The sequence below is a fragment of the Lithobates pipiens genome, unplaced genomic scaffold (assembly GCF_037356315.1).
Source record: "Lithobates pipiens isolate NorthernLeopardFrog02 unplaced genomic scaffold, aLitPip1_a1.2 Scaffold_19, whole genome shotgun sequence".
NCBI classification, from domain to species: Eukaryota; Metazoa; Chordata; class Amphibia; order Anura; family Ranidae; genus Lithobates; species Lithobates pipiens.
In genome coordinates this window covers 579,673,079-579,729,321 of record NW_027507764.1, presented here as the reverse complement: position 1 = coordinate 579,729,321, position 56,243 = coordinate 579,673,079, and the positions used below count along the sequence as shown (strand labels likewise).

The 56,243-nt window shown below is 48.1% G+C and overlaps 2 protein-coding genes across 3 annotated transcripts; one reads left to right on the top strand and one right to left on the bottom strand.

The window, feature by feature from the left end:
* Positions 1 to 469: 469 nt before the first annotated feature.
* LOC143997687 (flap endonuclease 1-like) lies at positions 470 to 41,863 on the bottom strand. The gene is made up of 11 exons (XM_077493444.1): positions 41,709 to 41,863; positions 37,887 to 37,977; positions 35,407 to 35,509; positions 33,927 to 33,966; positions 29,307 to 29,368; positions 27,307 to 27,443; positions 22,234 to 22,294; positions 19,099 to 19,230; positions 10,364 to 10,512; positions 7,133 to 7,286; positions 470 to 4,166 (listed from the first exon to the last, which is right to left on the bottom strand). The coding sequence occupies exons 1-11, from the start codon at positions 41,788 to 41,790 to the stop codon at positions 4,131 to 4,133; spliced, it is 1,047 nt and encodes a 348-aa protein (XP_077349570.1). The 5' UTR covers positions 41,791 to 41,863; the 3' UTR covers positions 470 to 4,130.
* LOC143997689 (transmembrane protein 276-like) lies at positions 41,605 to 51,315 on the top strand. 2 transcript variants are annotated; one of them, XM_077493447.1, is made up of 3 exons: positions 41,605 to 41,694; positions 48,073 to 48,179; positions 48,269 to 51,315. In XM_077493447.1, the coding sequence occupies exons 2-3, from the start codon at positions 48,096 to 48,098 to the stop codon at positions 48,752 to 48,754; spliced, it is 570 nt and encodes a 189-aa protein (XP_077349573.1). In that variant the 5' UTR covers positions 41,605 to 41,694; positions 48,073 to 48,095; the 3' UTR covers positions 48,755 to 51,315. The 2 variants fall into 2 exon arrangements, with proteins under 2 accessions (XP_077349573.1, XP_077349572.1); XM_077493446.1 differs by having other exon boundaries at positions 41,668 to 41,775.
* The last annotated feature ends 4,928 nt before the right edge of the window (positions 51,316 to 56,243 follow it).

Sequence of the window (56,243 nt, the reverse complement as noted above, 5' to 3'; positions counted from 1 at the left end):
AATGTCCGACCCGTGTGTACAAGGGCTAACACAATTGAAAAAAATATATATCTTTAAAAATGTTATTCCCCTTTTTCTATACTTGCATTGATCCACTTCCTGAATCCTTGCCTGGGAGGGGATGACGTGGTCCATCCACCCCGCTGCCTCCTGGAATGTCTGGAGGTTCCGTGCAAGATCTTGCACATGGGCAGAACCGCAGAGTCTCTGCCCATGCCGGAGATCCGCCCACTGACCTGGCAGACACCCCGTTGGCATGTCTGCGCATGCATAGGTTTTCTTTCCAAGATGGCAGCATGGGAGCAGAGCAGTGAAACTTTAGGGCGGAAGAGAAAAAAATTAAAATAAAAAAATGGCGGTAGTAAAAATAAGTTAGTCTTTTATACAGCAGAGCTTAGGCCTCGTGCACGCTGCAGCTTGAGAAAGCTCAGTACAGCTTTTTTTTTTTTTGCTTTTTTTTTACTGAGCTAAAATACAGCCCATGAATTGTAATGTGTCTGTCCACACGGGAGCGTAAACAAGACCTGTGTATTCTTCATAAAAAAAAAAATTCTGCATTTTTTGGTCAGTAAATTACTCCTATATATGCGCAAATACGCGCGATTGCGCACAAGTGTGTGCTAATAGCCATGATTTACAATCTGCTGAAGAAGAACGTGAGAATAAGTTTGCGAAAATGTGAGAACGCATATGCGCGAAATTACACGCAAATACATAAAAAAAAAAAAAAGTAGATGCTCAAACAGAAGTATCGTGTGCAAGACGCCTTAAAGTGATTTTAAAGGTTTATTTGTTTCTCAATATAATAAAGATGTGATACTTAGCCCTGTGCAATCTGTGTTTTCCACACAGCAGTCTTGAACCTCCTCTTCTGGGAGGGACCCCTCTTATGAGTGGGCTTCTCCTCCCTTATGAGTGGGCTCCTCCTACCTTATGAGTGGGCTCCTCCTACCTTATGAGTGGGCTCCTGCTCCCTTATAAGTGAGCTCATGCTCCCTTATGAGTGGGCTCCTCCTACCTTATGAATGTGCTCCTCCTCCCTTATGAGTAGGCCCCTCCTCCCTTATTAGTGGGCTCCTCCCTTATGAGTGGGCTCCTCCTCCCTTATGAGTGGGCTCCTCCTACCTTATGAGTGTGCTCCTCCTCCCTTATGAGGGGGCTCCTCCTCCCTTATAAGTGGTCTTCTCCTCCCTTATGAGTGGGCTCCTGCTCCCTTATGAGTGGGCTCCTCCTCCCTTATTAGTGGGCTCCTCCTCCCTTATGAGTGGGCTTCTCCTCCCTTATGAGTGGGCTCCTCCTCCCTTATGAGTGGGCTTCTCCTCCCTTATGAGGGGGCACTTGTTGCAGGCTCAATCTCGAGCTGGGCAGTGTATGCCTATTGACACACACAGCTCAGCTCAGCCCTGCCCCCTTGCCTCCTCACAAGATTTGATTGGCAAAAGCAAGAGCTATATATGGTCTTGTTATCCTTAAAGCGGTAGTTTTTATTTAACACCTGCAAAGCAAAAGGCATAATGAGCTAGTATGCACCGCATACTAGCTCCCTTAGAACAAGGCCCCGACATCTGGCCCGATCCACGCCGAGGGAGCTGACATGCTCCCTCTGCGTTTCTTCCGGGTATCGCGGCTCCGGCGCTGTGAGTGGCCGGAGCCGCGATATCATCACTCCCGCGCATGCGCGCGGTAGATTTCATTCCGGCCGGCCGGCCACTGCCGGATTTTCAGGCCGAGAATCCCCTTGTGCGCATGCGCCGCTGCAGTCAGCGGCGCATACCGAGGGGAATATCTCCTAAACCGTACAGGTTTAGGAGATATTTTTTTTACCTACAGGTAAGCCTTATTATAGGCTTTCCTGTAGGTAAAAGTAAAAAAATTGAGTATACAACCACTTTAATTCAATAGCGGCATCACAGTTACAATTACCAACATGTTTCACACTTTGGGCTTATTTAGGGGACGTATTACATGCTAATGATCATAACTCCTATAATATATCATATATTTTTTGAATACCCAATGGTAAATACTCGGTAACCTTCCCAGTGATGTCAAATTACAGGCTGTGTGTGACCACAGGAGGCTTAAAAAAAACGGACTGTAATCAATAGAATATGTGATACCAAAGAAAATCACAAGGGGCGCTCAGTCTTCACATGAAACCAGATTATACAGAGCTGTAGACATCTGTTTGTTAAACACCACCCATGTGACTCCGGTGCCATGACTACTAGCGGGCAATACATCCCCCGAAGAAGCCCGAAGGGCGAAACATGTTGGGAATTGTAATACTGTTATGGAATTACAGATAACAAGATACATATCTAAGACTATATATGGTTTTATATGGATATGTTTTTAAAAAAATTCAATAAATGACGATTTTTTTTTTTATTAAGTTTATGCAAATTTGAATGTAGCATCTTAAAATTTCCAATATCGTTTCTTCCAAATCTTCTTTTTTTTTTTGTTTTGGATAGAGTGGAGAGTGATTAGTACGGCTTTTAATTTTTTATTGCTCTCTGTGTCCCTCAAAGAGATTCACCCTCTTTATTTATCCAGTTTATCATTAAAAGTGAAAGTAAAAGAAAATCACTAATTCTGGATTGAGCCCCCAGAAAAGTAATAGAGGGGAAATTTCCAATAGCCACAGTAGTTCTGGTGACCTGGGGGGGGGGGGGGGGGTCAAGGAATTCTATTAATTTGTATGGATCTCCTCTCACTTCCTGTTGGGCTATGAGGACAGGAAGTGAAGGGAAATCTCTGCAATGCCTCAGATGGCAAAAAAAATAAAAAATCTTACTGATGGCCACTAATAAGTGGCACTGATAGGCAGCACTTCACTGATAGGCGGCAGTGATGGGCAGCACTTCACTGATAGGCGGCAGTGATGGGCAGCACTTCACTGATAGGCGGCAGTGATGGGCAGCACTTCACTGATAGGTGGCACTGATGGGCAGCACTTCACTGATAGGCGGCACTGATGGGCAGCACTTCACTGATAGGCGGCACTGATGGGAAGCACTATACTGATAGGCAGCACTGATGGGAAGCACTTCACTGATAGGCAGCACTGATGGGAAGCACTTCACTGATAGGCGGCACTGATGGGCAGCACTTCACTGGGGGTTCAAGGAATTCTCTTAATTTGTATGGATTTCCTCTCACTTCCTATTTGCTTATAAGGACAGGAAGTGAAGGGAAATCTCCACAATGCCTCAGATGGCAAAAAAATAAAAATTACTGATGGCCACTGATAAGAGGCACTGATGGGCAGTACTTCACTGATAGGCGACACTGATGGGCAGCACTTCACTGATAGGCGCCACTGATGGGCAGCACTTCACTGATAGGTGGCACTGATGGACAGCACTTCACTGGGGGTTCAAGGAATTCTCTTAATTTGTATGGATCGCCTCTCACTTCCTGTTTGCTTATAAGGACAGGAAGTGAAGGGAAATCTCCACAATGTCTCAGATGGCAAAAAAATAAAAAATTCTTACTGATGGCCACTGATAAACGGCACTGATGGGCAGCACTTCACTGATAGGCGGCACTGATGGGCACTTAACCCTCCCTTGCTCTATCCAAAATGAAAAAAAAAAGTTTTACCTATAGTTCTACTTTAATGCAAAGAATTCATTAAGATAAATAAAGACCTTAAGCCTTTAAAACCACTTAAAAAAAAGGCATCCATCCTTGTAAGACACTAGCAAAAAAACTGAGGCATACTTCTAGGGAGAGGGATTATCCTGGGCTGGCAGATAGTCCTTTGTATTCCAGTGTCCGAGTCTCCTGTAGGCAGCAGTATAACCCGACAGTTGAAGAACTGCTGTGTCTCTCGGAGGACAAGAAAGCGCCTTTCTCACTGTAGGCAGGACATATATTATCCTATTCATGGTGTGTCACCCAACAAAAACAGAAGACAATGATGAGAACATCCCTCCACACCATTTGTAGAACATAGTATATACACCCCAAGGTTACATGATAACATTCCCGCCATTGCCGTCTTGGCCACAAACCGATTACTGTAACATGATAAAATAAAATGTCATTGGAGTCCAGAATTGTTCAGTCTCCCATCTGATGGCGCTCGATCTCAGAACTCGGCTATGTTCAGACTTCAGGGATCATCTGCTGGAAGTCGGAGAGCTCTCCGTAGAAGACTGTCAAACAAGAAATAAGACATGAGTTTCCATCTCTCACTCTCTGTACCCCCTGAGGATTAATGCCGGGCAGAGGATTGGTGGAAAATATTCTTCCTCATAGTCAATCACAAGTGCCACCATAGCAAGCCACGTGCATGCACACGCCCATGCCCCACCCACTATTCCCTCCTCGTTGACTGTGATGGCCATTGGCTCCTGCGGCTGTGTCTGAGCAAATGAGGAGGGAGAAAGTTGAGAGAGCCTCTGCTCTCGTGCACAGTGCTGGATCGAGATCAGGAAGGGGGACCTATGGAAGCCGCTGCGTTCAGAACGTTTTTTTCCTTAATGCATAGAATGCAATAAGGTAAAACGTTTTGTCTTAAGAACAACTTTACGTAAACTGCATTCTGATAGGTCAATATAGGCACGCGAAATGGCTCCAGGTCCATATCTGTATCCTGAACCCTCAACACATCATGTTCCCTTTTTCCCAATTCAAGAGCTTTCTGTCACATGATGAGTTAATCCTCCACACACCACTACACTCCTCCCTTTACACGCACATGAACTTTAATGGCATCCCAGTCTTAGTCCGTAGGGTTCAATATTGAGTTGGCCCAGCCTTTGCAGCTATAACAGCTTCAACTCTTCTGGGAAGGCCGTCCACAAGGTTTAGGAGTGTGTCTATGGGAATGTTTGACCATTCTTCCAGAAGAGCATTTGTGAGGTCAGGCACTGAAGATGGACAAGAAGGCCTGGCTCACAGTCTCCGCTCTAATTCATCCCAAAGGTGTTCTGTTGGGTTGAGGTACAGGCCAGACAAGTTCCTCCACCCCAAGCTCACTCATCCATGTCTTTATGGACCTTACTTTGTGCACTGGTGCGCAGTCATGTTGGAACAGAAAGGGGCCATCCCCAAACGATTCCCACAAAGTTGGGAGCATCAAATTGTCCAAAATGTCTTGGAATTCTGACGCCTTAAGAGTTCCCTTCACTTGAACTAAGGGGCCAAGCCCAACCCCTGAAAAACATGCCCATAGTATAATCCCCCCTCCACCAAACGATTCAGACCAGTGCACAAAGCAAGGTCCATAAAGACATGGATGAGCGAGTTTGGGCCAACTCAATATTGAACCGTACAATGGTCTAAGACTGGGATGCCATTAAAGTTTATGTGCGTGTAAAGGCAGGTGTCCCAATACTTTTGACAATATAGTGTATGATCAGCTGGCCCGAACGCACCACGGAGATCTCCTTTGGTGACACCTTCAGACCTCTATCCTCCCAACTTAACTCTGCCTTGTCTCAGGGGCTCCTGCCTTTTACAAGTTTGGCCATACTTCTATAAAGATGAAATCTGTACAATGTGGTCACTGAATATGCTTGGTGAGGTGGAGGGTTGTCTGAAGGATGTACAATAACCGCATACACAGCCCACATATGGTCAAAGGATGGCATTTTCCACCTCACTCAAACATCATCATAGCAGATGGCACTAGGGAGACTTCATATACACTGACAATGATCAGACCAAGCTTGGAACAACCAACCTCTGCTGATAAGTTGCCCCTTTTATGACCATCTACAGACTGCAAGAGAATGTTTACACCTGAACCCCCAAACAAAACAAACCAATATTTGTGGATGACTGCTAACAGCAGATTGGATGGCATATCAATGACACCAATGTTCAGATGAGTTGCATGTGAGCTTTACTTCGCTCTCTCCTAGCCATGCTCCCATTGACAGGTTAGTACAAAAGGTGAGATGTGTCAAGGCTGAGCTCCTGTTACTTTATGAGCAGCTCTTTTCTTTCAGTGCTCAAATAGCTCAGCTGTCGGTTAATTACCAGGCCACTTGTTCCCATAGTGACTAACCTGGTCACCATTAACCTGCCCCATTAATCCAGCCTACAGCCAGCCCCTTTTGGCTCATTTCTTCCTTGCCCTTGTGTGGTCTATGTTCTCCAGTGCGTTTCTGTCTGTGTTCCTGTGTATGGCTTGGCCTGGCTGACTTCTCTTCCGATACCTGTTCCTGATTTATTTGCTCCTGATTACACTGACTTCTGGTTTCCTGACCCCAGCTCATCTGATTATCCGCTCTGGCATCCAAACTCTGGCTTCTGTTTTTGGCTATGTTCCTGGTCTGTTATTTCTGGTATTTCAGTAAAACGTATGATTTTAATTGCATTTTCTGTCTCTGCCTGGTTTATGGTTTCTCACAAGATGAAGGTGAGCCGTACCTCGCTCTCCCCTAACTCAGCTCCCAGTGACAGGTAAGTGCCCAGGTGAGGTAAGTGTGACCCGTACCTCGCACTCCCATAACTCTACTCCCAATGATGGGTAAGTGCCCAGGTGAGGTAAGTGTAACCCGTACCTCGCACTCCCGTAACTCTGCTCCCAATGACAGGTAAGTGCCCAGGTGAGGTAAGTGTGAGCCTTACCTCGCACTCCCGTAACTGCTCCCAATGACAGGTAAGTGCCCAGGTGAGGTAAGTGTGAGCCGTACCTCACTCTCTCCTAACTCTGCTCCCAGTGACAGGTAAGAGCCCAGAAAAGGTAAGTGTGAGCCGTACCTCGCACTCCCATAACTGTGCTCCCAATGACGGGTAAGTGCCCAGGTGAGGTAAGTGTGAGCCTTACCTCGCACTCCCGTAACTCTGCTCCCAATGACAGGTAAGTGCCCAGGTGAGGTAAGTGTGAGCCGTACCTCACTCTCTCCTAACTCTGCTCCCAGTGACAGGTAAGAGCCCAGAAAAGGTAAGTGTGAGCCGTACCTCGCACTCCCCTAACTGTGCTCCCAGTGACAGGTAAGTGCCCAGGTGAGGTAAGGGTGAGCCGTACCTCGCACTCCCATAACTCTGCTCCCAATGACAGGTAAGTGCCCAGGTGAGGTATGTGTGAGCCGTACCTCACTCCCCTAACTCTGCTCCCAGTGACAGGTAAGTGCCCAGGTGAGGTGAAGGTGAGTTGTACTTTGCTCACCTTTTCTTGATTTGCTGATTTCTTTGCTGGGTAAAAATCACTGATCCTCTTTTGCTTCTCTGCAGATGGACCACTGGCTTTGGATTTGGCTTTGCGCTTTCTCGGAGTTTCAGCCGGATGGAGTTTCTGTAGTGCTCGCCGCACCTTCTCCCTGCTGGATGGAAGAACACAATACTATGATATCCAGTCCAGCACTATATTAGGATTGCACTGACACTGCCAGGACCAGCACAGTATTACTCTATAGAGATACAATATTACCAGGAACAGCACAGTATCAATTCTACAGAGATACAATACTACCAGGAACACCACAGTAATCTTCTACAGAAATACAATACTACCAGGAACACCACAGTAATCTTCTACAGAGATACAATGCTACAGGAAACACCACAGCATTATTCTAAAGAGATGCAATACTACCAGGAACAGCACAGTATTATTCTACAGAGATGCACTACTGCTACTACTGGGAACAGCACAGTATTATTATACAGAGATACATTACTAACAGGAACAGCACAGTATTATTCTACAGAGATACAATACTACCAGCAAACACCACAGCATTATTCTCATTTCAAAGAACTTCCCAAGAGGACTATGGCAGGTGATGGTTTCAACAATGCAGCCCTCCTCAGATCTTCAGGATACTTGTCAGGAAGATCCTGCTAGTAAAAGGAGATTCGGACTTGCTGGTGCGCGATCGCGGGTGCCAATGCGCATGCGTGAGCATTGGCCCGGTTGGGTATCCAGAGGCTGCTCATCTCCTTGAGGGGGGGGGGGGGGCAATGTCAGGAAGATCCTGCCAGTAACAGGAGATCCAGACTTGCTGGTGCGCGATCGCGGGTGCCAATGCGCATTCGCAAACGCAGCCCCTGACGCCAGGCGGGCTAATTAAACCAGGCTGACACACAGAAACATTGCTGTCTGATCTACAGCGTTCCGTGTATACCTTGCTATCTGAACCTTTTCCTGTGTATTACCCGGCTTGCCTCTGACTATCCCCGCTGCCTGCCTGCATCTGACCCTGGCCTGTCTTGATGTTGCTCATGCCTGCTCCTCTGATCCTTCTGCTGCCCACCTGATACCGACTCGGCTTGTTCCAGTGACCCTGCTTCTGCCTCTGCCTTGTTCCAGTACTCCTGTCTGTGTATGGCCCGGCTTGTCTGAGTCCCAGTCCAGTGGGAATCTACCCACAGTCTGCTTCTCCAGTCTCCAGCCTGCTGCACCTGTCTGCTGCTCCAGTCCCCAGCCTGCTGCACCTGTCTGCTGCTCCAGTCCCCAGCCTGCTGTACCTGTCTGCTGCTCCAGTCCCCAGCCTGCTGCACCTGTCTGCTGCTCCAGTCCCCAGCCTGCTGCACCTGTCTGCTGCTCCAGTCCCCAGCCTGCTGCACCTGTCTGCTGCTCCAGTCCCCAGCCTGCTGCACCTGTCTGCTGCTCCAGTCTCCAGCCTGCTGCACCTGTGTGCTGCTCCAGTGTCCAGCCTGCTGCACCTGTCTGCTGCTCCAGTCCACAGCCTGCTGCACCTGTCTGCTGCTTCAGTCTCCAGCCTGCTGCACCTGTCTGCTGCTCCAGTCTCCAGCCTGCTGCACCTGTCTGCTGCTCCAGTCTCCAGCCTGCTGCACCTGTCTGCTGCTCCAGTCTCCAGCCTGCTGCACCTGTCTGCTGCTCCAGTCTTTTCCAGCTCCAGTCTACTGACCTCATTGCACAGTGCCACCTGGAATTCCGGACTGTCCTCTTGCTGTTGATCCTGCCAGGCACTCATGCTACTCTACACTCCTGTGCCTCCTGTTTACTCTACCAGGAGCCTTAAGTCGGAGGTAAGAGAGGCCTTCCTCTGCAGTTCGGGTTCATCTACTAGGTACGTGACAATACTGTAAAAACATACACAAGAGGGTGCAAACGCCTAGTGCATTATCACCAAAGCCAATTATTAAAAACACACAACAGTGTTCTGTTCACTAAATTGGGATAGAATCAAGCTTATCAAGTGAACAACTCCAGCAGGTGAGACAGGTATCTCATCTGATGCCACACAGTAAAGAAAACGTTCCCAATTTCGGGGGACAGACCCCTTCCGCAGGGCTCTGATCTGGTGATAATGCACTAGGCATTTCTCTTGTGTATGTTTTTACAATAAATAATAATGCTCTCAAAGTAAACTACAAGGAGCTAGCAGTTTTGTGGCTCATGTAACGGATCTTTTTTCATTGTGGTGCTATCACAGTAAGGCCGCGTACACACGGGCGGATTGTCTGCCCAACTTAGTCCGCTGAACCGTGTTTCAGCGGACAATCCGCTCGTGTGTGGGCTTCAGCTGACTTTTTCAGCGGACAGTCTGACGGACTAAGTCTTTCGGAATTTCCGTAATTTTGTCCGTCCAAACTTGGTTTTGTCCGTCCAAACTTGGTTTCAGCGGACAGTCCGCTCGTGTGTAGGCAAGTTGGAGGGACTAAGTATGGCGCATGCTCAGAAAGGATTTACACGGCGGAAGGTTGCATTGCAGTGTATTGGACGTCGTATTTCTAGTCCCGTCGTACGTGCTGTACACGTCATCGCGCAAGCTTTCAGCGGACTGTCTGTTCATCGTGTGTGGTCAAGTCCGTTCATTCAAAAGTTGAACGGACTGTCTGTCGGATTGTCTGACGAACTTAGTTGGGCAGACAATCCGCCCGTGTGTACGCGGCCTAAGAGTCAAAGCTAGTCAGCAGGTTGACTGCAAACCACCACCACCCCAAAGGTCATTTCTGTCCCTTTGAAATTAGTAATGCCCCGTACACACGAGCAGATTTTCCATCAGAAAAAACTTGGATGGTTTTTCCGACGGAATTCCGCTCAAGCTTGGCTTGCATACACACGGTCGACCGTCAAGAACGTGGGGACGGACACCACTACGACGAGCCAAGAAAACAAAGTTCAATGCTTCTGAGCATGCGTTGAATTGTTTCCGAGCATGAATTTTGCAGGTCGGAATTGCTACAATCGGAAATTTCCGATCTAAACTTTTTCCGACCGAAAAATAGAGAACCTGCTCTCAATCTTTTGCTGACGGGAATTCCGCCAGCAAAAGTCAGATGGAGCATACACACGGTCTGAATTTCTGACCAAAAGCTCACATCGGACTTTTGCTGGTGGAATTTCCGATCGTATGTACAGGGCATAAGTCTATGAAAAGTCTGTCCTCCCTCCTGGAATCAGTTCTTCTGTCCTTCTAATCACACATACTTCAAATGCTTCTCCCCTGACAGGAACTGGAGGACTTTGTCTTCATCCACCTTCTTCCATTCTAGATTGAGAGAGGTGACATCCACTACATTCGGCTTCAGGAACAGTTTACGAGCCTCTCGGTAATGGAAATCTGGGGGAATACGATCCTGTATAAAGGAGAGAAGGAGTGAGTACAAAGCAACTCCAGACAAGGGATCTGAAGAGTGGTGGACATTGAGGATAAGGAAATACAGGAGATAATAGATTATGGACGTGATATCTGGAAATGTGAAAGATGAAGGATGATGAAAGAGATTTATATGGAAATATGGAAGATGGGGGATGACAGAGCAGATATACAGTGCCTTGCAAAAGTATTCACTCCCCTTGGCTTTTTACCTATTTTATTAGATTACAGCCTTTAGTTCAATGTTTTTTTAATCTGAATTATATGTGATGGATCAGAACACAATAGCCTAAGTTGGTGAAGTAAAATTTGAAAAAATATATATGTAGCACTGACCCCCGAAGGAGCTGCTTCTTTTATTGGGCTTACCGTTACCTTCTTGACCTTGTCTCTGTCTAGGGGTTTCCGTGGTAGATGGCCCAAAGAACTGCAGAAACTGACACTGGATCCTCTTTTTGGGATATTTATTTAGAAGATAACACAGTCTCTTAATGGAGGGTAAAGGGTTAGGAAGAAAGTTCAGGTACTTTTGGGACTGCAAGGATAGGAAGTCTCTCACAATAGAAATCCAGAGAATTACCGTTTCACAACTGGATTCTCACAACCACGGGATAGACCTCCTCTCACTAGGCCTAGTAGCCGGTAGGGTGTTAAGGAAAACAAAGTCTCTGCCACAGAATTGGATGTAGAACACTTGAGAAAAGCCTCTGCCACAGACTTGGATGTAGAACTGAGGGACGTAGGTAAATTTAAAGAGCTATCATATGGTACCAGTATCTCGCAGCCGGTCCGGCGATACCGTATGAGTGTAGATCCATTTAGTGTCCTTCAACTGAGCCTCCAGGCTCCTTCAGAGAAGCCAGCCTTGTGAATGGCCTCCTCCTGAAGAGTCCTCCCCTGGATGCTTCTCCAGTTGCTGGGCCTCTCCTTCGATGAGACGGCACCGGACAACCTTTGAATCCTCAGGCCTCGATATCCACTCAGGCCTGTCCCCGCAGTTACTTTGCCTCGGACCATCCAGCCCCGAGATTCGGAATTGCATGTATCCGCACCCCAGGCCAGGAGGGCCATGGGGGCTGGTCAGGAGGACCAGGACCAAACAGACAGAAAGATCTTCTGGACTGGAACCCAGAAGCACGTGATGTCAGTACCTTAAATACCACCTCTCAGAATGCACAGCAGGATGACACTCCCACTGGGCTGCTTCAGAGAAAGGGATGGCACTCAATATGCCCAGCTAAACTGCATTCTCACACTTGACAGCAGTGACAGCGACACCTGCGGTCAAGGAGGACCAATCCAGCTAGACTGGCACTGAAACCATAATTTAGCCCTAAAACCCAACTGTGGTTTTAGGCATATTAATTTGCAAAAACCTATAGCACATGCTCGTCAGGAGCCGGCGCTACATATACATAAAACTATTTTTCAGAAATAAAAAACTGATAATTGGAATGTGCGTATGTATTCACCCCCATTGTTATGAAGCCCATAAAAAGCTCTGATGCAACCAATTACCTTCAGAAGTCACCTAATTAGTGAGATGTCCCCCTGTGTGCAATCTAAGTGTCACATGAGCTGTCATTACATGTACACACCTTTTTGAAAAGCCCCAGAGGCTGCAACACCTAATTAAGAGCATGAGATCACCTCTGTGGTTTTTATTTTTTGTGCTATAAACAAAAAAAGAGCGACAATTTAGAAAAAAAAGCAATATTTTTTACTTTTTGCTTAATAAATATCCCCATTTTTTTTTAAAAAAGCTATTTTTTTCCTCAGTTTAGGCTGATACGTATTCTACATATTTTTGATAATACAAATCGCAATAAGCGTATATTGATTGGTTTGTGCAAAGGTTATAGCGTCTACAAAATAGGGGATAGATTTATGGCATTTTTATTATCATTATTCTTTTTTACTAGTAATGGCGGCGATCTGCGATTTTTTATTGCAACTCCGACGTTATGGCGCACACATCGGACAATTTTGACACATTTTTGGGACCATTGGCATTTATACAGCGATCAGTGCTATAAAAATGCATTAATTACTGTAAAAATGTCACTTGCAGGGAAGGGGTTAACACTAGGGGGCGATCAAGGGGTTAATTGTGTTCCCTAGTGTGTGTTCTAACTGAAGGGGGGAGGGGACTGTGTAGGGGAGATGACAGATCGCTGTTCATACTTTGTATGAACAGGCGATCTGTCTTTTCTCCCCTCAGAGAACCGAAAACTGTGTGTTTACACACACAGATCCTGGTTCTCCGTGTGTCAGCCGCACCCCTAGTCACTGTGCCATTCTGCAGCAGTACAACTGCGGCGGCTGGTCGGCAAGTGGTTAAGGGGAAACATGTAAATGTGTTGGAATGGGCTAGTCAAAGCCCAGACCTCAATCCAATAGAAAATCTGTGGTCAGACTTAAAGTGGGAGTCCGCCGGGACTCCGCGTTTTTTTTTTTTTTTAAAAGCCAGCAGCTACGAATACTGCAGCTGCTGACTTTTAAAATAGTGACACTTACCTGTCCAGCGCGCCCGCGATGTCGGCACCCGAAGCCGATCTCTCGATCGTCTCTCGGGTGCTGCCGCCACCATCTTGGGTATGGGAATCAGGAAGTGGAGCCTTTTGGCTTCATTTCCCGGTTCCCTACTGCGCATGCGCGAGTCGCGCTGCACAATAAGGACGGTCCCCGCTGCCTCTGGGATCTGTTTGTTTCCCAGCAGGCAGCGGGGGACTTTCGGAAAGGGGCGTAATCTACGCCCCTTTCCGCAGAGAGCTATCCCGGAAGTGGGTGCAGATACCTGTACTGTACAGGTACCTGCACCCCCCTCCCCCCTGAAAGGTGCCAATTGTGGCGCCGGAGGGGGGGAGGGTTCCGATGAGCGGAAGGCCCACTTTAGGGTAGACCTCCGCTTTAAAGATTGCTGTTCACAAGAGCAAACTATCCAACTTGAAGGAGCTGGAGCAGTTTTTGCAAGGAGGAATGGGCAAAAATCCCAGTGGCAAGCTCATAGAGACTTATCCAAAGCGACTTGGAGCTGTGATAGCCGCAAAAGATGGCTCTACAAAGTATTGACTTTAGGGGGGTGAATAGTTATGCACATTGACATTTTCTGTTATTTTGTCCTATTTTTTGTTTGCTTCACAATAAAAAAAAAACAGCTTCAAAGTTGTGGGCATGTTCTGTAAATTCAAGGGGTTGTAAAGGTAAATGTTTTTTCACCTTAATACATTCTATGCATTAAGGTGAAAAAACATCTGACAGTCCTGGCGCCCCCAGCCCCCCGTTTTACTTACCTCACCCCTCGAAAGTCCCGCGCTCGTCCCCCGACGTCCTTTCCACCGTTCAGCCTGGCCGCTGATTGGCTGGAGTGGATGGATGGAAAGCAGCGCAACCATTGGCTCGCACTGCTGTCAATCACATCCACTGACACGGAGTGCTGGGGGGCGGGGCCGTGTGATACAGCGAGTGGCTATAGTCGCCGGCTGTATCACGGGAGCGCGCCCGCAGATGCTTCTCACCATGTGAGGGAGCTCGCATGAACGTGAGAAGCACCTGCGGGAGGAAGCAGAGACAGCCGCCGAGGGACCCCAGAAGAGCAGGTTCGGGGCCACTCTGTGCAAAACGAGCTGCACAGTGAAGGTAAGTATAACATGTTTGTTATTTAAAAAAAAAAAAAAAAAATCACTTTACAATCCCTTTAAGGCCTCTTTCACACTGATGTCCCGTTCAGGCCCGCCTGTCAGTTTTTCAGGCGGACCTGAACGGGTGCTCCATAGAGGTCTATGGAGCGTCGGATGTCAGCGGTGACATGTCCGCTGACATCCGACCCGCTCCGATCCGAAAAAGTGTAACGGAGGAAAAAGCTATTTTTCCATCCGTCTGCGGATCGGATCGGATGACGACGGGCACTGCGGTCCGTCGTCATCCGATCTCCCATAGGGGAGAGCGGCGCTGTGACAGGTCCGTCCCTGCGCAGTGTGCAGAGACGGAGCTGTCATCTCCCTGCTCAGCGGGGATCGGCGGAGTGATCCCCGCTGAGCAAACGGACATCCACGGGGCGGATCAGAACTGATCCTCCCCGTGTGAAAGGACCCTAAATTATGCAAATCCTCAAACAATCCATGGTAATTCCAGGTTGTGAGGCAACAAAACACGAAAAATGCCAAGGGGGGGGGGGGGGGGTGAATACTTTTTCAAGGCACTGTAAAGCCAGGCAGGTTTGGACAGCTTTTTTGTCTAAATAAATGAAACCATCATTTAAAAACTATTTTGTATTTACTCAAGTTATCTTTGTAAAATAATACAATTTTTTGATGATCTGAGTCATTTAAGTGTGACAAATATGGGAAAAAAAATAATCAGAAAGGGGGCAAATACTTTTTCACACAACTGTATATCTGTATAAAATGGAAGATGAGGAATTTTGATGGAGGTATATCTGTAAACATGGAAGATGAGGGATTTTGATGGAAGGATATCTGTAAACATCAAAGATAAGGGATTTTGATGGACGGATATCTGTAAACATCAAAGATGAGGGATTTTGATGGATGGATATCTGTAAACATGGAAGATGAGGAATTTTGATGGAGGTACAGAATATCCGAAAATATGGAAGATGAGGGATTTTGATGGAAGGATATTTGTAAACATGGAAGATGAGGGATTTTGATGGAGGTATATCTGTAAACATGGAAGATGAGGGATTTTGATGGAGGTATATCTGGAAATATGGAAGATGAGGGATTTTGATGGACGGATATCTGTAAACATCAAAGATGAGGGATTTTGATGGATGGATATCTGTAAACATGGAAGATGAGGAATTTTGATGGAGGTACAGAATATCCGAAAATATGGAAGATGAGGGATTTTGATGGAAGGATATTTGTAAACATGGAAGATGAGGGATTTTGATGGAGGTATATCTGTAAACATGGAAGATGAGGGATTTTGATGGAGGTATATCTGGAAATATGGAAGATGAGGGATTTTGATGGAAGGATATCTGGAAACATCAAAGATGAGGGATTTTGATGGACGGATATCTGTAAACATGGAAGATGAGGAATTTTGATGGAGGTACAGAATATCCGGAAATATGGAAGATGAGGGATTTTGATGGAAGGATATTTGTAAACATGGAAGATGAGGGATTTTGATGGAAGGATATTTGTAAACATGGAAGATGAGGGATTTTGATGGAAGGATATTTGTAAACATGGAAGATGAGGGATTTTGATGGAGGTATATCTGGAAACATCGAAGATGAGGGATTTTGATGGAGGTATATCTGGAAACATCGAAGATGAGGGATTTTGATGGAGGTATATCTGGAAACATCGAAGATGAGGGATTTTGATGGAAGGATATTTGTAAACATGGAAGATGAGGGATTTTGATGGAGGTATATCTGGAAATATGGAAGATGAGGGATTTTGATGGAGGTACAGAATATCCGGAAATATGGAAGATGAGGGATTTTGATGGAAGGATATTTGTAAACATGGAAGATGAGGGATTTTGATGGAGGTATATCTGTAAACATGGAAGATGAGGGATTTTGATGGAGGTATATCTGGAAATATGGAAGATGAGGGATTTTGATGGAAGGATATCTGGAAACATCAAAGATGAGGGATTTTGATGGACGGATATCTGTAAACATGGAAGATGAGGAATTTTGATGGAGGTACAGAATATCCGGAAATATGGAAGATGAGGGATTTTGATGGAAGGATATTTGTAAACATGGAAGATGAGGGATTTTGATGGAAGGATATTTGTAAACATGGAAGATGAGGGATTTTGATGGAAGGATATTTGTAAACATGGAAGATGAGGGATTTTGATGGAGGTATATCTGGAAACATCGAAGATGAGGGATTTTGATGGAGGTATATCTGGAAACATCGAAGATGAGGGATTTTGATGGAGGTATATCTGGAAACATCGAAGATGAGGGATTTTGATGGAAGGATATTTGTAAACATGGAAGATGAGGGATTTTGATGGAGGTATATCTGGAAATATGGAAGATGAGGGATTTTGATGGAGGTACAGAATATCCGGAAATATGGAAGATGAGGGATTTTGATGGAAGGATATTTGTAAACATGGAAGATGAGGGATTTTGATGGAGGTATATCTGTAAACATGGAAGATGAGGTATTTTGATGGAGGTACAGAATATCCGAAAATATGGAAGATGAGGGATTTTGATGGAAGGATATTTGTAAACATGGAAGATGAGGGATTTTGATGGAGGTATATCTGTAAACATGGAAGATGAGGGATTTTGATGGAGGTATATCTGGAAATATGGAAGATGAGGGATTTTGATGGAGGTACAGAATATCCAGAAATATGGAAGATGAGGGATTTTGATGGAAGGATATTTGTAAACATGGAAGATGAGGGATTTTGATGGAGGTATATCTGGAAATATGGAAGATGAGGGATTTTGATGGAAGGATATCTGGAAACATCAAAGATGAGGGATTTTGATGGACGGATATCTGTAAACATGGAAGATGAGGAATTTTGATGGAGGTACAGAATATCCGGAAATATGGAAGATGAGGGATTTTGATGGAAGGATATTTGTAAACATGGAAGATGAGGGATTTTGATGGAAGGATATTTGTAAACATGGAAGATGAGGGATTTTGATGGAGGTATATCTGGAAACATGGAAGATGAGGGATTTTGATGGAGGTATATCTGGAAACATCGAAGATGAGGGATTTTGATGGAGGTATATCTGGAAACATCGAAGATGAGGGATTTTGATGGAGGTATATCTGAAAACATCGAAGATGAGGGATTTTGATGGAAGGATATTTGTAAACATGGAAGATGAGGGATTTTGATGGAGGTATATCTGGAAATATGGAAGATGAGGGATTTTGATGGAGGTACAGAATATCCGGAAATATGGAAGATGAGGGATTTTGATGGAAGGATATTTGTAAACATGGAAGATGAGGGATTTTGATGGAGGTATATCTGTAAACATGGAAGATGAGGTATTTTGATGGAGGTACAGAATATCCGAAAATATGGAAGATGAGGGATTTTGATGGAAGGATATTTGTAAACATGGAAGATGAGGGATTTTGATGGAGGTATATCTGGAAATATGGAAGATGAGGGATTTTGATGGAAGGATATCTGGAAACATCAAAGATGAGGGATTTTGATGGACGGATATCTGTAAACATGGAAGATGAGGAATTTTGATGGAGGTACAGAATATCCGGAAATATGGAAGATGAGGGATTTTGATGGAAGGATATTTGTAAACATGGACGATGAGGGATTTTGATGGAAGGATATTTGTAAACATGGAAGATGAGGGATTTTGATGGAGGTATATCTGGAAACATGGAAGATGAGGGATTTTGATGGAGGTATATCTGGAAACATCGAAGATGAGGGATTTTGATGGAGGTATATCTGAAAACATCGAAGATGAGGGATTTTGATGGAAGGATATTTGTAAACATGGAAGATGAGGGATTTTGATGGAGGTATATCTGGAAATATGGAAGATGAGGGATTTTGATGGAGGTACAGAATATCCGGAAATATGGAAGATGAGGGATTTTGATGGAAGGATATTTGTAAACATGGAAGATGAGGGATTTTGATGGAGGTATATCTGGAAATATGGAAGATGAGGAATTTTGATGGAGGTACAGAATATCCGGAAATATGGAAGATGAGGGATTCTGATGGAAGGATATTTGTAAACATGGAAGATGAGGGATTTTGATGGAAGGATATTTGTAAACATGGAAGATGAGGGATTTTGAATGAGGTATATCTGGAAATATGGAAGATGAGGAATTTTGAAGGATATATTATCTGGGTATATGGAAGATTATGGATTCTGAAGTGGTATATTTAAAAAATGCACGATGAGGGATTATCAAGGAGCTTCAGTATATCTGGAAATACTGAAGAAGAGGGATGATGGAGCACAGTATATATTGAGAATGAAGAATGATGGAGATATATATATATGGAAGATAAGGGGTTATGGAGGGGATATATCTGTAAATATGAAAAATGGGGGATAATAAACAAGACATATTTGGAAATATAGAAGATAAGGGATTGTGGAGAAGATATATCTGCAATTATAGAAGAAAATTAATAATGTAGGAGTTATATCTGGATATATGAAAGATAAAGGATGATGGAGGGAATATGTCTACATATATGTAAGATGAGGGATGAAGGGGTGCATATATTTGCAATCCGGAATATGAGGGATTTTGAAGGATATATTATCTGGAAATACAGTATGTAAGATAATGCATTCTGAAGGTGGTAAATCTAAAATATGGAAGATGAGGTATTATGAAAGAGATACAATATATCTGGAAATACTGAAGAAAATGGATGATGGAGGAGATATATCTGGGAATACATAAGAAGAGGGATGCTGGAGGACATAAATCTTGAAATATGGAAGACGATGAATGGTGGAAGATATACATACAGTATTTATGGAACTATGCAACACTGGAGGATATATGGTAGTCTCCCGTCTTCTCACCTCTGGGATGATGTTTGGAAGGATCCCTTCGATGGTTCCATACTTCTGCATCATCTTTATTGCTTTTTTCTCCCCCAAACCTTTGATCTTTGAAGTATAATCACAACCCAGCAGGATGCACAAGTCTATAAACTACAGGGGTAAAATAATAAAATGAATATCAAAGTAAAGCTCTTTTTTTCTTTTTCTTTAGTTTTGGATTGATTACGGGGGCTTGAACCCCCTGTCAGGTCTTTATTGATGTCCATGTCCCTGCTGGGAGACGTAGCCTCTCCAGGGGACTAATGTCATTGGGACTGAAAATGATCGGGAAATACAAAACTTCACAGTTGTCATAAGAACATGAATAGAGGGAAAATCTGGAAGAATGGTCAAACATTCCCATAGACACACTCCTAAACTTTGTGGACAGCCTTCCCAGAAGAGCTGAAGGTGTTATACAGTATCTCACAAAAATGAGTACACCCCTCACATTTTTGTAAATATTTTATTCTATCTTTTCATGTGACAACACTGAAGAAATGACACTTGTCTACAATGTAAAGTAGTGAGTGTACAGCTTGTATAACAGTGTAAATTTGCTGTCCCTTCAAAATAACTCAACACACAGCCATTAATGTCTAAACCGCTGGCAACAAAACATTTTCCATCCCCGGTGTCATGTGACTCGTTAGTGTTACAAGGTCTCAGGTGTGAATGGGGAGCAGGTGTGTTAAATTTGGTGTTATCGCTCTCACTCTCTCATACTGGTCACTGGAAATTCAATATGGCACCTCATGGCAAAGAACTCTGAGGATCTGAAAAAAGTAGTTGCTCTACATAAAGATGGCCTAAGAAGATTGGCAAGACCCTGAAACTGAGCTGCAGCACAGTGGCCAAGACCATACAGCTGTATAACAGGACAGGTTCCACTCAGAACAGGCCTCATCATGGTCCACCAAAGAAGTTGAGGTCATGTGCTCAGCGTCATATCCAGAGGTTGTGTTTGTGAAATAGACGTATGAGTGCTGCCAGCATTGCTGCAGAGGTTGCAGGGGTGGAGGGTCAGTGCTCAGACCATACGCCGCACACTCAAATTGGTCTGCATGGCTGTCATCCCAGAAGGAAGCCTCTTCTAAGGATGATGCACAAGAAAACCTGCAAACAGTTTGCTGAAGACAAGAAGACTAAGGACATGGATTACTGGAACCATGTCCTGTGGTCTGATGAGAAGAAGATAAACATATTTGGTTCAGGTGGTGACAAGCGTGTGTGGGGGCAACCAGGTGAGGAGTACAAAGGCAAATGTGTCTTGTCTACAGTCAAGCATGGTGGTGGGAGTATCATGGTCTGGGGCTGCATGAGTGCTGCCGGCACTGGGGGGCTACAGATCATTGAGGGAACCATGAATGCCAACATGTACTGTGACATACTGAAGCAGTGCATGATCCCCTCCCTTCAGAGACTGGGCCGCAGGGCAGTATTCCAACATGATAACGACCCCAAACACACCTCCAAGATGACCACTGCCTTGCTAAAGAAGCTGAGGGTAAAGGTGATGGACTGGCCAAGCATGTCTCCAGACCTAAACCCTATTGAGCATCTGTGGGACATCCTCAAACGGAAGATAGAGGAGTGCAAGGTCTCCATCATCCACCAGCTCTGTGATGTCATCATGGAGGAGGGGAAGAGGACTGCAGTGACAACCTATGAAGCTCTGGTGAACTCCATGCCCAAGAGGGTTAAGGCAGTGCTGGAAAATAATGGTGGCCACACAAAATATTGACACTTTGGGCCCAATTTGGACATTTTCACTTAGGGGTGTACTCACTTTTGTTGACAGCAGTTTAGACATTAATGGCTGTGTGTTGACCTATTTTGAGAGGACAGCAAATTTACACTGTTATGCCCCATACACACGATAAAATTTTCTGATGGAAAATGTGTGATAGGACCTTGTTGTCAGAAAGTCCGACCGTGTGTAGGCTCCATCACACATTTTACACTGGAATTTCCGTCACACACATTTTGAGATCTGGTTCTGGAAATTCCGATCGCGTGTAGACAATTCCGACGCACAAAGTGCCACGCATGCTCGGAATCAAGCACAAGAGCCGCACTGGCTATTGAACTTCATTTTTCTTGGCTTGTACGTGTACGTGTTGTACGTCACCGCGTTCTTGACGCTCAGAATTTCCGACCAACTTTGTGTGACCGCGGATACGTAAGACAAGTTTGAGCCAACATCCGTCGGAAAAAATCCCATGGATTTTGTTGTCGGAAAATCCTATTGCATGTACAGGGCATTATACAAGCTGTACACTCACTACTTTACATTGTAGCAAACTGTCATTTCTTCAGTGTGGTCACATGAAAAAATTTAAAAAATGTGAGGGGTGTACTCACTTTTGTGAGATACTGTAGCTGCAAAGGGTGGGCCAACTCAATGTTGAACCCTACGGACTAATGCCCCGTACACCCGAGTGGAATTTTCAGTAGCAAAAGTCCGATGTGAGCTTTTTGTCGGAAATTCCGACCGTGTTTATGCTCCATCGGACTTTTGCTGGTGGAATTTCTGCCAGCAAAAGACTGACAAGAGGCTCTCTATTTTTCCAACGGAAAAAAGTTCCAATCGCCTGTGGCAATTCCGACTAGCAAAATTCCGATGCATGCTCGGAAACAATTCGACACGTGCTCGGAAGCATTAAACTTAATTTTCTTGGCTCGTCATAGAGTTGTACGTCACCGCGTTCTTGAGGGTTGGAAGTTCAGAGAACTTTTGTGTGACCGTGTGTATGCAAGCCAAGCTTGAGCGGAATTCCGTCAGAAAAACCATCCAAGATCTGACGGAAATTCCGCTTGTGTATAAGACATAAGGCATAAGACTGGGATTCCATTAAAGTGTGAGTGTAAAGGCAGGTGTCCCAATACTTTTGACAATATAGTGTAGGTCCGCCAGCAGCCAGCATAAATAGAAACTTCAGAAAACCCCAGAACCCCGTGCCAATACATACATTTAGTTCTGGAGGTGCCGGAACTGCATCCCCCCCGCATTTCCACTGAAAAAAATCCCTACTTATAGGTACCTAAAGGAGATATATCAATAAGGAAATGTACTACACTCTGGACTTTGTTGGTGGCAAAAACAGGACTTACCTGTTCTCGGGTCATTTTCAGTTTTTCTAGGATCTTGGGAAGATTATACTCTTCAATATTCCTGGAAGAAACAGATATCATGTCCATTGTATACAATCACCACGGCATAGGTGAATCCTCCTATGAGGAGCCACAGACCAGCTGCAATGCATTGTGGACTGTCAGAGGACTGGTGTGAAGAATTACATATTGACATGCATCCTAATAAGACTGTGAATACCGGTGATGTCTATTTTTTTTTTTTTATTGTTGTTACTGTGAGAAAGAATCACATAGAAAGCTACAGGTGATAAAGAAAAATACAGTTAAAGCAGAACCAACCCCTCCTATGCCTTATAGCCAAGGAAGCTGCCATCTTAGCCTCTGTATGATCTGCAGTTGCTATGATGCGGCACATGTGATCAGTTATCACGCCATCTATTTGATGGCTTGACGATTCAGATGAGAACACAAGCTACTGCGACAGTTATCATTCAGCCTTGAACGTAGCTGTTTTGCATCGCATAGTAGTCCATTATGTGTCACTTACCTGACACAGGAGCCAGCGAAGTCACCGCTGTCCCCTGTAGTCCGGCGCATCCATCTTCTCGGTGGGTCTCGCTGCTCCGCCGCTGTCATTCGGCGAAGCCGTGATGACGTCACTCCCGCGCATGCGCATGGGAGCCGCCACTCGCGGCATATCGCCGTTGACCGCGGCACGCTCAGTGCGCCTGCATGCGCCGTAGACAGCGGTGCCTGTCTTTCGGCAAATATCTCCTAAACCGTGTAGGTTTAGGAGATATTTCTTGGACCTACAGGTAAGCCTAAATCTAGGCTTACCTGTAGGTCAAAGTTGGTTGTAAGGGTTTACAACCACTTTAAATTGATGAGTTTAGTTCAACATCTTCACTTTGACGGTGACCAGCCAACAATTTGCACCTCTGTTAGCTGTCAAACCTGGCTGTCACTGACAGCTCTGGTCCCCACTAATGATCGGGAGCCAATCAGAGGGATCCCTGATCATATGATCACTAATGCCACGTACACACGAGCGGACTTTCCGGCAGACTAGGTCCGACGGTCTTCCCGACGGACTTTCGGCGGAGTTCCAACGGACTTTCCGAAAGAATGGACTTGGCCACACATGAACGGACTAAGTCCGTTCGAAATTCTGTTCGTTTGGAACGTGATGACGTAAGACGGGACTAAAAAAGGAAGTTCAATAGCCAGTGGCCAATAGCTTACCTTGCGTCGTATTTGGTTTGTCGGACCAGAACACAGACGAACGGTTTTCCCGATTTTAGTCCATCGTAATTGAGTCCATCGGATAGATTTGAAACATGTTCTATTTCTAGATCCGTCAGATTTTTTTTCCCGAAAAATGAACGGATTAGCCCACACACATTCGGATTGTGCGACGGACTAATCCCGTCGGACCTAGTCTGCCGGAAAAGTCCGGTCGTGTGTACGCAGCATAAGTCAGCTATGAAGCACTGGGGAAGATTTACTAAAGCTGGTGGAGACAAGGAAAAATGGTAGCACACACTACAACAAAGTCAAAAATCTTGAAGGTTCTTTATTGTTGCCAAGCCAGACAGATACACAGGGACATGGTTGACGTGTTTCATAAAAATCCGTCGCGCTTACTCATAAAGTTATAATTATGAAACGCGTCAACCATGTCCCTGTGTATCTGTCTGGCTTGGCAACAATAAAGCACCTTTAAGATTTTGACTTCGCAGTGGTGTGCTACCTTTTTCCTTTTCTCTATTGCTCCTTTGGTGGTGAGCCACGGTGAGCACCTGCAGCAGTCAGTCAATCACTCACCGATTGCCTGAGCGGTGTATATTTTGTGGTTGGATTTTAAATCTGGTGGACACAGAATCTGGTGGCGCTGTGCATAGTAACCAATCAGCTTCCAGGTTTTATTGTCAAAGCTTAAAGTGGTTGTAAACCCTTACAAACCACTTTGACCTACAGGTAAGCCTAGATTAAGGCTTACCTGTAGGTCCAAGCAATATCTTCTATACCTATATGGTTTAGGAGATATTTGCCCGAAAACGGGCACCGCTGTCTACGGCGCATGCGCCGTAGACAGCGGCGCGCAGGCGCACTGAGCGCGGCATTTCCAAGAATGGAGCTGCCGCGTGTGTTGACTCCCGTGCGCATGCGCGGGAGTGACGTCATCGCGGCTTCGCCGAATGACAGCGGCGGAGCTGCGAGACGCCACCAGCAAGATGGATGCGGTGGACTACAGGGGACAGCGGCGACTTCGCTGGCTCCTGTGTCAGGTAAGTGACACATAATGGGCTACTATGCGATGCATAGTAGTCCATTATGCTTTGCCTTTGCAGGGAATGAAAGAGGAAGTAAACCCATCAGGGTTTACTTCCTCTTTAATTGAACAAGCTGACATTAGAAGCTGAATGGTTACTCTACACCAGTAATTCTCAACCAGGGTTCCTCCAGAGGTTGTAGGGTTTCCTTCAGTATTGGGCAATTTCTGCCTCTCAGATAAGTTCCCACTGACACCATTGATCTTTTTAGCTATCTGTAAGGAGGTAATTCTTCCCAATGACCACAAGTGTGAGGACCATTCTTCCCACTGACCATCACACTAATGTATCATGAGTTGTAGATTTCTCATTTTTAGTAGGGGTTCCCCGAGACCGGAGAACTATTTCAAGGGTTCCTCTGTGTTGAAAAGGTTGAGAAAGGCTGATTTACACACTATGCACCAGATTGTAGTAAATGTTCCACAAAACCGTCTACTTTGACGCTATTAGACTGAGCTACGCGGGCCCCCCCCCATTCACAGCAAGATCCCGAAAGGGGTGAATGGTGGGTGGAAGGGCCGTGGACGGTGTCTAGTAGTATTAGTACTATTAGATTTACTACTGTCACAATTCCCCCGTTCTATCCCGTCGCTCTTGCTTAATGTCCACACATACTAAGGTTATTCCCAACATCCTGGGCAGCATTGGCAGCTAACCTTCGTGTTTGTGGAGCACTCACTTCCCCCCCACCTTTTACTACACCCTAGGCTGTACCCCTGATTCAGCCTTCCCTTCAAACTGCTCATATAACCACAGTCGATACCCCCCCAGGTTCTCTTCAGGTTTATCTTTTTGCTATGTTTTTCTACAGCAGCAGAATGAAGAGTTACGAAATTGCAAAGTATACCTGATACCTTATGCCTGACTTCATTTTTGTATCGATATGCTCTTCATTAATATATTGTGGTATATTGTTGTATATTGTTATATCTGTTAAAACCCAATAAAATATTATTTGAAAAAAAAAATCTGCTCCAGTGATAATATTCTTGTTGGGGGCTTCACTGGGAGAAAAAAATATGGCACGGCAGCCTTTACATTGCATTGTGCCTCTTTTTAATCGCGTAACTGTCTAAAGCAATTATAGTATTAAGAAAAAATAAATAACATTTTATATAGACAATATTGATGAATATATGGTTCAGATTTCATGATTCTAGCAGATTTCTTTTTCAAAGAAGTAGAAAGGTAAAAGCCCTATCAGAAATAAACTTACATTGGAAATTAAATTACTGTAAATCTGTACTATAGATTGAACTGCCTACTGGGGTTAAAGGCATAGTCCACATTTTAGACCATGTTTCATTATACACCCATATTTAGGATTCAGCATGGAGCAGAGTCCCATACACTAACCCCCTGTAAACTGACCACAGTTTATCATGGCTGCTGAGCCCTGACATTGTCCTTTGTCCCCTCTCTGCCTGTCAGCTCCAATCTGCTCTCCGGCGCTCCCTCCCCATGCTGGTAAAATAATTGAGTGCTCATGCTACAATCCCCTCATGTGACAAGCTGCTCATGTGACCAGCCGCATCTCTCCTCCTCCTGGCTGACGCAGTGAGGGATTTTCGGCCACTCCCACTGTAGCTGGCAGATCGAGAGAGGGGAGATGCAGTGGTCTGACATCTACATTCGTCACAAGTGCGTCTGTACACACCACCTGTCATACAGCCGCATCATTCATACTATAGCCCCAGGGCCGATAGGCAAACTAGGCAGCCGCCTAGGGCGCACTGCCGTGGCCACTCGTTTCCCTACTCTCCACTGGCTTCTTAACACTCTACTGGCTTCCCTACACACTTTCCCATAAACTACGCCAACATTCCGCATACTGCTGCATGATTGGATGATGTTAGCTGCAGCCAAAGCCATCTCCTGCAAACTTCAGCCAGTCCTTGAAGGAGAGGTATCCAGCCAAGGAGGTGCCACACAAGCCATGCGGCTCTCTACATTACTTCCTCCTAGCTCCCCTGTCAGTCTCCACATGGAGCCAACCCTGGCAAAGAGGTGAGAAAGCATCCCTACACAGGCTGCGTTTGCTGATATGTTAAGAAAAATAATTTTTTTTTTAAAAATTTAATATTTTTTTTGGGGGGGTGCAAGTATCTGGTCTTACCTGGGCCTCAAAATAGTCTAGCACCATCCATGTACAGCTGCATACTACAAGTCCCATCTGCCATCACAGCATAAGGACTCAGCAGAACATGGCATTAGGGTGGTGAAGTCACTGCAGTTGTAGTCCATTCACAACTTCCTCCACCCCATAAAAGAAAGTCCACACCTCCGTACGGGCCTGGGGCTGGGGGTAAAACATACTGGAGCGTGTGCCTTGAAACTGAAGTCAGCTGCAATGACCTGCAGGCCTGAATGCAGGTACAAAGATGGAGCATGCCTTTAAATGCAGCTGCTTCTATAGTCCGGGAGCCCTAAAACATCTATTATGCAAATAGCCACTTCAGAAAGATGAAGCCTGCACCTTCCTAGGGGTCTATGACTTTGGCGGGTGGGGTGTTGGTATATGGGGGCTCCAAGGGTGCTCTGGAGGATAAGTAAAGCTCTGGACTACATCTAAAGTCTGCTAGGTCAAATCTTAGCATTAGATGCAGGGGGTCACCTGAGGATGGCTTTGCTCAGTAGAAAGACAGGAAGACACGGGTGCAATGGAATATATCATCCCCACACCTAGGTCACAACTTCATCTTTGCGGTTCGGCATCCTAGCTTCATCAATTATAATTTAGAACATCTCAGATACATACTTCTTCTTATCAGCCTTCAGGTTCCGTATGAGGCGAGTGCAGCCGAAAGGCAGAGCATCCATGTCCTCCGTTACCGCTCCCCACGCCCGGCCCTTCTCCACCAGGGCGGCGCAAGTGGCTTCCGCCTCACTGGGGGCCTAAGAGGTGACACGACACAATGGGAAGAGCCAATGAGGAAAGCTTATACACTATGGAGTCTGCAGGTGAGTACACTAACCAGCTTCATACCAATGGTGAATAATGCCGCGTACACATGACCGGACTTTCCGGCAGACTAGGCCCTTGTACACGCGGTCGGACATTCCAACGGAAAATGTCCGATCGGACCGTGTTGTCGGATAATCTGACCGTGTGTGGGCTCCATCGGACTGTTTCTGTCGGAATATCCGACGGACCAAGTTTTCCAGCTTGGCTATAAAACTTTCCGACAACATGGTCCGATCATGTGTAGAGAATTCCAATCGGACAAAGTGCCACGCATGCTCAGATCAAATTCCTACACCAAAGCTATTGGCTACTAGCCTGAACGTAGTCCCGTCATAATGAAATAATGTCATCACGTTCTGAACGATCGGATTTTCCGACAACTTTGTCCGACCGTGTGTATGCAGTATAACAGTTTCGGACAAAATCCGACGGATTTGGTTGTCGGAATGTCCGACTGTGTGTACAAGGGCTAAGTCAGACGGGATCAGTCCATCGGACAATCTGATCATGTGTGGGCTAGTCCGACCGTTTTTTATTTTAAAAAAATCAGACGGACCTAGAAATAGAACAGGTTTCAAATCTATCCGACGGACTCAAGTCCGACGGACTAAAAATCGGGAAAACCGTTCGTCTGTATGCTGGTCCGACGGACTAAATATGACGCAAGGGCAGCTATTGGCTACTGGCTATTGAACTTTCTTTTTTAGTCCTGTCTTACGTCATCAGGTTCAAAACGTACGGACTTTTGAACGGACTTAGTCCGGTCGTGTGTGGCCAAGTTCGTTCGTTCATAAAGTCTGTCGGACCTTCGCCAAAAGTGCGTCGGGAAGACTGTCGGACCTAGTCCGTTGAAAAGTCCGGTCGTATGTACACGGCATTACACTCATCGGCCACTTTATTAGGTACACCTGTTCAATTGCTTGGTAATACAAATTGATAATCAGCCAATCACAAGGCAGCAACTCAATGCATTTAGGCATCTAGACGTGGTGAAGAAAACTTGCTGAAGTTCAAACTGAGCATCAGAATGGGGAAGAAAGAGGATTTGAACGTGGCTTGGTTGTTGGTGCCAGACGTGCTGGTTTGAGTATTTCTGGGATTTTCACAGACAACCATCTCTCGGGTTTACAGAGCATGGTCCAAAAAAGAGAAAACATCCAGTGAGCTGCAGTTGTGTGGAGGAAAATGCCTCCTGAAAAACAACCCCACATCGTAATCCCCCCTCCACCAAATTATTTGAACCAGTGCACAAAGCAAGGTCCATAAAGACATGGAAGAGCGAGTTTGGGGTGGAGGAACTTGGCTTGCCTGCACAGAGCCCTGACCTCAACCCGATAGAACACCTTTGGGATGAATTAAAGTGGAGACTGTGAGTCAGGCCTTCTTGTCCGACATCAGTGCCTGACCTTACCTTCCGCTTCTGGAAGAATGGTCAAACATTCCCATAGACAGGCTCCTAAACCTTGTGGACGGCCTTCCCAGAAGAGTTGAAGCTGTTTTAGCTGCAAAGGGCGGAGCCAACTCAATATTGAACCCTACGGACTAAGACTGGGATGCCATTAAAGTTCATGTGCGTGTAAAGGCAGACGCCACAATACTTTCGGTAATTTAGTATATGTCAGAGCTATATAAACGTATAATAATAATAGTGTGTGACTATGGAGAGGACATTAGAGTGTAAGCTCTTCTGGTGCAAAGACCACTGTGGCTAGATCTGAGCTTTTTGTACAGCACTGCGGTATATGTCAGAGCTATAGAAATACAGACTAGAATACAGTATACTTCCATCTTACCTGTATAACAGGCACCCCCAGAAGTCTGAGCAGTTTCTTCAGGTCTCCATGCCTCTCTGGCCCTGCAGTGACACACATGGAGGAGTTTTGTATTTTATAAAATAGGAAAAGGTGACAAATAGGCATAGAATGTGAATGAGGAGGGATGTGGGCGCAGCATGTCAGACAGGAGACACTAGGGCAGATATTGTGGGTGACATACACAGACTGGTTACATTCAATACACAAGTATTATCAGTTCCTGACATACAACATAAGCTATAGACTGACTTAGACAGGGCGAGGGCCAATCACACGTGTCTATTTTTTATTATTTATAACAGCAACCAGATGAACATTGATACATGTATGGGGCACTGTGGTTGTATAGAAGTAGATCTACCCACAGATTTCTGTACAGCCATCCTGTTGGAAAATTTCTTCTAGATCAGTGCTGTAGGCTATAGCCCTGCAACACTGATCAGTGTATTGTGACGGTGAGGAAGCCTCCATCAACCTTGACTGTTTGAATGGGGAAATCAGGTCAGTGGTTTTTTTTTCCTTTGACCCGCTGGTTGAAGGGTAAAACTGACTCATCTGTGGGCAGCTTTATACACAGGATAGAAAGGGGAAAGCTCCTCTAAGTGCAGACTTTAGAAATTTTTATTAAAAGGCAGATTAGCCAAATGGCCACTTACATCATGTAGGTAGATACAACGCTGTATCCTGGCCTAGGCCAACAAGGCCTGGGCCTAGGGCAGCATTTTGCAGGGGGGCAGCACGGAAAGAGTCCTTGCGCTACACTATTAGTGCAGTGCCAGCCTTATGGATTAGTCTAGTGCCCCCATAAAGTGGGCGCACTGCTTCCGGTATGTTGGCGGCCGGCAAATGTGGGGGGGGGGGGGCGCCGCTTCAAATTTTGACTGTCCTCTCATCCTGGACCACAAACCTTCCTCACTGTGCTTTATGTTTTCTGCTGCACCACTGGCATGGTTATATCTTCTTAGTCCTCTCCCTAAAATTATCAGAAATTTGTGCTTAAAGCGGGGTTCCACCCTAAAGTGGAACCTCCACTGATCGTATCCCTCCCCACCTCCAGTGTCACAATTGACACCTTTCAGGGGGGAGGGGGGTGGAGATACCTGTCAAAGACAGATATTTACACCCACTTCCGGGCATAGACTCCCGTGGGAGTCTATGTCATTTCCTGTCCTGCCGCGCTGTCTGCTGGGACACACACGGGTCTCAGACAGCGCGGAGAATTCCTATTGCGCTGCGCGACTCGCACATGCGCAGTAGGGAACCGGGAAGTGAAGCCGATTCGCTTCACTTCCTGATTCCCTCACCTAGAATGGCAGCGGCAGCAGCCGAGAGCCGAGAGATCGATCGGCCTCGGCTGCCGGCATCGCTGGAACCCGGGACAGGTGAGTGTCCATTTATTAAAAGTCAGCAGCTGTAGTATTTATAGATGCTGGCTTTTAATATTTATTTTTTTGGTGGAATCCCTCTTTAAAGTAGAACTAAAGGCAACACTTTTTTTTTTTCATTTTGGATAGAATAAGGGAGGGTTATAGCCCCTGTAAGTTTATTTTTTACCATCCCTGTCCCATTGCAGAGATTTCCCTTCACTTCCTGCCCCATAGCCAAACAGGAAGTGAGAGGAAATCTATGCAAATTAAGGGAACCTATTGCCCCCAGGCCCTAAGCACTAGTGTCCCCACTCGAAAATGTCAGGGCAGGTCTTTAACAGCAAGGGGTGTGGCCTTGACAGGAAGGGGTGGGTCATATTTAAATTAGAGGGTTTCACGAGTTTAGTCGGGCCTAGGGCAGCACGAAACCTAAATACACTACTGGGTAGATAGCAATCTCATCGTGTAATAAAAGTGTGGGACGCAGGACAGAGTGAACGCTGGGGAGCCACCAGGGACCACTACCACACTGTGGGATGGAGAAGGAAGCCAGCCGAAGAACTCCAAGATGTCTTTGAACCACAAGTATGGCCCGTAGCAGTGGGTTTGGTGTAGTTTCTAGCATGAATCTTGCGATCATGGACCATTTTTAGATCTAGAAAGCCTAAATTATGGTAATCTCTAGCAGAGGTGAAAGAAAGACCAAAGCAACCGTTGTTGCAGTGGGATATGAAATCTTCAACAAGTGATATGGGGCCATCCCAGATAATAATGTTGTCTATATATTGACCATAGAAGACCACATGTCCTGTGGTCTGATGAGACCAAGATAAACTTATTTGGTCAGATGGTGTGAAGCGTGTGTGGGGGCAACCAGGTGAGGAGGACAAAGACAAGTGTGTCTTGCCTACAGTGAAGCATGGTGGTGGGAGTGTCATGGTCTGGGGCTGCATGAGTGCTGCCGGCACTGGGGAGCTACAGATCATTGAGGGAACCATGAATGCCAACATGTACTGTGACATACTGAAGCAGAGCATGATCCCCTCCCTTCAGAGACTGGGCTGCAGGGCAGTATTCCAACATGATAACCACCCCAAACACACCTCCAAGATGACCACTGCCTTGCTAAAGAAGCTGAGGGTAAAGGAGATGGACTGGCCAAGCATGTCTCCAGACCTAAACCCTTGTCAGGAACGTATACAGAGATCGAGATGCTAAGAGGGCTCCCCTTGCGGCTAGGTGCAGCGCGCTCCTGAAGTTGGGAACAGGAAGCACGGTGCCCGAAGAAGCACGGGTGGCCGGTGCTTGCTTGTAGTTAGATGAGCTCAGCTGCTGCAGGGTGGTTGAAGCAGGCGGAGCTGAACTTGTTGTGTTCAGATGAACAGGGAAACCAGGAGCCAGGCCAAAAGTCATTAACGGATAGGTCAGTCCAAAGAATACTCAGGGGCGAGCCAAGGTAAAACACAGGCAGGGTTCAGATGCAAACCAAAGGTCAAGCTGGGAGATCAGGAAGCAGAAGCAGAGTCCAGGAACAGGCCAAGGGTCAGACTAGGAGATCAGGAAGCAAGGTCGAAGGCAAGCCGGGTCACAACGGGTGTTATAGATCAGGAATCAAGGTCAAGGTACACAAGGCAGCTGAGGAGATAATCCAGCAAGGTCCTGTAGTTGCAGGCTGGCTTAAATAGGGCCACTGGCGCCAGCTTTAGTCACGCCAGAAGTGCGCCGCCGCGCACACACAGTATTGCGCATACGTGTGCGCCGATGCGCATCACTGTGCGCCAATGCGCACGAGTATGCGCCAATGAGCGCCGATGTGCATCAGTATGCACCAGTATGTGCCAATGTGCGCCGATGCGCCAATGTGCGCCGATGTGCATCAGTATGCACCGATGTGCACTGATGCGCACCAGTACGTGCAAGTCTTGGGACTCTCTGTGGGTGACCATGAGTGTTCAGGGGGCGGCATTGCCAGTACCGTGACCGCCATGTCCCTGAAAACCCTATTGAGCATCTGTGGGACATCCTCAGACAGAAGGTGGAGGAGCGCAAGTTCTCCAACATCCACCAGCTCCGTGATGTTGTCATGGAGGAGTGGAAAAGCACTCCAGTGGCAACCTGTGAAGCTCTGGTGACCTCCATGCCCAAGAGGGTTAAGGCAGTGCTGGAAAATAATGGTGGTCACACAAAATATTGACACTTTGGGCCCAATCTGGACATTTTCACTTAGGGGTGTACTCACTTTTGTTGCCAGCGGTTTAGACATTAATGGCTGTGTGTTGAGTTATTTTGAGGGGACAGCAAATTTACACTGTTATACAAGCTGTACACTCACTACTTTACATTGTAGACAAGTGTCATTTCTTCAGTGTTGTCACATGAAAAGATAGAAGAGAATATTTACAAAAATGTGAGGGGTGTACTCACTTTTGTGAGATACTGTATGTATAGTGTTTCCTAATGACCCATGGTCATATTAGGGTAAGAAGGCGCAACATTAGCCCCCCATAGCGGTTCCCTGAATCTGTAGGTAAGTCTCCGTCAAGCCTAAAATAATTGTGGGCAATCTGGGCATTGTATTCTGACACGACTAGTCCTGTTAAATAGTGGCACATCGTCTTATATCCTTAGCCTGATGAAAGAGTGTGCATGACCAGACACGGCATGGCTCATGCTCTGAAACGCGTCGTCTGGTGACATCATCCCTCTGACACTGCGGGTCACACTTGCAGTTTAATGCCATCTTGGAGTTCTCCAGAAGCATGGAAGCGGTCCCTGGTGGCTCCCCAGCATTCATCGTGCCCTGCGTCACAGACTTTTCTTATACGATGAGCCTGCTATCTACCTACATTATGTAAGTGGCCATTTGGCTAACCAGGCTAACACCTAGAGCACTTAGAGGCACTTTTCCCCTTTCTTTGCCTGTTTGACATATAGAGTCTGCTTCTGCTCACTGGAAAAGCTCGCCCTGGTGCATCTACTGGATTCTTGGACTTTTATTTATTTTTATATGATATTGGACTTTTAATATATGAATTTGTTCATACATGGACTTACATGTTTGGGTGCAGGGTTGTTTGAGCATGTAAGTGCCCACATTTTTTTCTTTATGCACAGGATACATGATACACAGGATACACCCTGCACAATGGACTCAGGGAGGACGTAGTCCAGAGTTCAGCCTAATAAATGCCATGTTCTGTTGTCTCATACAAGTATACATTAATGTTCTTACCTGGGCCTTTCCTGACATAACCAACGCCATCTTTACTGACCTGAGAAAGAAGAATAGATAGATGAGAAACAGTCAGACCCTTCTGGCAGAACTATGTATACATTAAGTTTATGGCTATGCCAATTATAAATAAAGCTTTGGAAGATCGATTCCAGAGAATAAGATGGCTGCCAAATTTCAGTGTGGCATCAAAGAAAATGGGTCTGTTTCTCGTAGTTTTGCTACTAGTGAGGGGTCATGGGCATTCCGTTTACAACTTGGAGCTTACACTGAGCCGAGAATTCTTTCCCTACCCCCATGTGACAGAGCCATGTGCCTGAGCAGCCAACTACCCCTATGTGTCACAGTCAGGTGTCTGAGCAGTCAATCAGCCCCTGTATGGCAGAGCCAGGTGCCTGAGCAGCCCACCACTGCAGCTTGGCAGAGCCAGGTGCCTGAGCAGCTAATCACCCCAGTATGACAGAGTTAGGTGCATGAGAAGCCAATTATCCCAGTATGACAGTGGCAGGTGCCTGAGAAGCCAACCACCCCAGTATGGCAGAGCCAGGTGCCTGAGCAGCCCACCACCGCAGCCTGGCAGAGTTAGGTGCCTGAAGCCAACCACCCACATATGGCACAGCCAGGTGCCTGAAAAGCCAGCCATCTCAGTATGACAGAGCCAAGTGCCTGAGAAGCCAACCATTCCAGTATGACACCATCAGGTGCCTGAGCAGCCAACCACCCCCGTATGGCAAAGCCAGGTGCCTGACCAGCCAACCACCCCTGTATTGCAGAGCCAGGTGCCAGAGCAGCCAACCACCCCAGCATGGCAGAGCCAGGTGCCTGAGAAGCCAACCACCCCAGCATGGCAGAGCCAGGTGCCTGAGAATCCAACCACCCCAGTATGGCAGAGCCAGGTGCCTGAGAAGCCAACCACCCCAGTATGGCAGAGCCAGGTGCCTGAGAAGCCAACCATCCCAGTATGGCAGAGCCAAGTGCCTAAAAAGCCAACCATCCCAGTATGGCAGAGCCAGATGCCTGAGCAGCCAACCACCCCAGCATGGCAGAGCCAGATGCCTGAGAAACCAACCACCCCAGCATGGCAGAGCCAGGTGCCTGAGAAGCCAACCATCCCAGTATGGCAGAGCCAGGTGCCTTCAACAAGCTGTGATTCTGTTGAGTAGAGATTAGCTCAGGTGTCCTCCACATTCCACGCTAGCTAAACTCCACACTGATTTTTTACTCTTCCCTCCAATCAGCTCTCAGAGCTCTCCTTGCTGAGCTCTGCAGAGTGTAAGTTCAGCTCTCTTCCCCCTTTTTTCTGACAGCTCAGACAAGCTTTATAAATTCTGGACTTTGAACAGATGTAGAGTGGAGAAGACTGCAGATAAAAAGGTACAAATTATGTAGGCAGATTTGTTTCATTGCTGTGTGTCAGCTGTCTGGGTAGACATAAGGGCTTACAATCACTTCAAGCGGCTTGCTTACATCACCGGCTCACCTTGGCACGCTTGCATTCTGGCGGTATTCCATCAAATACATAGACGGGTTTCATTCTGTTCTCCAGCATGTAGACTGTGCGGTTAAAGAGGCCCTGTAACACACTGCAGCAAAATAATCCTCATGTTAATCAAGGTGTCACACATACTGTATATAAAAAAAAAAAATACATTTCACAAGGGATGTTGTTCATCCCTTGTGATTGCAATAAGCATGACAGCCCCTCTTTAGAGAGAGATCCGGGGTCTCAGATGTCTCTTCTGACCTCCAAAGCATCTGGTTGATCCAAGATCGGTTTGATCAGATGCTTGTACAAGCCGGTAACAGCTTGCAAACATCAAACCGTAACCGAAAGTGACAAAATCCTCATCACTGGTCAGAGCGGTCCCGGGGGCCTTGATGAGATGGGGGGAGAACAGGAAAGGTGGAGGTGGGAGGAGGGGGGTCTCCCTTCAGCTGCCTGTAGAAGTGATCGAGTGACTGTATAGCCACTTGAATCACATTTACATAAAAGCCGATCGCCGGCTGAAAATGTTGACACCAGGATGATGGTCCTGGTAAAACCACCTAAACTTGAGGATGTCACATGACGTTCAATCGGGGACAAACGGTTAAACAATGTTTATTGTGTATGTATTAGGCTTGGATATGTAATGTGGGGTTTATATCAGATCATGAATTGGCTATTGTAATGCTTCGTACACCACGGTCGGATTTTCCAACGGAAAATGTTCGATGGGAGCTTGTTGTCGGAAATTCCGACCGTGTGTAGGCTACATCGGACATTTTCCATCGGAATTTCCGACACACAATATTTGAGATCTGGATCTCAAATTTTCCGACAACAAAATCCGTTGTGGGAAATTCTGATCGTGTGTACACAATTCCGACGCACAAAATTCCACGCATGCTCAAGCAGAAGGAGCCACACTGGCTATTGAACTTCATTTTTCTCGGCTCGTCGTACGTGTTGTACGTCATCACGTTCTTGACGTTCGGAATTTCTCATAACATTTGTGTGACCGTGTGTGTGCAAGACAAGTTTGAGCCAACATTCGTCGGAAAAAAATCCATGGATTTTGTTGTTGGAATGTCCGATCGTGTGTACGCAGCATAAGAATATTTAAGCTGTTTTAAATTGGTAGTAAACTTAGTGCTATTAAAAGTTGGTGACAGGCAGGGTATGATTGACAGAAGGAACCCTATAATTCTCTTATGTCATAAATGCTTCCTCCTGCCTGTCAGCTGTTATGTACATTGAGCCACGCATGCGTAGCTCAATGAACATTTACACCCCCCTGATCTGTGCCGCTGCGATGTGACTCCCATGACATCATCACGGTCCGCCCATTCAAGTGACAGAAAGCACAGAACCTGGAAAGAGGACTGGGCAAAGATGGAAGCCATGCAGAACCCCGCGGATCGATCACAGCGCAGCTCTGGATGGCTCAGTTTGACAGGTAAGTATGCCATAATATGCTGTGGGCACTCACGTGACTGCCCGCTGGTCTCCTCCCCTCCTCTGCTTGGCTGACGTCGGCGGTGGGTTTCTCAGCACCTCCCTCCCTGCAGCTATCACATCGGGAGAGGAGACCAGCCAGGAAGTGGGAGGAAATACCTGGATTAGACAGGTATCTGCTCCCCCCCCCCCACCACCACCCTGGAAGGTGCCAAATGTGACACCAGAGGAGGAACCGGATCAGCGGAAGTTCCATTTGTGGGTGGAACTCCGCTTAAACCAACACTGCTCAATGACGAAGCATTTTTTGCGATTCGGCACTGCGTCGCTTTAACTGACAATTACGCGGTTGTGCGACGCTGCACCCAAACAAAATTGATGTCCTTTTTTTTTCATAAATAGAGCTTTCTTTTGGTGGTATTTGATCGCCTCTGCGTTTTTTTTTTTTTTTGTGCTATAAACAAAAAAAGAGCGACAATTTAAAAAAAAAACCACAATATTTTGTACTTTTTGCTGTAATATATGTCCCAATTTTTTTTCAAAAAAGCCAATTTTTTTTCTCAGTTTAGGCTGATATGTATTTTACTACATATTTTTGGTAATAAAAATCACAATAAGCGTATATTGATTGGTTTTCGCAAAAGTTATAGCGTCTAAAAAATAGGGGATAGATTTATTGCATTTTTGTTATTATTTTTTTTACTAGTAATGGCGGCGATCTGCGATTTTTATTGTAACTGCGACATTATGGCGGACACATCAGGCACTTTTGACACATATTTGGGACGACTGAAAATTATACAGCGATCCGTGCTATAAAAATTCACTGATTACTGTGTAAATGTCACTGGCAGTGAAATCAGAGGATGGTATTTCAGTCCAGGAGAGGAGCCGGGAAAACTGTGCAAGAGGGCCGGAGGTCAGATTTGGGCTCTAGTGAATGTGATTGGTTGGGGTCCATAACAGCAGTTGTGATAGAAGAGGTGTGAGAATGCTGTCTGTCCTCCCCGGTACGCACTCACCTGATGTTATCGCCGTCCCGGTTGGAAAGCGCAGGCATCGCCGACTGGAACTGACAGATAAGAATAGAGGCGTCCACCGCAAGGATTTTCCCTGGAAGAGACAATCAGGATTTTCCCTGGAAGAGACAATCACAGCAAAACATCACTGATCTCCCCGGATTTCCAACACTCTCCATGGACTCACACACCTGCTATTACATCCCTTTTATCTGTTCTCACTGGATTCCTAATCTTCTTACAGATTCTTACAGATGTCTGTGATGCCAAGAATATAGATAAGCGGTGGCCACATTTCCTGATATGGAGGCCTCGTATGCCCCCCAGCATCATCAAAGGACCAATCTCTTATTGGTACAAGAGACAGCCAGAGACTATGAGCATGATACAAGAGATGGTCAGAGACTGCAGACATGGTACAAGAGATGGTCAGAGACTGCAGACATGATACAGGAGAGGGTCAGAGACTGCGGACATGATACAAGAGATGGTCAGAGATTGCAGACATGGTACAAGAGATGGTCAGAGACTGCAGACATGATACAGGAGAGGGTCAGAGACTGAAGACATGATACAAGAGATGGTCAGAGACCGTGGACATGATACAAGAGATGGTAAGAGACTGCAGACATGGTACAAGAGATGGTCAGAGACTGCAGACATGGTACAAGAGATGGTCAGAGACTGCAGACATGGTACAAGAGATGGTCAGAGACTGCAGACATGGTACAAGAGATGGTCAGAGACTGCGGACATTATACACGAGATGGTCAGGGACTGCAGACATAGTACAGGAGATGGTTAGGGACTGCAAACATATTGCAGGAGATGGTCAGAGACTGCGGACAAAGTGCCAAAGGGCCGCATATGTCCCCTAGACAGCAGGTTAGTAACCAAGGATATAGATAATTTAGTGCAGCAGCCCTGCATTAGAGGTACTTGTCAGAGTCCGATGGGGTGAACACTGATTGTATGTATGGGTCCTGGAATACTCAGGATACCCCTAGAGATTTAGATGTCTTTGAGTGTGACAGGTGGGGGGAGGTCGGCCATTGTCTCCAGCCTCCGGCCCACCCAATAGTCTCATACAAAGCACAGCAACCTTCATACTGAGAGCAAGAAGGACCAGCCAGCCCTGGGTATGTGTGTATGGGCATCTGAGATTAGGTGAGGTCAGTTGTGTGTATGGGCATCTGAGATCAGGAGAGATCAGTTGTGTGTATGGGCAGCAGAGATTAGGTGAGGTCAGTTGTGTGTATGGGCATCTGAGATTAGGTAAGGTCAGTTGTGTGTATGGGCATCTGAGATCAGGAGAGATCAGTTGTGTGTATGGGCATCTTAGATTAGGTGAGGTCAGTTGTGTGTATGGGCATCTGAGATCAGGTGAGGTCAGTTGCGTGTATGGGCATCTGAGATCAGGAGAGGTCAGTTGTGTGTATGGGCATCTGAGATCAGGAGAGGTCAGTGTGTGTATGGGCATCTGAGATCAGGAGAGGTCAGATGTGTGTATGGGCATCTGTGATCAGGAGAGGTCAGTTGTGTGTATGGGCATCTTAGATCAGGTGAGGTCAGTTGTGTGTATGGGCATCTGAGATCAGGAGAGGTCAGTTGTGTGTATGGGCATCTGAGATCAGGTGAGGTCAGTTGTGTGTATTGGCATCTGAGATCAGGAGAGGTCAGTATTATTATTTATTTCCTTCATTCCTCCAGATCAGTGTGAATATGGAGCCAACGCATTGTAAATGCATATTAATTGGGGGGTGGTGTGTGATGGGCCATAGTGAGAGCACTATGGAGTTCTGGAAGGTAACAGGGGAGGGGGGGGGCACTGGGGTATATGGACAGAACTGTGAGATGATAGAGGGTGATGTGGCCCCTGGGGGGGGGGGGGTAGGGTGTATGGACAGAACTGTGAGATGATGGAGGGTGACAGAGCCTGGGGGGGAAGGGGTACTGGGGTAGAGGGGGAGTGCTATAGGGTGACAGGCACACTTGGGGGGGAGGGGCTGAAGTGTTACAGGGCTGGGGTACTGGGGTGTCAGTGCCATTTGACAGGTGAAACACTGGGGTGTAGCAAGGGTACTAGATGGTGGCAGGGCCACTTGGGCGTATGTGTGCTGGGAGAACTTTACAGGGTATAGGATGGTGACACTTGTGGGTGACACTGGGGTGTAGGGAGGGTACTAGAGGGTGGCAGGACCACTTGGGGGGGGTATGTGTGCTGGGAGAACATTACAGGTGCAGGACGGTGACACTTGTGGAGGACACTGGGGTGTAGGGAGGGTACTACAGGGTGCCAGGGCCACATAGGAGGTGCAGTACTGGGGTGCTGGGAGGAAACTACAGTGTGTTAGAGGTTGACAGTACTTGTGGAAAGGGGAATACTGGGGTGAAGGGAGACTACTGGGGGTGCTAGAGGGTGACAGAGACACTTGAATTGATGCATATTGGGGTGTGGGAGGGTTCTAGGGGGTGCTGGAGCATGACAGAGCCAGAATAGGGGGGTGGTGGGGTGAAGGGAGTATAAGAGAGGGTGACAGGGACACTTGGGGGACAATATTGGGGTGTTATAGGGACATCAAATATAGGGGGGATGTGCTGGTGTATAACAGGGACAAATGGGGGGGGGATACTGGGGTGGAGGGTGACAGACACATTTGGAGGGATCCTGGGGTGTTATAGGGCCAATAAGGATTGTGGGGTACTGGGGTAACAGGGCCATGTGGCAGGTGGAAGGATTGCGGGGTACTGGGGTATCCAGGCCATGTGACAGGTGGAAGAATGGGGTGTAGGAAGGGTACTAGGGGGTAAGAGGGCCATGGGGGGGGGGGGGTTAGAGTTACCACTTTTTCTTCAAGCCAAACCTGAACACTTTAGCAGTACATAGAAGAAAAAAAATATTTTTTAGTATACATTAAAGGATTGTAACAGACCAGAGACACCTTTGGGCGCCCCAAAGAGAATAGTAATGCGGCACACATAGTGCCCCCTCACCCTCCTGTCAGGCCCTGTACCACGCCACATTCTTATCTGAATGTTGTGTCTGGGTTTCAGGCGGACTGAAACCCAGACACATGATTCAAAACCTGAACTGTCCGGGTGAATCTCGGACAGGTGGAAACCCGGGGGGGGGGGGGCGCTGGGAGGTGCAGTACTGGGGTGCTGAGGACACTCCATGGTGTTAGAGGGTGATAGGACTGCTTGTAGAAAGGGGAATACTGGGGTGTAGGGAGGGTACTGGGGGCACTGCAGGGTGACAGAGACACATAAATGGGGGCATATTGGGGTGTGGGAGGGTTCTAGGGGGTGCTGGAGGATGACAGGGCCAAACAGGGGGATAGTGGGGTGAAGAGGGAGTTATAGAGGGTGATGGAGACACTTGAGGGTCAATATTGGGGTGTCATAGGAACAATAAATATTGGGGGGAGGGGTGACAGGACCTTTTGGGGGTGTATGGATTACTGGTAGAATACTACAAGGTGCGGGGCAGTGACAAGGACAGTTGGGTGGGGAGTAGTGGGGTATTGGGGTGTAGGGAGGTATCTGGGCCATTTGAACCATTAGGATGGGGAATGTCAGACATCATGTTGGGGGTGGTGTGGCGAGGAGGACAATGATGACACTATCACTCCTCTGATGATCACATAGTTTATTCCTGTAGGGGAGATATTGGGACTTTATAAACAGCGGTGACAGGTCCTAATTGTGCACAGGAAGTTAGTGTGTGTCCCACCCGGAAGTGTCCGGGCTCCGGAGTCCCGCGACCTGTCAGCTCAGTTCCGCCCCTCCAGTTGCGCGGGACATTCATAAGGTGACGTCACTCACCTCGGTAGTGGTCGGGGGGTTGGGATTGGATGGCACCCGGGGTCTCATCCCGGAGAAGATCGGCGAGGTGTGCGATCCCCATACCGGAGGAGGAAGTGCGGGGAGAGCCGGGAGGGAGCCGGGGAGCGGGAGATTCAAACTGACCGGAGACATAGAGGAGGACAGGGAGATGATTCGGATGGTGGAGGATGGGGATGGGGATGGGGGGTGTAGAGGGAGCAGAATACTACAAGGTGCAGGACAGTGACAAGAACACTTGTGGGGTATGGAGTACTGAGGTGGGGGGGGAGAGGAGGAGGATGGTGGTGTGTTGTGGAGGGGAGGAGGACGGCGGGGTGTTGTGGGGAGGAGGACGGCGGGGTGTTGTGGGGGGGAGGGGAGGAGGACGGCGGGGTGTTGTGGGGGGGGGGAGGAGGACGGCGGGGTGTTGTGGAGGGGAGCAGGACGGCGGGGTGTTGTGGGGGAGGAGGACGGCGGGGTGTTGTGGGGGGGAGGGAGGAGGACGGCGGGGGTGTTGTGGGGGGGGGAGGAGGGACGACGGCGGGTGTTGTGGGGGGGGGAGGAGGACGACGGCGGGGTGTTGTGGGGGGGGGAGGAGGACGACGGCGGGGTGTTGTGGGGGGGGGAGGAGGACGACGGCGGGGTGTTGTGGGGGGGGAGGGAGGACGACGGCGGGGTGTTGTGGGGGGGGGAGGAGGACGACGGCGGGGTGTTGTGGGGGGGGGAGGAGGACGACGGCGGGGTGTTGTGGGGGGGGGAGGAGGACGGCGGGGTGTTGTGGGGGGGGAGGAGACGACGGCGGGGTGTTGTGGGGGGGGAGGAGGACGACGGCGGGGTGTTGTGGGGGGGGAGGAGGACGACGGCGGGGTGTTGTGGGGGGAGGAGGAGGACGACGGCGGGGTGTTGTGGGGGGGGGAGGAGGACGGCGGGGTGTTGTGGGGGGGGAGGAGGACGACGGCGGGGTGTTGTGGGGGGGGAGGAGGACGACGGCGGGGTGTTGTGGGGGGGGGGGGGGGGGAGGAGGACGGCGGGGTGTTGTGGGGGGGGGGAGGAGGAGGAGGACGGCCGGGTGTTGTGGGGGGGGAGGGGAGGAGGACGGCGGGGTGTTGTGGGGGGGGAGGGGAGGAGGACGGCGGGGTGTTGTGGGGGGGAGGGGAGGAGGATGGCGGGGTGTTGTGGGGGGGGAGGGGAGGAGGATGGCGGGGTGTTGTGGGGGGGAGGAGGGAGGAGGATGGCGGGGTGTTGTGGGGGGGGGGGGGGAGGAGGACGGCAGGGTGTTGTGGGGGGGGAGGAGGAGGATTATGGCGGGGTGTGGGGGGGGGAGAGAGAGAGGAGGATGGCGGGGTGTGGGGGGGAGAGAGAGGAGGATGGTGTGGGGGGGAGAGAGGGATGGCGGGGTGTGGGGGGAGAGAGAGGAGGATGGTGTGGGGGGGAGAGAGGAGGATGGTGTGGGGTGGGAGAGAGGAGGATGGCTGTGGGGTGGGAGAGAGGAGGATGGTGTGGGGGGGGAGAGAGGAGGATGGTGTGGGGGGGGAGAGAGGAGGATGGCGGGGTGTGGGGGGGAGAGAGAGGAGGATGGTGTGGGGGGGGGGAGAGAGAGGAGGATGGTGTGGGGGGGCAGTGTGTGGGGGGAGGAGAGGAGGAGGGCGGGGGGGGGAGAGAGAGAGAGAGAGGATTGTGGGGGGAGAGGAGGATGGCGGGGTGTGTGGGGCGGAGAGAGAGGAGGGTGGTTGGGGTGTGGGGGGGAGAAAGAGGGGTGGATGGTGGGGTGTGGGGAGAGAGAGGAGTGTGGGGGGGAGAGAGAGGAGGATGGCGGGGGGGGAGAGAGGAGGATGGCGGGGGGGGAGAGAGGAGGATGGCGGGGGGGGAGAGAGAGGAGGATGGCGGGGTGTGGGGGAGAGAGAGAGAGGAGGATGGTGGGGAGAGAGAGAGAGGAGGGTGGTGGGGTGTGGGGGGGAGAGAGAGGATGGCGGGGTTGGGGAGAGAGAGGAGGGTGGTGGGGTGTGGGGGAGAGAGAGAGAGGAGGATGGTGGGGAGAGAGGAGGGTGGTGGGGTGTGGGGGGGAGAGAGAGGATGGCGGGGTGTGGGGGGGAGAGAGGAGGATGGTGGGGGGGGGAGAGAGGAGGATGACGGGGTGTGGGGGAGAGAGAGGAGGATGGCGGGGTGTGGGGGGAGAGAGAGGAGGATGGCGGGGGGGAGAGAGAGGATGGCGGGGTGTGGGGGGAGAGAGGAGGATGGCGGGGTGTGGGGGGAGAGAGGAGGATGACGGGGTGTGGGGAGAGAGAGGAGGATGGCGGGGTGTGGGGGGAGAGAGAGGAGGATGGCGGGGGGAGAGAGGAGGATGGCGGGGGAGAGAGAGGAGGATGGCGGGGGGAGAGAGGAGGATGGCGGGGGAGAGAGAGGAGGATGGCGGGGGAGAGAGAGGAGGATGGCGGGGTGTGGGGGAGAGAGAGGAGGATGGTGGGAGGGGGAGAGAGGAGGATGGAGGGGGAGAGAGAGAGGAGGAGGGTGTGGGGGGGAGAGAGAGAGAGGAGGAGGGTGTGGGGGCAGAAAGAGAGGAGGAGGGTGTGGGGGGCAGAAAGAGAGGAGGATGGCGGGGGGTGGGGGGAGAGAGAGGGAGGGTGTGGGGGGCAGAAAGAGAGGAGGATGGCGGGGGGGTGGGGGGGAGAGAGAGGAGGGGGTGGGGGGGAGAGAGGGAGGATGGTGGGAGAGAGAGGAGGATGGCGGGGTGTGGGGGGCAGAGAGAGAGGAGGGAGAGAGAGGAGGATGGCGGGGTGTGGGGGCAGAGAGAGAGGAGGGAGAGAGAGGAGGATGGCGGGGTGTGGGGGAGGGAGAGAGAGGAGGATGGCGGGGGTGTGGGGGAGGGAGAGAGAGAGGATGGCGGGGTGTGGGGGAGAGAGAGAGAGGAGGATGGCGGGGTGTGGGGGAGAGAGAGAGAGAGGAGGATGGCGGGGTGTGGGGGGGGGGGAGAGAGAGTATTGTGGGGGGGAGAGGAGGATGGCGGGGTGTGTGGGGCGGAGAGAGAGGAGGGTGGGGGGGGAGAGAGAGGAGGATGGTGGGGTGTGGGGGGGGAGAGAGGATTGTGGGGGGGAGAGAGAGGAGGATGGCGGGGTGTGGGGGGGGGAGAGAGGATTGTGGGGGGGAGAGAGGAGGACGGCGGGGTGTGGGGAGAGAGGAGGACGGCGGGGTGTGGGGAGAGAGGAGGACGGCGGGGTGTGGGGAGAGAGGAGGACGGCGGGGTGTGGGGGGAGAGAGAGGAGGACGGCGGGGTGTGGGGGGAGAGAGAGGAGGACGGCGGGGTGTGGGGGGAGAGAGAGGGAGGACGGCGGGGTGTGGGGGGGAGAGAGAGGAGGACGGCGGGGTGTGGGGCGGGGAGAGAGGAGGACGGCGGGGTGTTGTATGTGTGGGTGGGGAGAGGAGGATGGCGGGGTGTTGTGGGGGCAGAGAGGAGGATGGCGGGGTGTTGTGGGGGGGGAGAGAGGAGGATGGCGGGGTGTTGTGGGGGGGAGAGAGGAGGATGGCGGGGTGTTGTGGGGGGGGAGAGAGGAGGATGGCGGGGTGTTGTGGGGGGGGAGAGAGGAGGATGGCGGGGTGTTGTGGGGGGGGAGAGAGGAGGATGGCGGGGTGTTGTGGGGGGGGAGAGAGGAGGATGGCGGGGGGGAGAGAGGAGGATGGCGGGGGGGAGAGAGGAGGATGGCGGGGTGTTGTGGGGGGAGAGAGGAGGATGGCGGGGTGTTGTGGGGGGGAGAGAGGAGGATGGCGGGGTGTTGTGGGGGGGAGAGAGGAGGATGGCGGGGTGTTGTGGGGGGGGAGAGAGGAGGATGGCTGCGTGTGGGGGGGGAGAGAGGAGGATGGCTGCGTGTGGGGGGGGGAGAGAGGAGGATGGCTGCGTGTGGGGGGGGGGGAGAGAGGAGGATGGCTGCGTGTGGGGGGGGAGAGAGGAGGATGGCTGCGTGTGGGGGGGGAGAGAGGAGGATGGCTGCGTGTGGGGGGGGAGAGAGGAGGATGGCTGCGTGTGGGGGGGGAGAGAGGAGGATGGCTGCGTGTGGGGGGGGGGGAGAGAGGAGGATGGCCTGCGTGTGGGGGGGGGGAGAGAGGAGGATGGCGGCGTGTGGGGGGGGGGGGGAGAGAGGAGGATGGCGGCGTGTGGGGGGGAGAGGAGGATGGCGGCGTGTGGGGGGCGAGAGAGGAGGATGGCGGCCTGTGGGGGGGGAGAGAGAGGAGGATGGCGGCGTGTGTGGGGGGCAGAGAGGAGGAGGATGGTGGCGTGTGGGGGGGGGGAGAGAAGGATGGTGGGGGGGGAGGAGAGGAGGATGGCAGGGTGTGGGGGGGGGAGAGGAGGATGGCGGGGTGTTGTATGTGTGGGAGGGGGAGATGAGGACGGCGGGGTGTTGTGTGGGGGAGAGAAGGGCAGGGAGGGGGTAGAGCTGCACCATTCTGACCAAAATGAGAATCATCTTTGTTTTTTTTTTGCTTGGAATAATAAGATCACGGTTCTCTCAATGTAAAATCTTTCACATTATACAAATAAAAAGGGGGCTAATGTTACTGGTTAGATTTTTATTCCTTAACCACTTCAATACCGGGGGGCACTTAAACACCTTCCTGCCCAGACCAATTTTCAGCTTTCAGCGCTGTCGCACTTTGAATGACAATTGCGCGGTTGTGCTACACTGTACCCAAATGAAATTTTTATCATTTTTTTCCCACAAATAGAGCTTTCTTTTGGTGGTATTTGATCTCCTCTCTGGTTTTTATTTTTTGCGCTACAAATAAAAAAAATACCGAAAAGTTTGAAAAAAAAAATTTTTTTTTGTTTCAGTTTCAAAACTTTGTAAATAAGTACTTTTTCTCCTTCACTGATGGGCACTGATAAGGCGGCACTGATGGGCACCAATGAAGTGGCACTGATGGGCGACACGGATGGACACTGATAGATGGCACAAATTGGCACAGATGGGCATGGATAGGTGGCACAGATGGGCATGGGTGGGCACTCATAGGCGGCACAGGTGGGCACTCATAGGTGGCATTGGTGTTATACTGTACTAATGGATGCCAATCAGTGCCAAACAATAATGCATGCCAATCAGTGATGCCCATTGTGGGCACTGATTGGCAACCATTATGGGCACTGATTGGCATCCATTGTGCTGACTGGCATCCCTGGTGGTCTAGGGAGGATTACCTTTTCCCTGGTGGTCCAGTGTGGGCATCCTCGGGGGGGCTGTGCTGATAATCGATCAGCACAGACCCCCCTGTCAGAGGAGCAGCCGATCGGCTCTGACAGACGTGAGTGAGGAAAAGCCGATCACCGGCTCTTCCCGTTTACACTGTGATCAGCCGTGATTGGACACGGCTGATCACGTGGTAAAGAGTCTCCGTCGGAGACTCTTTACCGAGATCGTAGTTGCCGGGTGTCAGACTGACACCCGGCAACAACGATCGGCGCGATGCGCGCCCCCGGTCAGGATTATGAAACCACTTTGCCGCCGTCTATTTGTAATAGGGCGGGCGGCAAGTGGTTAAAGTATTTTTTTCAAAAAAAATTGCATTTGGAAGACGGCTGCGCAAATACAGTGTGACTTAAAATATTGCAGCGACCACCATTTTATTCTCTAGGGCAGGGATCTGCAATTAGCGGACCTCCAGCTGTTGAAAAACTACAAGTCCCATCATGCCTCTGCCTCTGGGTGTCATGCTTGTGGCTGTCAGAGTCTTGCTATGCCTCATGGGACTTGTAGTTCTGCAACAGCTGGAGGTCCGCTAATTGCATATCCCTGCTCTAGGGTGTCTATTAAATATATATATAATGTTTGGGGTTTCAAAGTAATTTTCTAGCAAAAAAAAAAAAAAAAGATTTTAACTTGAAACCAACAAATGTCAGAAAAAGATTTGTTCTGTTTGTTGTGATTGTTGTCAGACTGCCCAGTTTTTCTCTTCCTTTCTTTTGATGGCTTCAGAAGAGCAGAGAGAATTCTTTGCATAGAAAGAATTGTGAAACACTTTAGTCAAGATCGCAATAACGATTCTTGATGATTAACTGCAGCTCTAAGAGGGGGTGTTGTGGGCGGAGAGGAGGGTGGGCTGGGTGTTGCGGGCGGAGAGGAGGATGGGCTGGGCGTTGCGGGCGGAGAGGAGGATTGGCGGGGTGTTGCTGGTGGAGAGGAGGATGGGCGGGGTGTTGCGGGCGGAGAGGAGGATGGGCGGGGTGTTGCGGGACGGAGAGGCAGAGAGAACAGGCTGTGTGTTGGGGGCAGAGAGGAGGATATGGGGGTGTTGTGTAATGGTGGGTTCTGGAGGGGATAAGTTTTGGAGTCCCTCATACACGATCTCTATGTGATATCTCCTCTCTGTCTGACAGTGGCTCTCCTCTCCTCCCTGGTGATGGGGGTCCCGGAGTTGGGTCTGGTGGCCTCATATCTGTGTCTTACTGGTGTTTGCCTCTACTCGGCTTTGCGCACTCTGCAGGTGAGCAGCAGAACAGTTATAGTGGGGGAGGGGGTTTCTCATTTCCTGTTGGTGTATTCCTCCATTCTGAGGTTCCTTTGTATTTTCAGGTGCACAGAGGGGCGGCAGCTGGATTCTTGCTCCATGCCACGGCTTCTGTCATTGCCATAGGATGTGACCTTCTAGGGAAAGAGGACCCCGACTCTCTCCGCTGCTCCAGCTTTTGGATTGCCAGTGTTGTTGGCCTGCCTTTCTTGGTCTTCTCCTTCTTCTGGCTGAATGGAGATCAAATGACGGCCAACCTGGTCCTGGGCTCCGCACTGCTTCTAGCCATGGGCTACGGCTACCTGACTCAAGAAAGCCAAATGGTGGCCCCTTATTTCACCAGAGCCGGAGCAACCCTGGCAATTCTGATGATCTCGGTGTTCACTGGGAACCGTTATGGAGTGCTGGGCAGCCTGGCCCTGGCAACTTCGAGTCTCATGTCCTTCCTGAAGACTGCAGATGTTCCTCCTTTCCAAGGGAAGACGATACAGAACTGTGTGCTTAGCATATCAATCCTACTGCTCCACATGGCTCTGAGGCAAGAGGCCTGAGATTTTTAGAGTCTGAGGGACTGGGGTCTGGGGAAAGAAGGACAGAGGGTCTGGGGAAAGCACAGAAGGTCTGTGGTATGGACAACAGAGGTACAGGGATAGGAGGAGTAGAGAGCCTGGGATAGGGAGGACAAACTGATAGGGGTCTGGGCTATAGAGCACATAGGAGTGGAGGCTCTAGAGTCTGGTGGACAGGGGGACCGGTTTTTGGGGCATGGAGGACAGGACGACAGTGGTCTGGGATATGAAGATTGGATGGTCTGGTGTAGGGAGGGTCTGGAGCAATGAGGAATGGAGGATAGAGAGACTGGAGGCTTGGGTAGGAGGAACAAAGGGTTTGGAGTATGGAGGATAGGGGTTTTCAGGATGGAAGCACAGGGACGGGCGTACAGTGCTTTGAAAAAGTATTCATATCCCTTGAAATTTTCCAAATTTTTCCATGTTACAACCAAAATTGTAAATATATTTTATGTGATAGACCAACACAAAGTGGCACATAATTGTGAAGTGGAAGAAAAATGATAAATGGGTCTGTGAACAGCAATTTTCAAGTCTTGCCACAGATTCTCCATTGGATTTAAGTTTGGACTGTGACTGGGCCATTCATACGCTTTGATCTAAACCATTCCATTGTAGCTCTGGCTGTATGTTTGGGGTCGTTGTCCTGCTGGAAGGTGAACCTCCACCCCCCCCGTCTCAAGTGTTTTGTAGACTCTAATGCCGCGTACACACGATCGGAATTAATGTCGGAAAAAGCTCAGATGGTTTTCCGGACAGAATTTCGCTCAAGCTGTCTTGCTTACACACGGTCAGACCAAATTCCGACCGCCAAGAACGCGATGACGTACAATGAGACTAGAAAAAGGAAGATCAATAGCTAATAGCTTCCATCTCGTAGTTGAATCTGAGCATGCGTGAGTTTTTGTGCGTTGGAATTGGATACACACGATCGGAATTTATTTTTTCAGTCTGGAAAATTGAGAACATGCTATATGTTTTTTGCTGGCGGAAATTCGGCCAGCTAAATTCCGATGGAGCATACACACACGGTTGCATTTTCCGATGAAAAGATCTCATTGGCCTTTTGCTGGCCAAAACTCCGGTCGTGTGTATGCGGCATAACAGGTTTTCTTCTAAGATTGCCCTATATTTAGCGCCATCCATCTTCCCATCAACTCTGACTAGCTCCCCTGTCCCTGCTGAAGAAAAGCATCCCCACAACATGATCCTGCCACCACCATGTTTCACAGTGGGAATGGTGTGTTCAGGGTGATTAGTGTTAGTTTTCCGCCACGTATAGCGTTTTGATTTTAGGCCAAAATGTAAAATTTTGGTCTCATCTGACCAGAGCACCTTCTTCCACATGTTTGCTTTGTTCCCCACATGGCTTCTCACAAACTGCAAATGTGACTTCTTTATGGCTTTATTTCAACAATCGCTTTCTTCTTGCCACTCTTCCATAAAGGGCAGATTTGTGGAGAGACGACTAATAGTTGTCCTGTGGACAGATTCTCCCACCTGAGCTGTGGATCTCTGCAGCTCCTCCAGAGTTATCATGGACCTCTTGGCTGCTTCTCTGATGAATGCTCTCCTTGCCCGGTCCGGTCAGTTTAGGTGGACGGCCATTTCTTGGTAGATTTGCAGTTGTGCCATACTCTCCGTTTTCCGATTGAAGGATTGAACAGAGCTCCGTGAGATGTTCAAAGCTTGGGAGATTTTTTTTTTTTTTTTATAACCTAACCCTGCTTTAAGCTTCTCCACAACTTTATCCCTGACCTGTCTGGTGTGTTCCTTGGCCTTCATGATGCTGTTTGTTCATTAAGGTTCTCTAACAATTCTCTGAGGGCTTCACAGAACAGCTGTATATACCGAGATTAAATTACACACAGGTGGACTCTATTTACTAACTAGGTGACTGCTGAAGGCAATTGGTTCCACTAGTATTTAGTTAGGGGTATCAGAGTAAAGGGGGCTGAATACAAATGCACGCCACACTTTTCAGATATTTATTTGTTAAAAATGTTGAAAACCATTTATCAATTTTCTTCCACTTCACAATTATGTCCCGCTTTTGTGTTGGTCTATCACATAAAATCCCAATAAAATACATTCACGTTTTTATTGTAACATGACAAAATTTGGAAAATTTCAAAGGGTATTAATACTTTTTCGAGGCACTGTAAATTGGTATGGAGGACAGATGTAAATGGGTCTTGGGTATTATTATTGTTATTATTATTATTATTATACAGGATTTATATAGCACCAACAGTTTACGTAGCGCTTTACAACTTGAGGGTAGACAGTAAAAATACAATACACTTTAATACAGTAGGAATCAGAGGGCCCTGCTCCTTATAGTTTATGGAGGACGGGGACCGGGGCTCTTCTGTATGTATAGTATGTCCACCTTTTCCTAATACACAATACAGGCCGGTGATTTGGGCTTTTTCTAGTTGCAGACTTGAAGGAGAATGTCTTGTCACCTAGGTGTGTGATATATCTGCCTGGTTTTGGTTTACAAGAACTGTGATCTTTTCAGATTAAACTATTTTAACGATGATGGTTGTGGTGTCTATTCTATGGGAGATCTCCTGCACTGAGAAGTCTCCAGGCGGTGATGGACACCTCTCCAGAGTTGGGTTTGGAGGTCCTGGGTGCGTGCTGCTGGAGGACCAGTGGACGGGACATAATATCCCCCCAACTCCTACAACACTGACAGAGGAAACTGACTGTTTTAGCAGTAGGGAGGGAGAAAATACTGAAAGTGGAAGGTGTATATAATGGGAAATCCTGTTGATTATTGCTTCAAATGTATAGACAATTCTTTGGTTACAAAGTTTGTTGTTACAGCATAACAGCCAGCCAGGTTGGCCGGGAGGCCAATAATACAACATGGGGAGGTGGGGCCAACAGCACTGGCAGCAAAATAGTTTTAAGCAGTACAACGGGCCTGTGGCCTGTTTCTGGGTGGGGCTTAATGCACTATATGTGCTGCATAACCAACAATCACAAATTGCACCAATGCCCGATCAGCGGCGTGTGCAATTACATCATGAACGGGCTCCACCCAATGCGTTTCGTGGTAAACCACGTCATCGGGGGATGTCCTGCTGTTGCTGCTTACCTTTTTCACATGCTCCTTTCTGAAAACTTGATTGCTGGAAAATCCTTTTTAGCTCTCTGTCACACTACTACTTACAGTGAGCCCACAGGCGAGCAGGTGACACGGGATCCCCCAAGGTGTGCAGTCTAGGGGCCAGCCGGTATTCTGCCAGTGACCCCCTCACGAGGGTTTGGGCTTAGCTGCGTGCTGACCCCAGGTCACGACCCCCGGGTTCACCCTGCTCGCTAGGAAAGTACCCGAAGACAATGTTAGACAAGGATGGATGAAGCAAAGGAGAGCCGGATAGTGAGCCAGCCGAATACCTACCCCAGGGTCACCCCACAAAAAAGGCAGACCAAACGCAAATCATGTAGACAGCAATCAACCAATAACCACCTTAGTGTAGCTATAGGGGGTACAAAGGGCAATCGTAGAGACTGAAAAATCAAAAAAGGAAAGCAATAAATTCAATAGAATCCACATAGGAGTGATTCCATGAATAGAGCACCCCAATATGGATACACCAGAAATTAAAATACACATTATATATATATATATATATATATAGCTGGCCTCTATATAGAGATTATATTTTATTGCCCCTGAGGAAGCCATTCTTATGGCGAAACATGTAGGGAAGGATTGATCGGATAGCACTCTAAGGCTATTACCATCTTGGCCCAACACATTACAAATGTTGTGCTTCCTGGAAAATGGAGAGAATATATTTATTTTGAGATTAATCTTTTCTATTTATGTAATCTGTTATTTTTTTGTGTCATAATTTCTTTCAGAATTTAATATATTTTGTAAAAAGTAAATTCTTTTAAACATTTACTGTTTGTTAATTTTTATTGAAGCACAATGATAATCCCCTTCTTTCTTTTGAAATTATTGCTTTTGTTGTAACTTATTTTTGGGATGAGTTGCTGTATCTATAATGGACTCCTTGCCACATAATTCCCACATTATGGAGTTTATTTACTAAAGGCAAAGACTGTGCACTCTGCAAGTACATTTGCCCCAGAGCTTAGTAAATGATGGGAAGCTCTGCCGCCTTCCACTGTCCAATCATGTGCAAGCAAAAATGCCTTTTTTCCCCCCTTGCATATGATTGGCTTTTCTTTTTAAAGTGAAGCATTGCCTAATTTATTTACTAAGCTCTGGAGAAACTGCACTTGCAGAGTGCACAGTCTATTTGCCTTTCTTAGTATCTGTCCTAAGAAGGCTTGGGTCTTTAATAGCTCCCGTATTGCAAAACATTAAAGCGGAGTTCCACCCATAAATGGAACTTCTGCTTTTTGCAATCCCCCTAAAACAGGTATTTTGCTCCCACTTTTGGGTATAGATAAGTGAGCCACCCGCAGGTATCTATCTATGCCACTTCCAGCGCCTTCTTAACCCCCCCCCCCGCTGTCTTCTGGGAGCTACACAAATCCCAGAAGACAGCAGGGTCCAGTGGGATCGTGCAGCGCGAGTCACGCATGCGCAGTAGGGAACCAGGAAGACCCCATTCACACCTGAGCATTTTGTAGCTTGAAGCTACAAAACGCTAGAGGAGAAAAAAAATCTATTATTCTCGATGAAGATGGTTCACATCTCCGCTACATGTCGCCTGAACTTTAAACAAGTTTCGAACCCTTTTTTGTCGCTCAAATCAGGCAGATTTGGGCGTTTTTCTTCTTTTAACATTGGTGACCTTTTGCCCTGCACAAAATCGCGGTAAACACAGCGAATCGTGGTAAATTTGCGCAATTTTCTGCTTGAAAACGCTACGCTCAGGTGTGAATGCAGCCGAAGTGAAGCCTGGTTTCCTGTCGACGCCTCCACCCGAGGGACAGATCGCATTCTGGGCGCCCTGGACAAGTAAGTGTCCTTATTTTAAAAGTCAGCAATTGCAGTATTTGTAGCTGCTGACTTTAAAGAAAAATAAAACATTAGGAGGTACTCCGCTTTAAAGCGGAGCTCCACCCTAAAGTGGAGCTTCCGCTCATTGGAACCCTCCCCCCCTCCGGCGCCACAATTGGCACCTTTCAGGGGGGAGGGGGGTGCAGGTACCTGTACAGTACAGGTATCTGCACCCACTTCCAGCATAGATATCTGCAGAATCTACTCCCCTTTCCGCAGAATCTACGCCCCTTTCCGAAGGTCCCCCGCTGTCTGCTGGGAAACACACAAATCCCAGAGACAGCGGGGACCATCCTTATTGTGCAGTGCGACTCGCGCAAATGCGCAGTAGGGAACCGGAAAATGAAGCCGCAAGGCTCCACTTCCTGATTCCCATACCCAAGATGGCGACGGCAGCACCCAAGAGACGATCGAGAGATCGGCTTCGGGTGCCGACATCGCGGGCGCTCTGGGCGGGTAAGTGTCATTATTTTAAAAGTCAGCAGCTGCAGTATTTGTAGCTGCTGGCTTTTAAAAAAAAAAAAAAATGGCGGACTCCCGCTTTAAGGTGAAAAACCTTTGCTGCAGCTCCCCCTAGAGCCCCTTCCCTTTTTTCTTTTTTTTTTTTCTTACTTGGGCCCATCCGTTCCAGTGATGTGCACAAGCCCAGTGGCTCCCACCGCTGTATCTGTCCTCACTGGACAGATTGATAGCAGCAGGAGACAGCTGCTGTCAATCAAATCCAGTGATGCGAGGCTGACTCCCACTGTCTGTGTCATTGGACACAGCAGCAGGACACGGGAGCGTGCCCACACGAGTTCCCCCATGGACTGTGGCTCTCCATGGGGGGGCACCCGATTAAGGGGAGGAGCCAGGTACAGCAGCGGGGGATCCCAGAAAAGGAGGTTTGGGGCTGCTCTGTGCAAAACCCTAGCACAGAGCAGGTAAATATAAGATGTGAGTCTGTATGCAGCGCTAAAAAACTAGAGAAAAACAGTCCACAATAAATGTTGGAGGAAATGGATGAGACCCCACACCAGCTTCAGTGTGAATTGATAGCACATCACACCACAGTGTAAATCAAATCTTACCAAGAAGGAAAATAGAAACTGGCATAAACCAAGGGTTGATAACCTCTCCAGCGTCAGATCAGAGGTGGACAAGTCTACAGCATGATGCAGTTGATGTTATAATCCTCCTCAGTCAAACGGTCAGTGACCTCACCAACGCATTTCATCCAATAGGGCATTGTCAGAGGCGTGGCCAACTGACACAAGCACGCCTCTTTATACATAAAAACTGGAACCTTCATTTGCCGAAAGTTGGCTGCCAGAAGTGGCCGAAAATAATCAGTGTGTTCCAACAGCCGGAAGTCAAGATGATTGATGTAAATCAATCCCACAGAAATGCTCCACCTCCCCGATGCACTTTAAAATAGCAATGCAAACACAGAAAGGCTGGTGCATTATCGCACTGCCATATTATGCCAAATATTGACTGAAAAAAAAAATACATATATAGTGAGGGGAAAAAAGTATTTGATCCCCTGCTGATTTTGTACATTTGCCCACCGATAAAGAAATGATCAGTCTATAATTTTAATGGTCAGTTTATTTTACTAGTGAGAGACAGAATAACAACAAAAATATCCAGAAAAATGCATTTCAAAAAAAGTTATAAATTGATTTGCATTTTAATGAGTGAAATTAGTATTTGACCCCTTCGCAAAACATGAGTTATGCAGGCCATACACGGTCGAATTTCGACCGAATTTTCTTTTCAAAATCAGAAAATTCGTTTTTTTTGTGATCCGATGATGCCACCATTGATTTTCGAAATTCGGCCGACCAAGCCTTCAATTTCACCTCATGTTGCTACAGAAAAGAATTTTCTTGGCTGGGAATCTTCTTTTCTCTCCGTAAATTTTCTTTTATCTCCGTACGTTTTCTTTTCTTATTACGTTTCTCGCACGATTCTCCCATCATTGATTAGAAAATCGCTTGTTTTTCTAAAAATTTCCAACATGTCCGATTCCTCAAATTTTATTTCTGCACGAAAATCGGCTGTTGCTGCAGCCCACTAATGGTGCGAAATTCATACGAAAATTCTTAGATACGATTTTCGAAAGAAAATTCTTTCGAAATTCGAACCGTGTATGGCCGGCATTAGTGGCAAAACCCTTAGCAATCACAGAGGTCAGACGTTTCTTGTAGTTGGCCACCAGGTTTGCACACATCTCAGGAGGGATTTTACAGATCTTCTATGGGGATTAAGGTCTGGAGACTGGCTAGACCACTCCAGGACCTTAACCACTTCAATACAGGGCACTTAAACACCTTCCTGCCCAGACCAATTTTGAGCTTTCAGCGCTGTCGCACTTTGAATGACAATTGCGCGGTCATGCTACACTGTACCCAAATGAAATTTTTATCATTTTTTCCCCACAAATAGAGCTTTCTTTTGGTGGTATTTGATCACCTCTACGGTTTTTATTTT

Excerpts from the sequence above, each read along its gene's own strand:
- LOC143997687 (XM_077493444.1), bottom strand. The coding sequence starts at position 41,790 with ATGGGGATCGCACACCTCGCCGATCTTCTCCGGGATGAGACCCCGGGT. Across the intron at positions 27,444-29,306 it reads TGGGGGTGCCTGTTATACAG|GCCCCCAGTGAGGCGGAAGC; the intron begins GTAAGATGGAAG and ends GTCACCTCTTAG. Across the intron at positions 10,513-19,098 it reads TTCCAAACATCATCCCAGAG|GATCGTATTCCCCCAGATTT; the intron begins GTGAGAAGACGG and ends TCCTTTATACAG.
- LOC143997689 (XM_077493447.1), top strand. The coding sequence starts at position 48,096 with ATGGGGGTCCCGGAGTTGGGTCTGGTGGCCTCATATCTGTGTCTTACT. Across the intron at positions 48,180-48,268 it reads CGGCTTTGCGCACTCTGCAG|GTGCACAGAGGGGCGGCAGC; the intron begins GTGAGCAGCAGA and ends TTGTATTTTCAG.